Here is a 72,089-nt window from a genome sequence, read left to right on the forward strand (position 1 = left end):
TCTGGATAGAGTCGAGTTGTGTGAACCGATCACCATCTAACTGCACACGTGTGGTCAGCCAATGAAAAGAGAGCGTGAGAAGATGACGGGAAGTAGCAGGAATATCAAAACAATGATCCACTCCTCCACTACTTGATCCAAACTTTTTTTCTACCTGATGTTTTCTTCTTCTGCCAGTTAGCAAACACATTACCGCCACCAGCTGGTGTGTTTGTAAACTGTCGGCAGTTCTTGAATCTGTGACCCCTCATCATAAAAATAATCTGCTGATGCCAGTCCGTTAAGTGTCCCTAGTCTTTTCAAAACCTGTTACGACTGGGAAAGTCGTGTAATGCATCCCTATGCTGCCAGCTCCACTTTGAAAAGCCACCAACACGCAAACACTGTGCACAATTAAACAGCTTGAAATGAGACGTATGCACCAACAGAGCAGCCGGCTCCTGTGAGGGGAGCAGTTTTAACCCCGTAAATATTAAATAAATAAGGTTTTATCCATCTTAAATTCTCAAAATGGAAAAAACTTTACTCCTTCACTAGTGGATCAGAGTTTCAGTGCTGTGGCTTAAATCCTAACATCTTTAATTACCAGACAATACATTTATAGGCAAACACTAGAATATAGGATTAATAATTGGGCCCTGTGGGCTTCATGAACCTGTGCAGCTTCACCCTGTTTAATGCATGTTAAACTTGCCAAATTATATTAAAGCACAGCATTATATCACGGTATAAAAGCCAGGAACAGGCCAGCATCCATGGCATGTGGTCAAAATTAGCCTAACAAGCTAACACACCTGACAACAATTAAGCAGCGCCGATTAGCATTAGCGGCTAACGTAGCTAACAATTCAAGGCATCAACTGAGGTATCCGTCAGGTTCAGCTCCTCTGGAATATTAAGTGAACATGAACCGAATGTGGACCAGGATAACACACCTCCTGCAGTATATAAAAGGTATAAACATCAGGAACAGGCCGAGGTTCATGGGCCGCGGTTAAAATTAGCCTAACAAGCTAACACTCCTGACTACAATTAGGCCGCGCTGAGCGGCTAACGTAGCTCGCAGTGACGCCACTAACCTTTAAGTGAGTTCCTGCTTCCAGAGTTTTTCGACCGAGTCATTAATGCCAAGTGTCCAAACGGGTCTAATGCTCCGACCTGTGGTAGAGTAAACCCCGCAGAGATTGTGTGAAGCTCCAGAAAAACCAAACGTCTTCGTCCCGGTTAAAATGTCAAACGTCAGATAGACTCACCGTGAACGTCATGAGACGCTGCCAGCTCCATTTTGAAAAGCCGCGAACGAACAGCTTTAGCAGCTACTGCTAATTACTTATTAGCATCCCATTGACACTAACGTAACCAACGGGATGACGTCACCTACGTTTTTTTTTTTTTAGCGCCGTTTTATACTCAACGCAAGCGCACGCAGACGCGACGCATTGCGACGCACTCGTCTCCGGCCTTGACCTATCAGCCAATCAGAAAATAGAATTCCTGATGAATCTTTTTTAAAATAAAAAATTTAAATTTAAATGAACACATCATCTTCATGTACAGCTTGGATGATGGCTTTGTGGATGATAGATGGATTTAAATGGTTATTAAAGGAGTATTCTGCATTTTATTTACTGATGGGGATGCATGTGGTCATGTGGTGCGAGACTTAAACAGCATCATGTGAGGAAACACTGTAGAGACTGTTTTTATTTGTTTATTAAAAACACTTGCTGCGTTTCCTTCTAGCACAAGAGCTGAGCTGAGCTGAGCTGTGCTGCCATCTGGTGGAGAGAAGCACACCAAATAAAACCCCACTCTTGATAGATTTTTTTTTTTATTATTTTTACAAATAACTTATCTGTTACAAAGACAGTTTTCCCAGCTAAAAATCAAAAAAACTTTAGATATCCAAATTGTTGTTTTTTTTTCCCCATTTAATATCATCATGAATAAACTGCCTCTTCACACCAAGGTGCAGATAAAGCTGAAAACTGGTTTTCTTTGGGATGGAAAAGGAAAGTTTAAGTGCTTAAGAGACAATGATTCATCTTCTACTTTTGTTTTTTCTTTGTTTTCCTTTGGCACTTGGATGTGTGACAGAATACAAATTCAAAAAGGCACTAATGCAAGGCACGTTTTTTTTTTTTTTTTTTTTTACAAATGTGGAAAAACAAAACAAAAAGTAACTACTCCACAGTAAAGGTAACTTAATAAGTAAACTTTAGGAGCACCCTCATTGTTAGAAGCTTAGGAGGATGAACTGAGCCGAATACAAACATGAGTATACACAGTGGACAGTCAGCTTGTGCTTAAGGTTTTCTCTATTTTTTTTGCCTTGTTTGCACACTTTGATCGTCGGTACCTCACAGAAACCCGATTCAGGCGCAACAACAGCAACGTGGAAACGTGTGTAACCCAATCAGCTGTTTCCAGGAGCACTGACATCACGTCCTGATTGTAACTGGAAAAATGAGTGTCTCTTTGCACTGAGGTGTCGTCCCCCCCCCAAAAAAACAAAAAAAAAAACAAACATCAAACCTACATTCCAGTTGTCAGATAAGATGGCAGTTTGTGATTATGTTTTTTTTTTATTTCCTTTAGATCCCTCCCCTCAACAGTCCTCGAACATATATTTGGTGTCCTGGAAAACAAAACAAAACAAAACAACAAAAAAACTAAGAGAAGAGGCTCCTCCATCGCCGTCCACTTCGTACACAGGAAACTCAGCGACTACACAAAGCGATGAACGAGGACCGGGCAGACATAGCTTCATGATGACTGCAAGGATTTCTTTTAAACTTGCGCTCCGCTCCTCTCCTTCTGCAAGGCTTCAACTCTCACAGAAATCAAGTAAAAAGCTTACAAAGGGCAGCACGGTGCTTATTCGTTTGAAAAAAACAAAACAAAAAGACAAAAAAAAAAGTTAATAAAGTCTATAAAGCTATACTTACAGGAAATACAAGTGATTCATAGTGTGAGGAAGAAGGCACATTCTAAAAATATGTACAGTAAAAAGCTAACGGGGAGTTTCTGCCTCCGTGAACTGTACACAAAGCATGCAACGTAGTTTCATTAACTCATGACTGAAGAGAGAAAGGAGCTGCTGAGGAGAGAGGCGCGTTCGGCCCTTTGGCGTCCTCCAGAGGCAGCAAACGAGTCCACGAGTAGTCCGTTAGTTTTCCCTTCAGATGGAGAGCAGTGGCTGAACACAGTTCTCAAACATCACGCCGCCACCACAGAAGAAGAAGAAGAAGGAAATATTAAATCAGCAAAAGGCACTTTCCTTTGGCACCTGTGTTGTGTGTGTGTGTGTGTGTAGGTGTGTGTGTGTGTGTCTGTGTGTGCCGTCACACTGCGGGGCCACGCTTTGTAATACTGTAAATGGGAGCAGCGAGGTATCCCTGGGGGGTTAAAAAAAAAAAAAAATGTCACCCGTCGAGCAGGAGAGAGAGAAGGGGGGGAGGAAGGGGGGCGAGCCCACGAGTCTCTAAGGTGAGGTATCATCTGACACGAGCACAAGCTGTAAACACCGTCCAGTCGAGCCTTCAGCGGACAGCGTTCCACAAACCTTAGAAGCAACCGACGAGCAGGCCGCTCCAAGCCCCGTCCGAGTTTTCATACATTTAAGGGACCAAAAAAAAAACTAAACTAAATCAGAACAGAACAGAGAGCCCAACGTCCGTTAGTGTGGCAGGAGACGGGCGGGCAGGAGAAACAGGGGAGGAGGGCGTCGTTGGCTCAGAAGTGCCGCGGGAACTCGCACTGTTCACAGCGGTTGAGGGCCGGGTGGTTGAGGAAGGTGCAGGCGGTGCAGCTCCACTGCCTCCCCTCGTCCTCCTCCTGGTCTGCGATGGGCTTCACGAGCTTACTGCCCGCGTCTGAGGTGGAGGTGGAGAACAGCAAGAGAGCAGCAGAGGTCAGGTGGGTCACAGCTATCAGAGGTACAGACCGTACAACACAGCTCCTCTGATTCCTCCAATCTGAGAATCCCCTTTTTAATTTAATACTAGACATCGCTAAAGGTAAACAACATTCACAAATATCAGCTAGAGAGAGCTGCTGAGGGGAACTGGAGGAGGATTAAGAGTTCTTTAAACAGAGAACATGGTAAAAAAAAAGTCAAAGACTTAAGAGATCTATAGTATAAACACTGAATCAATCAACTTTTAATAGCTTTTCATGCAGACTAATGTGGCTCCAAGTGCTTCACAGATGATTTAAGGTAAAAATAAAAATGATTTAAAATAAATAATGTAAAGCAGAAAACATAATAAATAAGTAAAATCAATAAAATCACAATAATAATAAATAAATCTTTAAACAATAAAAACTAGTTAAATACATTTAAAGGAGGAAAATGACCTGCAGCCTTTTCTAAACTTACCAATAGAAAAAGTACCTTTGGGTTTGGGTGGGACCGGGCCGAGGAATCCAATATTGTCATAAAAGTTATGGATTACGCTGGGATTGAAGTGTGGTCCTGTGCACAGAGGGAGACACTGATTAGAGGACATAAACATGAGAAATCTTCTGTTCAGTCTGTGACTTCAGTGACTTCAGCCGGCTCGGCCTCCGTCAGCGGTGGAGCGCTGCCAGGGGGCCAATAAATCCCTGGTTACCAACCAGTAACAGGATGCAATTCAGGAAGAAGTGGTAGTTAACATCACAATGGCAGCACCTTTCGCCGCGTGTGCAGAGAGGATGTGAGGCGGCCTGACGGCGTGTGCTGCAGCTGCCAACCTGACCTCCATCATTTAACAGCTCCAAAAATACAGGGTCACCCAGTCTGAGTGTGCTCCACCTCCTCTCAGGGCTCCTGCACATTTTCCATTCTAAAGATTCATATATAACATTTCAGTTAAAGGTAAATAACAACAAAGGAGACCGACACGTTTTTCCTTTTCAGTGTTGCTCTACCCCTAACCCACTGCATCCTGCCTAGGTCCCGGTGGCTTGTGTCGCATTTTGGCTGCGTCACACCCGGCGCACGCTATTGATCGCTGCCACATTACTCAGGGGCGTGCGGTCGCACCAGACCTGCCGTCCCTCCGCCCTGCTATGTAAAAGCTTCCCACTATATCTACTATGGCCAAACTGTGCCAAGCAGCACCGACCAGATCGAGAAGACAGGATGTCAGGAGCAAGAATCCGGTCAATTTTCAAAATAAAACACCACCCTGGTTAATAAAAAAATACTTTTAAAGCCAACATGTTATTAACTTGTTGTCAGAAGAATTGGGGATTTGGCTGCATTATTATACAGCACATGTGTGCATGGAGAGTGGAAGGAAAGGAACAGATGCTTAGTGGTGACAGAGCTCCTCTTCCTCCCTCACTGCCTGCAGGTTCTTCAAAGTAAATTTCAAACTTATCTGGTGGCTGGATTCCAGTGCATACACTGAACGTAAATGTAAATCATCCAATGTTACTATATCAACCGTTGATTGCCGATATTCGTACATACAAGCCGCGGATAGTTCACACGGATCAGATGAAGAACAACGGCGTGCAACATCCCTGTTTTAGTGCAGTTATTTATGTTGATTTATGACTAAACAACCCTTTTCACGACTGATCAATCAGCCGGCGATCACTAAAAATGGGTGACTTGTCATTAATTACCTGCAGTGGGACTTGAAAGAAATTACTATACAAATAATGTGCAAGATAAGGCCTCCAAACACCAGTTTAATGTGCTTTACATGTCGATTTTTGTTAGTTGAATGTGTACCGTAAAACGTCAAATAATAGCTGAACTGACGCCCGTGATCCCGTTTACAGGCCCGGTCCGGTTATGGATTTGGACATATAAAGGCCGGCCTCAGTTATAAGCCGGGGCTGATTTATGCCAATGTGTGACGTTGTAATGGAGACACATAAACAAGGCTTAAAAAAAAAGTATGATGACATTAATGATGGAAGGGATGTGGAGAACTTTTCAGCCAGAATAATTAAAGGCCTGTCCAAAAATATAAGCTGGGACAATTGTGCGATTTAGGCAAATAAAGGCCCCGGGCTGTTATTTGAAGTTTTTACGGTAAAAAGTAAACATTGTACAAAGCCCCATTTTTGTATCTGTTGGGCCTTATTTGAATGTCAGAGAGTCACAGAGCCGTACCTCTTGTTTGAAGGAGATCGATTTCTTTGCTGAGGCAGTCAATGTCAATCTGCAGTGACCTGTTTTTGCATCGCAACTGCTTCATTTCCTCGAGCTGAAAGAGAACAACAAAGAGGAGGTTTGAGCTCTGAGGTGGTGGTGGGTGGGTGGGTGGTGGGGGGAGCCTGCTTCTACGTCAGCGCAGCAGATCTGTGACCGTGTCAGCAGGAGAGTAAACAACACTGAAGCTAACAGAGCTCAGCACCAGCAGCCAATTAGCCTTCCACAGCCACTTCCACCCCCTCAAACTGTAAGAGCTGACTCAACGAAAACACGAGAGCGGCCCTTCATCGGAGCTTTCAACAGTTGCAGCTGTAAGTGTAACAGCAGCAGGAATCATATGAAAGAGGTCTGTGTGCTTTTTGAACTTTCCTCTAAAAAAGTAGCTCCAAAATAAACTGCGAAGTCAAAAGTGTGTCAGTCTGAAAATATGGACCCATATCAGCCAAATCATAAACAGACCCTGTAATCAGCATAGTTCCAGAGTGTGGGAGCGCCAACGTGCTGTGAGCAGCTCATCTACTTCTGTCTGCGAATACAATCATACAAAACACAGCTTTTAAACTGACGGAAGTCCCATTTTTCCCGAGGCTGGGCAGTCATTATATGCTCTAACGCTGCAGCCATCAACTAATGAATGTGAGTTTGGAACTGCTTTGAACATTTTGCCTGTAAAATGTCAACATATATTGATCGATTAATCATGTCCATTTACTTGTGGTCACATGTGCAGACACAACTCATCACAGCCAAAGAAGTGGTGACAGCGAATTGAACTGTGGTGCTGCTGGTGCTACGATCAATGAGCCAAGTAAAGCGGTCATTCTCATCCACACTTTTCTTGTTTTCTTGCTTTAAAAAAAAAAACTGAATGAATCTTACAGAAGGAATTTGGGAGGCTGAGTTGGATCTCTCCAGTCGTCTCCTGGTCAGGTCGTTTTCCATCTCGTTGACCTCCTCTTTTAGCTTCTCCAGCTTCTTCTTCTTCATCTCCAACTCGTGCCACAGCCTCTCCATTCGAGCCTTCTGATGCACCAACAATGCTGAAAGAAGAGAGGCACACAGTGTGGTCAGAAACACTCCCATCTGCTCCATTCGTACTGAGATACATCAGCTGATATGTAATCGAAGGAATTGTGAAGCTATTGTGATATTTAGAAACTCCCTGTAACTGAAAACAAACAAGCGATTCACTGCTGTGGATAAGCACTACTGACACATTCAAATCCACAACTGTCAAACCAGTTTTCAGTCCTAAAAAGTGTGTGTGTGAGTGTGTGTGTGAGATTAGAGCTGGAAGAAGCACATCAGACTGCTGCTGCTTATCAGGCTCCATTTCATCACCTACTGTGGTAACATGAGCCCAGTGAGCCGACTGCTGCAGGCAAATTGTTTGATACAGAAAACCCAAACTCAGCACACACACACACACACACACACAGACAGAGACATAGAATCTACTCAAGTCTGTACAACACATTTCCCATAATTCACTGTGGTATCTGTTGACAGGCTGCAACGCCTCCGATGCAGGCGTTCAGAGATAAACAAGCACGTCTTTGCCTTCTGTTGTACACGAACACACGCCACTCCACATCACCTGTCGAGCCTTCGAGCTATAAAGCTACCTGCGTTACTGCTGAGTTACAGCCATGTACTGTAAAAATGAGGATGGATGGTACTTTAGTGACAGTTCTGACATCCACAGACTGTGGGGTAGAGCTGACCTGATGTGAGAGTTCACATTATAAATTATAGGAATTTGAAGTCTTATTATGATTCATATAGGTGACTTGTTAAAAATTGAAAATAAAGCCTACTCAGACAAAGGTCTCTCAATGAGATGGGTCTAGAATCCCTCCCTTTCACAGCCACTTCCTCTCAGTTCATGTGGCTGTAGAACACTTTGTATTGGCGACGCCTTATTTTAATTGTTGTTTTGGAGATTCAGGAATTTAGTGTGGCACTACACATCAGTATCCAAACATTCTTTATGCATCTTATTACTAATAAAGAATGTGTGTTGGGTGATATTTGATTCAGCCAAACCTAAGACCTAACTGACTTAAGGGTGTGCATTTAAAACAGGTCCTCACACGCCAATAAACAATATTATCCTGCTGCTAAACACATTAAAGTTTCATTAACTTGTTGTGTGGTTACAGGTGTGTCTGCAGCTTTGAATGTGACTCAGTCAAGCACTACAGTGGAAGTCAAAGAGGACAAAGAGTGTTGGGGGGGTTGGTGGGTCAGCACGCCTTGTGTGAAGCCCCCTCTCTACAGTAGTCACCACAGTACAGAAGCCACAGCCAGTGACTCACGTATAATACAGTCAAAAGCCCAAAAAAGGAAACAGTGCTGCGCTCTGACATGTTTGAGTCACACGACAGAATGTGCCGGTGTCAGAAGCTGACGGGGCAAATGTTACATTTACTGTGGAGGACTCACTCTGCAGTCACACAGCGAGTCACCATTGTTTTTATCTAATTTATGGAACATGCAGAGTGTAACTCAAAAATGACTGTTAATACGACTTTTATTTAGTAAATGATTTATCTAAATACACTTAAAGGTAGGGTAGGAGATTTTGAAAACTCAGTGAGAGTCAGCCAGATTTAGAAAGTAAACACACGCCCCTTTCTCTCGGAGCTCACCCCGAAGCCACGCCTCCCAATCACATGGACGCGCATCACCTGAAGACGAGCTGCGGTCTGTGACTTCGGCCATCATGCACGTACCTCTCTGGTGCACAGAACAGGAAGAGAGTGACAACCAGCCAATACTCCGCGCAGGGTCCACCCGGAGGATTGGCTGATGTTTTTAGTGTTTTATAGCTTCCACAGATGATTCATATTCTTCGTTTTAATGAGAAACTGCCGAACTAATCGGTTGCTATCGGATTGTAAAGAGAAGTTACACTAATTTAACAAAAAGTGCATCAGAGTGAAATCTCCTACCCGACCTTTAATAAATGGACACCACATGCAGCTTCGTCTGGTCTGTTTTCAGTCATAAAGGTTTAGATGTTAATGCTGCAGCTGATGATTGTATGGATTATTGATTGGTTGTCCATGATCCATCACTGCATTCTGACATTTTACTGACAATCAAGTGGAAAATGCTCTGAACACGTTCCTGGTTCCAGTCTTACAGTTCCAAACTTCTGTTGATTGCAGCTTTAGTTAGGATATAATGAGTGTTTAGATGTTAACTCTGTGTGTTTTTCAACACAACAAAAGCTCAAAGACATGATCCTTTCAGTTTGTTGTGGAAGAACCTGCCTGTCTTGAACTCATCACACTGAAGGGCTGAACAGGGAACCAGAAAAATGGAGGCCATATACTGCCTGGGTGTCCACGTAGTGTATGAATTTAACATTTTAGAAATCACTTTAAGAGCAGAACTAATTCACATTCTACTGCACATGTCATTAATTAAGCAAGTCTTGTGTGAAACTGTGGCAAACTGAGCATGCTGCAGTGATTGTGATTTGTTTTGGTTGTGCTTTATTACACAAACAAGCTCAATCATTACCCCTGCAGTGTACTTTGTGAGCCACAAATAACCAAATTATCCTGGTGTGGATGTAAAAAAAACTGAAAATAAACTCTCTCTACGGCAGCTGAAGAAACTGACATTGATTAGTTATTATTGAAAAACCTTGTCATTCTTACACCGCAGGAATGAAACATAAATATATCCAGATTTCTGCAGTAAAGGCTAAATTACCATCATGTGATGCTCACCTTGTGTGTACGCTGCATCGTCCGAGCCCATGCTGAGTCTGCGAGGCTCGCTCGGCCTCTCCCGGTGAGGTGACAGAGGATCCGAGAGATGCAGGGGGTCTGGCTCCACAAAGTGGTGGTCTGAGGGTAGGCTGAGGAGGTTGTTGGGCTCAAACGTTGGGGACACGACACCGGGGGACACAGCCGGGGGTTTATTTGGAGACACTGTGATTTTAAAAGTGTATTTGGTGTTAGGCTGAGTCACCACCACGCGAGGGGAAGACGCCGTGCCTCCCGCGCACACAGAGGTACGGGACTTAGGTGGGTGGTGGTGGATGTAGGCGGGGCCCCCAATGTTCCTGGCCCCTGAGGACCCTGGAGGGTTTGCTGAGATGAAGACAGTGGGATTCCTACCCCCGCCGTCATCACTGGAGGCATTAGCAGAAATGTAAAACTTGGGCTGGGAGCGGGAGCCGGCTGAGGCCACCATGGCCTCGTCAGAGGGAGTATTAGCAGCAGTAGGCGGGCTGGCAGAGATAAAGACAGTGGGTTGGCTACGACTCAGACCCGGACCTCCGATGGACAGAGGGGTGGTGGGGACAGTAGCTACCCCAGTTGAAGAAGAGGAAGAGGAAGGGCATGAGGAGGAGGTGGAGGATGAACGGGGCCCGCTGCTGGTCCGCAGCACGGCTGTCGTGGAGTTACTCCGTTGAGGAGATTCAAGTTTGATCTCAATCTGATTCTTGCGTGGGCCAGTGGAGATGTTCTGGATGTTGTACTGGCTGATGGTCGACAGAGAACCAGGTATGACAGAGGAGGAGGAAGAGGAAGAGGAGCACGAGGAGACGCCGGAGGAAGAGGCCTGGCTTCCAGTAGGAAGGGAGGAGGGTGCTTGGGGATTTGTGGGGGAACTGATCGGCATGTAGACGTGCGAGGTCTGGTGGCCCTGGGTCTGGTGCTGTGAGGTATGTGAGGAGGAGGGGTGCTGAGAGCCTGACCAGGAGCCGGACAGGGAGGAGGGGTGTGTGATCTGGTAGATCTGCTGCAGAGGCTGGGAGGTGGGGCTGTACTGCGCCCTGCCTCCCGGCTGCTGGTTCTGCCGGGTTGTACTGGACTGGCTAGTATAGGGCCGGATGTAGATAGAGTTACCCTGTGGACTGCTTAGACCCGACTGCGGCCCGCCATGTATGTGCAAAGAGGTGGGGGTGTTGCGGCCCGTTTGGATATTGGGGGCTAGCGTCACGGTAATGGGGTTGAATCGTGCCGTCTGAGCACCTATAGTTGTCCCTTTGACCCCCAGAGGGTAAAGTCCAAGGTGCTGCGGAGGCTGCGGTTTACGCGTGGGCTCCATCACACCAAAAACACTGAGAGTGGTGGGCACCTGCACTGGGGCTGACTGAGGCTCCTGCTGAAAGAAGTCACTGTTGGGGGCCTGGCCTGTCTGGAGGGGCCCTTCGCTCAGGCTGTGGGCCAGAGTCCGGCTGCCGTTCATTCTCAGGCCGTCCCGAACCGGGGCCACATGCACATTCTGAGACTGCAGGTCCAGGTTCAGCTGGGTCATGTGATTACGGAGCCTGGTGAAGCTCGGGTCGTCAGTAAAGCTGAGGTTCCCTTCCTCACTGTACAGGTAGCCCGGACTAACCTGGGACAAATATTCACAGCAGGCGTCTAAATTGTTGTTGTTCTGCAGGAAACACAGAAGAGAGAGAGAGACGCTAATAATAAACAACATTTTGATTTTAAGTCTGATTCCTGGAGATGATATCTTGTGTAGTTTTATTTTTAAAATGGTCTTTTTTTTTTTCAACCCACCAGCAGGTCTTGTGCTTAAGATTAGTTTTATTAAGGTTTTAAGGCCCTTACCTGCAGAACACACTGGGATACAACACCCTCTGGGACTTCAGGGAACTTTTGGCGCAGGTCATGCAAAACCTGAATGTCAATCTGGTGGCTTCCCTGGGCCATTCGTATGTTGCCAGGTCAGGAGTGCTTGTTCTGTTCAGCGCACTGGGGCGTCAGTCGTGGCAGCAAAGCGCCTTCATTTTGAACATCTGGAAAGAAAAGAAAGAAAACATTGATGTGATAAGGAAGGGTAAGAATCCTGCCTATTGTTCTGAAAAAGTCTGTGTTTTGTTGACGCTGAATGGAAAAGAATGTAAGAAGCCAGCGTGGTCTGTTGCAGCTCTGCTCTACAAGACATCCGTCAGACATTTGAGGTCGTCCGTTTCATTATGCCTCAGCTTTCAAAACAAAAACTGAGAGATGCTCAATGAGAACAGACAGCCTTCATTTTTAGAGGTCCTCCTTCCCACAAAGCCCTTTAAATAAAAGAGCAGCAGAGGAAGGAAACCACCTCTAACTGACTCCAACTGATCTCAACATCAACATTCACTTATTAAGGAAAGAATGGGGTCAAACAGTAGTCCAGCCTGAACACAAATGTCTCCACAGGAAGCTTCAATGTAAAGCAGCCCTGCGTTAACAGCTGATATCTGAGAATTAGAGCTGCTGAACTAACCACTAAAAGAGCTTTTTTAAATCGGGAAAAGATAAACAAGAGGTAGATGTGTATCTGCAAAGTTCACTAAAGCCACGGAGGAGGGGAAAAGTGTTTTAATTTTGCTTCTATGAGGAAAGAAAATGGAATAACACATGAAAACTGGGACATATCGTCCTTAAAGAAACACGTGGGAAAGAATGAGTTGGCTGGTGGTGCGTTCACTGACACAGAGCTTGGCTTGTTTCCTCTTCTCATTCTTTGCATAAGCTATACTCACACCTGGGAGCCAGCCAAGGTGACCACACTGTTTTACTACTACTAGCCACTGTGCAACTTCAGCAGAGCAACAACAGGCGCACTGCAGTCATGTCCCATTCACTGCTCCACTTCATCATCGCAGCCTTTTCACAGACAGACCAGGGAATTGATCTGGCCACCAGGTATAAGTTCACATCTCAGACGCACAACAAAACAAAGTCATGAGAACTTGAAAGAGTATGAGTGCATGACATGCCAATGTTTGTGTTATTCCACACTTTTCTTCTGACCGCACTCTTTCGAAACATCTTCCTGTGGGAGGTTCAGACATGCCAATCAAAACACAGCGACACATGAAGCACACCCCGTTCCGCTCTGTGCTGATGTGAGGCAGAGGCAGCAGCTTTTTTATGCTTACAGAGAGGGTCAGAAGCTCATCATTTACACACATTTACAGCGTTTCATAGTGCAAATCACACCGGCCTCCAGGAATATCTCTCTGAGCAGCTGCGTCTGTCTTATCTAAGCTATGAGGAAGTATAGTGTCATAACTGAAACGTCGTAAATCGACTCTGCAAAACATCCGTCTATGGCTGATAACAGGAGGAGGAGGAGCTCTTTGGCTACTGTCAATAGTCAGGCGCCAAAGAGCTGAGAAGGAGGAGGAGGAACTCAGGGGAGAGCTCCTTTGTAGACAATTAGTAGGAAAGCAAAAAGCCATGATTTTCTATCAATGTAGACTTTTTCAACTATTTAGTTTGATTGCCGGTGCTAGGCTTCTTCTTTTTTATTCTTCCGTACATTTTTTTCAGTATACATTGACCAATTTCAGCCCTTCAACTATCAAAATGTTCATCTCACAGAGGACATTCCGGGTCAACTTCAAAAAGTTGTAGTTTTTCAAATATTAGGCAATTTCGGTGTCATTTTTAACATGGGAGTCTATGAGAGAGCCCTTCAACGAGGGTCATCTGCCAAATCCATCTCCTCCTACAAATTTTCAAGCTACAGACTCCATTTTAGTCTTGAAACGCTCATTAGATGCTGCTCTATCAAACTTGTATTCAGAATTTTCTAATTCCGAATCGTTTCCGCACGCCAGGCTCTCAAAGTTGGAGTGGTTTTTGAGGTCTCCTCTGCTGTTACCATGGTGACAGGCTGACACACAGAGGCATACAAAGCTCTGAATTGCTCTGATTCTCCAGCAATTCAGAGCAATCCTTCACATCAGCGTTCAAAGCAATGCTTCAGCTGCAGCAATCAAACTTGCATTTTCTTCAGGAAATGCCCTTTTCTAGTTGAAATGATTTCCTTCTCAAGCTCTGTGTGGAGAGTGCAGCAAGTTACACAATTTTATTTAATAGAAATAAGTATGCAAAGGAACCAAATGATGCTTTTTTTGCAATCAGGTGGGAAAAATATGTTAATATCAGCAAAAAAAAAGTTGGAAAATATCTGCATTTATGCAAAAATTCAATATCCTGCAACTCTAAACTATCCCCCAAAAAAACCCATTGACTTTGTGATGAGGGAGCCAAAAGTGCTACCACACATTTCCACTTATCCTTGCAGTGGGACTCCATGGCTAACTATCATTCAGTGCTTTCCTTTGTTTTTTTGAAAATTGGACAGTTTGCAATTATGTGACCAGACTGTGTGATTCCTTTTGAGTGTGTCAAAAAGTAGCACAACTTGAAGAACCTCTAAATGCAAACCAGAGGAAAAACAACACACCACATCTCAGATTACATGTTTAGAGCAAAACCCGACAGCCTCCAGGAAAGCACGGCTCCTCCTCCTGCAGAGATTAAGCTAATAACGCCCACACACACAAAAAGAAGACTTTAAAGTATCCTACTTCCCACACACACACACACACCACTTATGCAGGCTAATACTATATCAGTTTACATCTACCTGTTTGATTTACAGGCCACGAGGAACTGCAGGACAACAGTCCACCATTCAGGAGACCGCGCAGCTCAACCGCTGTGGGAAAGGAAATTCACTACTTGGCAGCTGACCCAGTTGCAGGTCAACAGTGTGGTTAGATTGTTTCCCAGCTTCAAAAACAAAAAGGTCCACACCTCTTTACTGTAGGTAATTATAGGTCTGCAGCTGGCCCATGTGTGGTGGGGGTGGCGGCTCTGAAGGGGGCAGATTAGTCCTCGCTGTCGCTGAAGGCTGTGGTGGTGGTGGTGGTGGTGCAGGGCCTTACGCAGAGATAGAGACAAAGCTTCCATTGCTGAGGCTGTTATTCGCCGTGCCAAAGCATTGACCCACAGCCCCACACTCATTTTCTGGAGGTAGCAGGCCTGCCATGCTCCCATCAATGGCCTCATTCACGCTACCCAGGCGAATGCACCTAAAAACGTCCAAATCAATTAGAGCCTGAATGAAATGTGAAGAAACAATCAACAGCAGCCTCTAGCAGAAATATTCGCCCAGCACCTGACGCTATACCTGTTGTAACACCACACACAAAACGAGCTGATGCAAACAAAGAGGCTACACATAACAAGGGAAACAAAACACAACAGAACTAAATGTCATGCCATTCTATCCTCAGTGTGCAAAGGGTGGAATGTCTGATGGTGATTGTTTGGGACAGTGCTGATGTCATCAAACCAAATCGCCATTTGATGTTCTGTGGAAACGGTAGTTTGAAATATGAAAAACATTAAATACAGTGGAAACAGCAGGGGATCCAATCTGAACTTCAATCAGAAACATCCTCCGCAGCTTTAAAGAATAACCAGGCCAGCTTTACATGGAATGTCTAACTGCTGTCCTGGTCCAGCAGGATTTAAACAAATAAAGAGACTAATTGGCAGTGGACGCTGCTGAGGGCTGCTGGCAGCCACCCCGGGCTTCCAGAGAATCAACGGACATGTGTGTGTGTGGTGGACACACTGACCCAGGAGGAGCACATTCACATTCAGAAGAATGCTGTACGGCTGCTGTTGAAAGGACCTATATGCAGTCACATGAGTCAGGCGTATGACAAACTATTTTTACAGTAAAAAATAAAGCTACTCACCAACTGTTGTTACACCTAAGTGACACATCGTTGCTTCCAAAGGATCAATTACAGCCAAGAATGCACACTTTGAAAGAAAACATGCAGCTGTGCCGAGTGGCCTTTAGATCATTTCAGGGTTCACACCAAACTGAAGAGATCATTTCTTTGTGCAATCTCATAATCACATAGAGTTATCATCGTGGTTCAGTTTCAAACTGTGAGTCTGGAAACAGGTTATTTTCCTCTGGTTTGCCCATAAAAATGTCAGAATCAAGCACCAGCCTTTGATGCATGAAGCCCATGCAGAGGTGTTAAAAACTGCAGTTCACCTTGCAGCCTCCAGGGGCTGGCTCCAAAATGAGTCTCTCCTCATAAGACTCCAATGTTTCATGGGCAATCACTCAATAATGCAAACAATCATCTGCTGCAGATTTAGTACACTGAAGCATCAAAGGTTTCCACCTTAAAGGTAGGGTAGGAGATTTTGAAAACTCAGTGAGAGTCAGCCAGATTTGGAAAGTAAAGACACGCCCCTTTCTCTCAGAGCTCACCCCGAAGCCACGCCTCCCAATCACATGGACGCGCATTACCTGAAGACGTGCTGCGGTCTGTGACTTCGGCCATCATGCACGTACCTCTCTGGTGCGCGCAGAGCAGGAAGAGAGTGACAACCAGCCAATACTCCGCGCAGGGTCCACCCGGAGGATTGGCTGATGTTTTTAGTGTTTTATAGCTTCCACAGATGATTCATATTCTTCGTTTTAATGCGAAACTGCCGAACTAATCAGTTGCTATCGGATTGTAAAGAGAAGTTACACTAATTTAACAAAAAGTGCATCAGAATGAAATCTCCTACCCGGCCTTTAACAAGTAAAAACAGACGAGTGGCGGGTTAATCTTGCACATGGTGTCCGTTTACTTTTGGTCATACAGGGTAGCTGCTGCACAAAGGACCAACATCCAATCATGTTACGTCATTTTTTTTTTTACAGACAGTGACGTAGCACCTGAGTGAGTTGAAGCTGCTCATACATTCATAGATGAAATGAGTCCAGGACCACTTCATGTTGTGAGATGAATGATTTTGCTGAGACGCAGACCGTTTTAACACGCAGCATGGTTTACCTCACCGTGACAGAAACAAGCCAACAGCAGTCCCACTCTCTCATGCCATCCTTCTTCATTTCTCCGGGGATTACTCACGTACACATACACACATACGCTGGTTGCTCTTTAAGAATGCAGCCTGATTCATTTGCTAAAGTTTTGTGCATTTCATTCTGATTCAGTGACTCTGAGGAACCACAGGTCTTACCTTGCCTCCCACGGAGCGCAGGAATGTGCGGAAATTTTACAGGAGACTAGTCTTAAAAGAACTTTTCGAGTCATCACAAAAGCTGTTATCCGCCGAAACAAAGCGATTTCCCACCATATTAATGTCACAAGAGAGACAGAAGTAAACATTAAGATGAACTGCCATTGTAAGAGTCGGGCAGCTTCAACAAAATAGTCCTAAAACATCATCAGACTGTAAATCCTGCATCGTATTACCAGTTTAAGACACTAATAAGTTCAACACAATAACATTTCCCCTTCATCAATTTAATTTCATCAACACATCTACTGCAAGTATGTTTGGCTTGCACATTAGGTCCATACAGTGTGAGGCAGTCCTTTTGTTCCAGAACAGAAACAAACCACACATTATTTGCAGAACCCAAACTGCATTCAGCGGTGCCATGCAGCCTGGGCCTCACAGCGCACACACAGAGCCCGGATCAGCTCTGTCAGACAGCCTGCTCGACTTTTAGTTGCCCACTTTTGGGGAAAAAAGTGGGGGGGGAGAGTATGAAAGTGTTTGTGTGGAAGTGTGGGGGGAAGAGTGTGTGTGTGGGGAAGAGTGTGTGTGGGGGGAAGAGTGTGTGTGGGGGGAAGAGTGTGTGTGGGGGGAAGAGTGTGTGTGTGCAGGAAATCAAAAATTCTTCAGCACCGCAGCCTGCAGATGGTGGTTGATTGGAAGCAGGCAATGGCACCAGCTCCCCAGGTTGACCAACCCCTCTCAAGGCACTGTGGGAAACTGGGAGGTCTAAAAAAAAAAAAAAAAAAACTCCAAGAAGTACCTCTCCCCTGGCCTCTATGTGCAATCAATGGGCTGGCTTTTTTTCTGTAAAATAGCTGCGCCTCTATTTTTGTCTACTTTGACCCAAAAAGAACGTCAGACCGTATCCGACTTCGAGCTACCTCTGCACCTCTAAATTTCTGTAGGCAACGAAATGCTGATGTTATTAAGCAGCTTCCATCTCTCAAACTGCAAACCATCCATAGTTCACAAGGTTTTAACAACCAGGTTAAAAGCTACGCTTTAATACACCTGGGTGATGGATTGCTGAATCTTAATGTGGTGGCTATTATCACACACAGCTGGTAATTACTAACATAGCTCATGTTGTCGCTTCATCTGCAATATTTGTAGCCCTGACGTGACGATGAAAGCAAAATATGAAATGTTCAATGGGAGAGGTGAGAAAGACAATGTTCGAGCATCCATGTGCAAAAGGCATATGCATTTCTTAAGTGTTTTTCAAAGTCTGTAACTAGAAACACAAAGATCTAGTGGCCAAGAGGATGTGAATATTATAAAAGGAGTAAAATGTGGTTGAAAATGAGAGATCTCTCACATACAGTATGAACTGTCGTCTTACCAGGTGGGTGGATTGTCTCCTAGAACTAGAGTTTGACAAATTTGTTAGAAAAATCTTGATTAGATGTTTTCTTCAAACTGTTCAGTCCCACGTTCTCCGAGGTAACCAAGTATATTGTACAGGATTTGTTACTTTGGTAACCTTAAAAATGTAGATAAAAAATGAGCAGGTGTGGTACAATCTGCCAGGTCTGCTTCACCTGGCAAAAACCTTTAATCACTTTTCTGGGAATACATTAAGGTGCAACACTTTGTTGCTCCTGCTCTTTGGTCATCGATATGGAGTATTCTGTGTTGTCGGCTCATCCTTTCAACTCTGTGTTATTACCTCTGCCTCTGCTGCCAATATATAAACGCACAACCGAAATGCTCTGCGGTTCTGCCTGTTATACCGAGCAGTCCTGCAGCAAACAGGCCGGAAAGGTGGACATACAAACGTGCCAACGGAAAAGCCCATTGGTGGGAGTTCATTTGGTAATAAATTTTATTTATAAGCTATCAGATTATCAAATCTCTTTCTCTCACACTCACGGCAGGGCAGTGAATGTCACACTCTGATGAGGGAATAATACTTCAGTGATGAGGAGGACAGAACTGGCCTTCCATATGTAAAAGGTCACCGAACAAAACATTCCCAAAGCACCTTAATGCATAAAAGCCAGCAACCTGTATCCTACTGTGATTGTTTATGACACTGTTAGGTCATCTCTTAGTGGTAGTTTGTCCTCCACCAGTAGTCCCAGTGTCATATCAACATCACCAGGATTGTGCCAATGCATCGAGATGTACAAACTTGGACAAAGATGCAACTGTTTTATGAGGACCCTCCTTGCTGTTTTCTTCCCTTGTAACAGGACTACAGCCTGAGCTTAAATTAGAAACCTCCGCAAACGTCAAAAACCATGTCCAGCAACCACTAATCTGTCTATTTGAACATTTGAAAGGTTGTGAACAACAAAGCAAAGCAAAGCAAATACAAGTGTGCAGCATTGAGGGTCTCAGCAGAGCGCGGTGCAGTGTTTTCCTTACATTGTGGAAACATTAATTGCTGGCTGACAAGCCCCAACACAGACTCTCATTGAGCAGGTACGGTGTAATCTATAAGCTAAACTTTCCAAACCTTGTCTTTGGAAGCATAGGTTATATGATAGAGGTTAACTTTCCAGCCATAAAGCATTCAGCAAACAGCAGCGTCCAGACCACGTGACCGTGTACATTTACCTTATTGGGATAGTGTGCTTGGAAGGAGGCAAACGCTTTATAAACTGTTGGCACTCATTATAAGTAGTGCCGTTTTCATCCAAATACTGCCACAGGCCAAGAGGAGGGTGGAGATTATAAACCAACCAATCCGAGCTGAGACAAAAAAAAAATCTCCACTGCAAGTCTTTAAAATGGGTATATAAAGCAGCATGCAGGATAAACACTGATTTCAAACATTAAAACATGAAGTTTAGAGCCAATGGAAAAGAATAAAAATTATTTTAGCATCATTGTAGGGGTGGCATAGGGGTGCAATTCATGCATCTTCTAAATCTTTCTATAACATGCCACATTTTTCAGACAACAAGGATGTATTGCATCAAACACACATTCCTTTTAGACATGGGTCTCAGACTTGTGGCACATTTTTCTCATACACACTTATTTGCTGAGGCTTGCCCTGGGTTTTATATGGTTTTATCACTTATGGGCTACCATTGCTCAGGCATGTGATAGCTTCTGGTGGTGTGTGTTGACACCAACTTGGTCACATGGTTGGAATGTGATTAACTGAGGTTCTATGTTCTGAAGAACTGTTCATGTTCTGATCTGTTATTAATAAAGATTGAGCAGATTGGACCAGTTGTACCTTTTTTTGGAATATTTGATGCGGCTCCCAGCCTCACCCAGACTCTACCAGGCCCCCCCAGATAAGTTGAGTTTGAGACCCCTGCTTTCAGGGTATATACTGCAGTTTATTTTGCAGCATCCGACTGGCACAAAATCAAAGTGCATCCCTAGTCTTGACCGAAAATTGATGGAAAGTTGACAAACAATGTCACCCTCATGTAGCAAGGTGGTTTGCTAGCTCTGGTTTGCCAACAAAATAAAAATAGTAAATGGCAAATATGTTAATATCAAGAGTTTTGTCCAATCAAGTATCAGCTGGGCTCTGGATTCTGGCCAGTAATACGGTGCACATGTAAATGAATATCATCTCAGATGCTACAGCCTTCGAAGGCAGGACTTTTCTCTGAGAACCTTTGTGTATACTGACATGTACTGCTCCCAGCGATTGCACAGTGGAGTTCTGTTTTCACTGATCTCTGCAGCTCTGAACTCTTCACAACAGCGAGTCACACAGTGACTCATGGACATGTGGCAGAGTGAACCTGCTGGCTGCTACTAAAAACAACTAAATGAGTGGAAGAGAGTATTGTAGGAGCAGCCTGTGAGCTACATTTACCAGGTACGAAACAGCCAAAGCCTCTTAAACTCGACTGAACTCGGGAGAGTCTGGCCAGTGTTCCACACTCAGAACAACACAACTGCTCGTTTTTGTCACATCGCACACGCAGACAGCAACAAACCAAAATCCAAGTTATGTGAAAACTGATCTGATACCAGCGAGGGCTGGGACTACACGGACTGCAGCGAGGGGGTGGGCTAAAAAAAGGTTTCAGAAACAGTTGGTTCTGATAGATTTTCCGCCAGGAGTTTCAAAGACTGCTCGATTTTACTGGCCAGCTGCGTGGCAGCAGATTCCACCACAACATGGTTCACAGTGACAGATTATTTGTTAGGATAAAAGCCACAGTAACAACTTCTCACACCATTTCTGCTGCTGGCGACACTCAAGACATTCATGTTGGCGTTTACCTCGGCATCGACACATTTGAGAGAATTTATCAGCTGCAACTTGTGGGAAATATCAAAATATAGATGTCAACAACAACAACAAAAACAACAACAACGATCTCCTGATTTCTTGTGAATGGATGTCCAGTCAGACCTATGGGAAAATGTGCAGCACTACAAAAGTTCCATCTTTATAACAGTCTGGAGTCTGACTAATATCTGGTTTTGCAGTCTGGTACCTCAACTATGCTGCTGTCCTTGAGATAACAAAGCTGCAAACAAAAAGCCATAAATACCAGACATAACTTCCATGTCAATCCCATTCCACAGCCCCACCTTCAAGAGGAAGTCCCTCAAACACACACACACACACACACACCTTTTTCTCAGTGGTGCTACAATGCTGATATGAACACAGAGCATGCCATCTCTCGCTAAGTTCACACCCAATACTTCCTGGAAAACTAAACAGGTCTGTAGATGCTTTAACTGCCAGAGATGTACATGGATTCACCCCATGTTCAAATCTGATGAAAACGAATGTGAACACTTAATCTAACAACACTCAGCGACAGGGTTTTTACTGGTTTCTCTTTGTTTGCTTTGTGTGCTTCACAGACCTGGCAGCTGAAACTGAGCAGATAATGTTGGAGCTGATAAAAGTCAGACAACAACTACCGACTTTACTGCAGCTTAGAGGGGCAGATGTGACTGATTTTACACTGAAAGACACAGATACGAATCTTTCCAAGAGGTTGGCAGGTGAATTTAATAATTTGCTGTCTTTTATTAGCCTCAAATACGATGTGACCAACCTGTAAAGAAGAATATTCACGCTACCAAGCAGACCTACACAGTCAGCGAGTGGACAAAATCCAGTTATTTTTTGACCCGTATTTGCATCAACACAGCTCATCAACTTCTAAGCATCCGCTGCATCGCAGTGAGGAAGGCTGAAGCTTTTCTCCTCCGCTTCCTCCCAGGCTTTTAGAAAACGGTTGACCTTCCAGCCCACCGCAGTTAGAGCTTGGGTGGCAGGCAGCGGTGTCTCTCAACACTCGCTGCGAGGCAACTGAACACAATGAGACTGCTTGCACTCAGGCGCTTAGCGATGACATGCCAAGTATGCACCGTCCAAATCTTCACCCTTTATTACCTTACAAAATGCACTTACAGTATGTCATCAGGCTCTTTGAAGCACACAGACAGCAGGACATTAAGAGCACTTCTGTCTTTGGTCAGCTCATTCCACCGCTGGTGGTGGAGTTATTAAGTCCTTACAAACAGAAAAAAAGGGCCTCCATGATGCAGATGCAGATATCGAGTCTGCCAATGCATACTTCAATCTGATAAAACAGAAAATGCACGATATAAAAACAGACAACGGTGGAGATACTTTATTGGATGATTTGAGATTTCCTCTAGGGGAAATTTAACTAAGCCCTTAGTGTGATCTCACTTTATGCATAGAGAATTATGTCGTAAAGCAGAAGCAGTCGTGGATGCATCCCTGTAGGAGCGCAGCGCCGGACCTCTGTCTGCTCGGCTGAGGAGTAAACCCTCCACCGGAAATGCTTCCCGCAGCTGTTAGGAGTATCATTCCCCACCTTGAGGCCAACCAAAAGACAAATAGCAGCCAAGTCACGTGACTCCTCTGCTGCAGAGATGCCATTCGGTCTTATTCCAGCCTTCTCAAAACATTCAAGTCATACTTGCCTCCCTCTGTGAGCAGACACTTTTCACCTACATCACAGTAACTGGGCTGGTAATATTTCAATGTCAAAATAATCATTACAAGTTTATCAAAAATGATTTCTCACTGCATCCACTGTGTAAATCATGCTGTAGAACAAATAGCAAAGTCTACAAGGAGTACACATACACCTCATATCCAACACAGAATTCGCTACCGGTTTCCTCTCTAGGGCCCATTAGCATAACAAAAATGGAAAGAACCAGCATCAAAGCCAAAGAGAACATCCAAAGCCCTCTTGTTTACGTGCTGCATCTTGTTTAGCATGTAGAAATGACACATGCCATTTGTTTCTAAGACACTGATGGGAGGATGCACTGCTGCCCTCAAGTCATGTTAATAAAAACAAACCATCGCCACACAGGTGACTCTTGGATGCACCAGTGACAGCTCGCTAGCTAACAAGATAAGACACGCCGCAGTGTTTTGGAAAAAAATCTATGAACACTTAAAAATATGTTCCAAAAAGACTCATGAACAAGTCCAGAGCTTTTCAAGGAGATTCAGGTTTTTGGCTAGCTACCTTAAAGGTAGTTGGGATGGTGCTAATCAAGAGTCATATAAATTCTTCTTTCATTGCACAAGCTGTATTTTAAAAGACATAAAACGTTTAATACTTGTATAGGTTGAATATGTGCATGGCTCTCTTTTGCCCATATACCCTGGACAGGATGAGAGGGATGACACCATGCAGGTTCTTCATGGACTGGCACCGACAGGTGTGCCCGAGGAGGGTGCCAGTGCCTGCCTGGTCTGAAACCCACCACAGCACATTCCTTTGAGGAATACCACAGCAGAGCAGCTCTGTTATGACATTTCTCACCAGGAGCAGAGGCGGGCCCGAAAGGGCAGCATGGAGGAGAGGGAGGAAAAAGGTATCGGGTGGGATCTCTCAGCGAGTGCTAACTCAGGGATATCCCTGTAGCGGGCTATACTCTGCAGAGGAAAACAAAGATGATCGGAGGATGTGCAAATGTCCTCACTTGTAAAACCGAAAGCTGCGTTTCTCTGGATTATTGCTTAGCTACATTAAAAGTATTTTTGGGGCGGTGCAATCACCAGTAAAGTGTCTCTTCTACTAACAAGCTCAGGTGTCAATATCTGATGTGCAAGAGCATGCAAAACAACTGTATGGTCTGACTTAATAGACCTCTACTAGTTAAAGAGTTTCATAGGAGACCCACACAGGCAGTTGCCCTTGGCAAAGCTACAGCAAACCACAACAAACAAAGGCTTTTCTACTGGGTGGACTCAGTTGTCCACCACACCCTGACAATATGTTTTCAGAGTGAGACAGCAAGGGAGTATAAGAGCCTGAGGCCCACACTATTGCCGATAGGACTCTAGATCAAAGCCCTTTCCCATAGTTAGTGAGTACAAAAAACCTGAGGGAGATGAAAGGCCGTCAGCCGACTGTGGGAGAAATGATGAAGGACAGAGCAGTCCCTGAATGGCATTCGCAAACAGCAACAGAATGAGACGAGCTCTCTGTGCAAGTAAAAGTTGGAGGGAGTCAGCGAGGACGTGGGGAAGGAACCTGCCCACAGAATAAGCAGGGGAGTGATAAGAAGAGGGGCCTGCAATATCCATCCACCAGACAACAAGCAGCAGCACTCTGAGTGACAGGCTGATCTGCTTACTCTCAATACATCAATATTTGAGCTGCAAAGCTATGTTTATGTCCTCACTCTCCCCTCCTCCTCCTCCTCTCCTCACTGGACTATGACACATATATTGGTGTATGTTTGTCATTTTACACACAGAAACAGTGTTTGACTGCAGCCACGTGTTCGTAATAAAATGTTAATCAGCCTCAGTTTAGGATGGGGTTAGCTAGCAGCTAGCAGCTAACTAGTTCACTCATTCCTGTGATGCTAACACTGTACCGGCATCATGATTGAGGAGCATTATAAGCACACAACGCAACACCTTCACTCTTCATCCTCAGACTCTGATCTTCCATCAGTCCGGCTGCACTCTCCTCTCTGTCGCCCACAACATGCAGCTTTCTGTCCAGTTTGCCGACATGGCCCAAAAACTTTAGCTTCGATCAAAGATTTTATATTGACGGTAAGAGCTCTCACTCCAATGACTATTCACCGCCAGATACAGATGTACATAACCATCAGGACAAAGTCAGACATCCACTGATTTCAACAAAGTAACTGTAATTACCATCTCTTTAACTGTAACTGTAACAGAATACAGTTACTCATATTTTGTATTCTTATGACGTAACGCTTACAACACTTTTATTTTATCACTACATCCAGTGGCAGAACACACGTGAACACCCTTATATAATGGGTAAAGTGCCTTGCCCAAGGACACACAACAATGACTAGGGAGGAGTTGGGATCGAGCTCTACCACTGAGCCACTGCTGCCCTAGATGGCGCTATACATGTTAGGAAATTAGGTTATTAAATTTAACTTGTCAGTATTTTTTAGAAAGGTAATCCATCTTTTAAATCAAGCTAACTACAGTCGGTGTATCACATCCTCTTTAAGATGCTTGTAGTAGTTTGTGATACACACCCACAAACTTTCACTTTTCAGTATAAGTACTAAAATCCAGTTCCTGTCTATGTTCCCACAGTCTGATACACAGTGCCATCATTAATTCATGATTATTACATCTTAACAGATCAAGGTGATTGATTATTACCAATTATTATTTTTAGAGATAAGTAACCATCTCATAGTATGCAGGAGGCATAAAAAGGTTAAGAAGAATTTATTCCTGCAGCAGGAAATGCATCTGCAGAGCTCAGACCTGCTTCAGATCGTTTCCCTCACTTACTGCTAAAAGGGAAAAACCTGTGGAGAGACCCCTTCAGGTCAACACATCTGCCACTTTAAGAAGCTTTAATTTTAGCAGGCTGGAGTGTGTTCCAGAGACGAGCTGCACAGACTCCAGGACACTAGTCTCATCCACACAGGCTCTACAGTAATAGGTACGGCCTGGTAGTTACATTACTTTGATTGTCATCGGACCATTTAAACATTTTGTTGCAACACTATAGACTCATATGACATTCAGAGGAAATTGCTCGTGTTTGCTTTTGGCATGTGATGATGAGCATTGTGATGCGGAGTTGGGTTCATTTGCTTCCTTGTGCACTTGCTTACTTTTCTACCGGTCAAGCCAAAAAAACAAATGTGAAAATGCAAACTGAGGCATTTCTCAAGGTACACAGAGAGGAAGTGTTTGTGTCACACACACACATACACACATCCTGCTGCAGAGACTTCTGTCTGCAAGGAGAACAGAGGCCAAAGATAACCACTGAACCATCTTCCTGTGTGTTGACACACATAAGAACAAGCAGACACATAAAGCTTGATTTGTGGATGAAGGAGAACACAGACAAGCGATTATAGATGCTGTTTGTAATAAATATTTACTAGTGTGTAAAGTCAGAATTGCAATTTTGCAAAAACAGCCAAAAAAAAAGTGTGTGGTTTAATCCACAGTATGAAAGAACGATCACTCGAGCTACAATGACTGACTCACTAAGGTAAAGTAGCTGAATTATACAAAAGGATAACACAAAACGTTATGTCCGCTTCTTAAGACAGCATTTTCTAAATGCCTCCAACTAATCCTGGGACCTGTCTCTTCATGCACCTGGTTTTATTTGGAAGTAAATAAGACCAAAAGACAAAACTCTGACAACAGGAAGTAAACAAGTTCTCTCTGTGCATGTCTGATTGCGGGCTAATACGACTCTGTTGCAACAGCGTGTTTTCTTGTCGAACAATAAAAAGCACTGGTCTGCTGGCTGATAAATCATAAAATAAACGTCGGGTAGGAATGAGCACAACACTGATCCCACTAACGATGCCAAAGTGTCTCCAATGCTCCACTGCTGTCTTTCCAAACATGCCTGTTTTACACACCAGCGGCTCTGGTTCCAATTAGTTTAAATGCTACATCCAAAGGGAGCCGGCAGAGGAGCTCCACAAGATCCCCTTTAATTGATGGTTGTGCTACTATCCTGTTTCAGAGCAGAGGGAGTTTGTGCAAAGGAAACTTGAAAAACACTTCATTAGCATGAAAAGCTCCTCTAATTATTCCACCGCGTTCCGAGTCTGATTTACTTAGTGCAAGTACACGGGATGTCTATCTTTAATTAATTTATGTAGCCGTCTTCTGTAAAAGCTGATCAATAAAAGTAGTTTATCTACAGATAAGAATGTAATTATTGTCAAGCGTTATCTACGTTATCTGGCTGTAACACAGTTAGAATGATAACACTTGATATTGTGCAGGATCTAAAAGGCTGTGTTTAGTTATTCTAGTCAAACCTCCAGCATGCAAGCTAAGCACGCATCTAACACCTCCCTGGTGCACCACAGAATAACTCCAATACGGTTTGGCCTGTATGCAGTGTCTGAGGATGGGCTTTACTGCACGCCGTCATCTACACCCTGACTGACATGCAGACAGAGTGTGTCAGTAAAACAACAGCCAAACAGAGGCAGGAAGTGGGCAGAGATGTCTACCTGCAGAACGGTGGAGGAGTTCTAGAGAAGAGCAGGTTGTGTGCTCTGTCCAGATTCTGTGTGTTACGCACCATGCTGCCAAAAATAGATCCTGCTAAAGCAACGTTCCTTAATTTAATTGAAATAAAATAAATGACTAAAGGGCTCTCGTCCCTAAATCTAACAGAACTTTAAAAAATTCAATGAAACATCTGTTCAGCAGCAGTTTCAGCAAAACACAGATGCATCTATATAATTCCCCCACCCCCCAAAAAAGTGTAACCCTGCATAACACATACACATAGTGTAGTGTTGACAGTATCTGTTTGACAGACAGGTTTGAGGAATTGGACTACGCCAGGCAGTCCACGGTCTGGACAGCTTGTGACAGAGGATGTGTGGGTTTCAGGAAGCTGCGGCAGTGTTTGTAGAGGAATAGAAAGGCATCGGAGATGAAACCCAGAGCCCGGGTCAAGGGCACCAGGATGTGTGTGTGTGTGTGTGTGTGTGGGGGGGTCTTTGAATTCTCAAACACGACCAACCAAACACAATGAAACTGAACCTTCCACCACAGAGCACGGCAAAAACCCCACCGACGATGGAAAGGCTGAAATGATTTTTCTGTTGCAAGTGCAGACTGCAGGCAACAGCAGCAAGTACGCACACAAATAACACAAAACTGTATGTCCGCTACTAATAATTTCATCTAGCATGTGATCATCTATCAATATTGGCCTATAACGGATCAGCTCAAACAGTCATTTAAAGACGTACACACAGTGAAGTGATATAAATGACGACAAATAAAGGTGCTAATAGCTCATGAGAAACAATCCGATGTAATGCTCCACATTTCTTATCAGACATTACCTAACGTCATGTATCTTCATTTCCTTATCTGCACTTGTGCTGCAACACCTATGTGGTTAGTCAGTTTGACATGTAGAACTTGGCTTATCGTCTCATCCACTAAACAAACGTCTGACTTATAGATGAGTTTACATCCAACAGCTTTGAGTGAAAACCCAGCTGTACTGAACTTCATAGCTGTGAATTGTGATTGCATCCAGTTTTTTGGGGTCATTCAGTCGGTGCCACGTTTATATTTCAGTCAACCTGCACCAGAAAAGATTGGAAGCAGGCCGAGATCCACCTTTTCAAGTGCTCAGTTAACGCGGCTGCAACTGAAGACACCAACGCTGCTCTCTGAAGATCAGAACAAGATATTTTTTTGTCTCATTTGGATGAAAAAGAAATAGATGAATGCAAGTTTAATCTAACAAAACAAGGCCTAAACATGTGCAGCTATAAACTGCAACACTTGATATTGTGTCATCCAGAGGAATGTCATAGTAAATCATTTGTAGAGCTGCTGCAAAAAATCCACAATGCAACAGGAACAACCGGCAACAGTCAAGACAGCAATACAGCGGACTGTGCAGCGTCAACCTTGGTGCATGCAACTTAACCCCTTGAACTGGAGAAGACCAAGACGAGTATGGAGTGTAAAAGTCAGGAGAAACTCCACCGACTTTGGGGGGAGGGGGCTTCAATAAGAGCCTCTCTTCCTGACAGCCACACACTGGAGAACAGGGGGGGGAAGGGTTAAAAAACACCAAGCCCTCTTCCTGAGTCTGCAGCAATGGGCATAATGTGATGGATCCTTCCCTTGACTACCATTTGGCATTACACTGAGACACACACACTGTGTTATGACCTACACTGAGCTGAGAGCTGGATCAGGTTGTAGACTCTGCAGCCTCCTAAAGAAAATCTCTTCTGACACTCTGAAAATGAGAAAGGTAAGCCAGCACGCTGCCTTCCTGGGTTAAACTGATCCAAACAACAAGCATTTGTGCTCCATCCAGACACACTCACATGCAGTAATTATCCTCCTGTGAAGGGGGGACTACACACACACACACACACTCCCGGCTCTGTGGTGGTAACTTGTTGTGCCAACTGCAAAATGATAAATCAGGAAACAGGTTTTTCAGGATAGAAAACTGAAGTGTTGGCACAGACCTTGCGACGACATGCTACAAACGTGTTGTCAGCGTTCTGATGAAAGTGTGTGTGTTATGCTGAAGCAAACACAACAACAACAAGTCTAATTTGTCTAACAGGCAACTGGACGAGGAAGTTTACATCCCCGAGGCTTCATTTAGCCCGTTAGCACGTACCTAATGACACCCTAATAAAGCAGTCAGCAGCTCTCTGCACGTCCACGCATCTGCAGCAAAGTCCTGATGTAGCACTTATCGTGCTCGGGCTCTGAGCGTTTGCTGCAGTCTCTCCTTAAAAAAAAAGAAAAAAGAAAGAGTGGCAAATCAGCAAAGTCTCCTAGCAACATATTTGCCCAGCTACAGGCACACATGGTTTCAGTTAGGGGTCTGCACCTATAAACAGTTGGCCATGGCAGCTTATTGGTCAGGAAGTGCAATGTTGACTGCAAGTCAAGACAGGCACAAGCTGCTAATGAGTGATATACACTCGTACAGTCGAGCTATGACAACACAGTTTAGACAGACAGGTATTTAGAGAGCTGTTTAGGAGTCAATACTTTCAGAGCAGAGCAGAGTAAAATAAGTGTCAGGTAGCTTTGGACTTTCACAAAGGGGCAAATCCATGTCTTAGCTGCCACTTTTAAAATGACTAAAATGACTTAAAATGACTAAATTGGACACAGATTGATTACCTTCCAAAACCGGCTGGGAGAGCCGGCAGACTTTTTTCCAGCCACAAGCAACATTTTGCATCACTTGACTGGTGGCTCATGTTATAATATGAAGACCAGCTTAAGTAAGACAACATGGAGAGTCTGTCTGAACACACCCAAGAGGGGGTTTAACAGTGCCAAGCAGACCACCAAAACAAAAAAAAAACCATGTCCCACTGCTACTAAAGGAGGCTCTATAACCACACACGCTAAAATCACCTGTTAAATTTGGACACAACCACCTCACAACACAAGCAGAGATTTGCTGACTTTCATAACAAGTCAAATGTGCGACCACAAGAATATATACTGTACCCTGACAGGATAAACATGTAATTATAACAACAACAGGGCTCTCAACAGAGGCTTGAACACACACACACACTGCCCGGTTATCAGTTTGTTGTTATTTAAGCACACAGTCTTGAATAGTGTCTCGTTTTTTTGTCGGAGCAGCACAAAACCACAGCCAATGAAAGGCTGACAGATATATATATCGGCCTGTTGATATTATTGGCCGATATCAATGTATCATAATTCAGAATAAGATGCAATCCGTCATCAGTACATAGAGTATGTTATGGGACAATATGCTATGATAACTCCCTATGAATTAACCCATATAGTTGTTAAGTACACACTACAGGTCAGAGCATGTACACCTGGGCCGATACTTGACATATTAATGCCGATATTTCACAGTCACGTTGAATGTTTTAGTTGTGATGGGTCAGTCGTTATATTCTGCCGTCTGCGATTTCTCAAAAGCACATTATAATTCATAACCATTCTGGTTGCAAAAAAGGGGGACACGTTGTGGCATAACACATCATCCAACACTATTATTGATAGGGATGTCCCGATCCGATCACGTGATCGGAAATCGGGCCCGATTACGTGATTTCAGACTCGATCGGAATCGGATGTTGCCTCCCGATCAGGACTCGGATATATATTTATTAGGCCTGTCAAAGTTAATGCCTTCTGTGCAGGGTGGTTGGTTCTGTGTCCTGTAGTGTATGGGGTATGACAGCTGCTTTTGGCGAGACAGGTCCTGGGTTCGAGACCTCGGTATCGGCGGACACTCAAAATCAAATGACTCAGACTCGGACTCGAGGGCAAAAAAACCTGATCGGGACATCCCTAATTATTGATTTCTTTACTAACGCAGCAGGGTAGTAACACATGGGATAAAGTGACAACAAGAACAGCACCCAGCAGCAGGGTGTTCCTAATAAATAACAGACCGATTAACCAATCAGACAAATATCGACATATATCAGCATATTTTTTTTAATGAAATATCAGTCCCTGATCTCATATTTCTCTTTATTATCAATGTTAACTTTGAAAAAGTGTCATGATTTACCTGTGCAGAGCTGTATATGTGTGTATATATATATAAGCTAATTAACAGTAAAGTCTTTTCTGAAGCATCTACCGTGCTGCAGCGGACATTAAGCACAGAGTGCCTGGGTTTTGTGGCTGTGAGTGTCTCCGGGTAGGAGGTTAAGCTGAAGCCTCGTTTTTTTTTTTTTTTTTTAAATGATTTAACGTTTCCATCCACGACTGATCCTGCGACGTTTCAGCGCTGGGCTGAATGGAAAAAGTAGCATGGGCTAACATGGGGGGGCTACAAAACATGTAGCGCCCAGCAGCGGTATGCTAACATTAAAAAACACTCACGATAACCGCGTTAGAGTCATTAATAATAAACTCAAATTAAAGGAGGAGAAGTCAGTTTAAAACGTCTGGATGTTGATTTGCTTCTCGGGTAAAAAAAAAACAAACAAAAAAAACATGGAAAGAAAGAGTCCAAACTCTTCCGAAGTTAGCTAAGTAAGCTAGCTGCTAACTGTGGACAAAAACTTTTTCCACATCTGAAAACTTTTTCTTTCAAACAGAATAAGAACACCGTGGAAGGCGTTTTTTCCACGGCAGATGTTAAAAATGTTTTTGTTCATTTCACGGTAACACTTCCGGCAGTTTCTGACTCACAAAAGTAGTGAAGTAACTTTACCTTCCAAGGCTCCGCCGCCGCCGCCGCTGCTGCCGCCGCCGCCGCCGCCGCCGCTCCCCGGGCCGCCTTCAACACCCGACACCGCCGCCGGACCTCCGGAGGGCCGCGGGAGCTGGAAGAGTTGAAGCCGAGAGAGATCCAGCTACTACCAGGGAGACGAAGAGCCAACTTCACCGAGGCCCGGGGGCCTGCTCTGTCCTCGAAATGAGCGTTTTAGGAGGAGGGGGATAAGCGAGCCTCGGGTCCGCGTCGTGTGACGGAGACTCGGGGAAAACCTTTTTGACAGCTCCTCTTCTTCTGCCCCCCCTCCCCTCGACGGCCCGTCACTTTTCTCTTTTTCCTCACTTCTAGCAGATACGAATCAAAATACTGTCACAGAATATGGCGGCTGCTGCAGCGAGCTGCTATCGCGAGAAGAAGACTTGTTTTTCTTTTTTCTCCCTCACACAGTTTCCTAAAGTTGAGCAGATGGAGGAGGAGGAGGAGGAGGAGGAGGAAGGTGAGGCCTGAGCTTCCTGCGGAGGATGCAAAGAGGAAGATAATCAATTCAACTGAAACTATGACAGGATCAATCATGATTAGTCTGAGAAGAACAAATATTTAAATTATTGAATTGTTGTTTTTTTTTACTCTGTACTCTGCAAAGAATCGAATATTGATGCTAATCTCCATAAGATGTTTAAAAACTAGTCATCAATATCAAATATCAGTCATGCTCAGTTGACTGTGATCAGAACAACACAAAGACCCTGTTCACACTGGGGAAAAAAATGTGGCTTAAGCAGGATTCGGCCGCATCCAGATCAATCCAGATGTGTTTTTTTCCGAGTGTGAACACCTCCAATCCGGCTGAATCCAGTTTGATTTCAAGCCAAGATTGGCTCAAATGTGGCTCAGGTGTGAACACAAATGTGGCTAGCGAATCCGGCTAGCCACATTATTAGCCATATTACGAGGCGCCACCTAGTGGTTTGGAGAACAGCAAACACGCTGGATGAAGCCGGATTGAGTGCGGACACAAGTGTGTGCTAGCCAGATTTGAAAATAGGTGTGAACGCATCCAGTTTAAAGGCTGTCTGGGCTCAATCCTACTCTAGCTGGAATGACTTTCTCCAGGCCCCGTTCACACTGGAGAAAATCTGGCTAGCACACACTCCTGTCCGCACTCAATCCGGCTTCATCCAGCATGTTTGCTGTCCTCCAAACCACTAGGTGGCGCCTCGTAATATACAGAGTCCGTTCACGCCACACGTAGGACTGCGTGTGCGTCATGTGGTTTTTTGTCCCGTGTCGCGCCCCGTGAACCGGAAGTAACACATCGCTAACCGGATTCGCTCGCCACATTTGCGTTCACACCAGAGCCACATTTGAGCCAAGCCGGCTAGATCCACCTCTCGAGGGTGGATCTAGCCGGCTTGAAATCAAACTGGATTCAGCTGGATTGGAGGTGTTCACACTCAGAAAAAAACACATCTGGATTGATCTGGATGCGGCCGAATCCTGCTTAAGCCACATTTTTTTCCCCAGTGTGAACGGGGCCTATCAAATATCAGTCATGCTCAGTTGACTGTGATCAGAACAACACTAAGGCCCCGTTCACACCCCCCGAGTGTGAACACCTCGAATCCGGCTGTATCCAGTTTGAAAGTGTTGTGTGATGCTTTCTTTCACAGCAGCCTTGTCTCCACACCATCCCAACCCACAGAGCGCCGGGTTGGCTGGGCGGAGAGCAGCTTCCTCTGATCGACACGTTATCGATCAATAGATCAGCCGAGCGAACGCTCAGGGGAAACAACACGTTTCACACACACATGTGAGAGAAGCTGCCTCTTCAGGGTCATGTGGGGGGGGGCCTGGAGCTTGTGATCTGCCTGTGTTATAGTGAGGTAGCCATCTTTGTTTGGATGGTATCAGCATGAAACACATGGTAGTCCACCATGTATGCAATAAAGAATTCACTAGTTAGCACAAGAATCAATGTTTAAAGAGTGTTTATTGACTCACCTGTGCAGTGTGAGTGTGACGCAGACTTTTGTTTGGTGTCACATGACTCTTTGTTTTGTTTTTTTTAAAGGACTGTCCCTCAGCAGAGTCCTCCAGTGCCCTCGGCCATTATGTCTCCCACATTCAGCAGAATGTTTTCTAAATGAGACACTCTGTATTCAGTCTGTGTGGACACACCATAAACAGGTGTCCCACTTATTCTGTCTTTTACAACATAATTGATGTGGACCACGTCTCCCCCGCCCCCCCGCTGCCTCACCCACACACGGGGTGAGTGAGAAAACAGACGCTTCTCGTGAAAAGGGACGGCGCATTTGTTCTTCAGTCAACTGGGTGGAAACATATGGCGTCTCGTGTGTCGGCGTGATGCGGTGACTCTCACACACACACACACACTCTCACACACACACTTACACTCACACACACACACTTACACACACACACTCACACACTGTGGCCCCAGCTATCTCACACAGACTTTGACCCCTTGACTCCAGCGCTGAGCTGAAATCCCCTTCAGTGCCAGCAGCAGTGACAGCACAGAGCCGCCTCTTGTCCCCTCAGATCTTCTCTTGTCTCCTCAGTTCTTGTCCCCTCAGTTCTTCTCTTGTCCACTCAGTTCTTCTCTTGTCTCCTCAGTTCTTGTCCCCTCAGTCCTTATTTTGTCCACTCAGTCGATCCCTTGTCCCCTCAGTCCTTCTCTTGTCCACTGAGTCCTTCTCTTGTCCCCTCAGTCCTTCTCTTGTCGCCTCAGTTCCTCTCTTGTCCCCTCAGTCCGTCTCTTGTCCCCTCAGTCCTTCTCTTGTCGCCTCAGTTCCTCTCTTGTCCCCTCAGTCCGTCTCTTGTCCCCTCAGTCCTTTTCTTGTCCCCTCAGTCCTTCTCTCTCTCTCTCTCTCAGTCCCTCGCTCGGTGTGGGCCTCTTTGTGTCCGGCCACTGAATCAGCAAAGAACATAAAAGCAGCAGAGTCCAGATTCTGGAGACTTTCCAGAGACTTCCTTCTGTGAATGGCTGCTTGCGGTGGAAGTGGACCTACAGCTGCACACTGTGGCTGGACTCAGGCACAGATTACAAGTCTGCCAGAAAAAGCTGAGAGACCTCTGCTGCTCAGCTCCTCAGATAGGCTTTTTTGGTGCGAGGCGGCCGACCACCCACATTCTTGGCATGGAGAGAGGCCCGTTTCTCACGGTCTGAGGACGGCTGGTCACGGGTCACTGCTTAGATTCAGCTCCGCAGTGGGTCCACTCATTATTCCCCTCTTAAGCAAAACGTCTGTGCTCGTCCAGCGGCCGTTCAGAGAAGGTCATGAAGGTGCTAACAGGTTTGACTCTGTGTTATTAGGGACACGAGGAACGGAGGCAGCAGGAAGCCACAAAAATGATGTATGACAGTGCAGGTCTGACCGCTTCAAGGCTCCGTCAAGCCGACCCCCTGCCTCACACTTTGTCCCCGCGCTCCACCTTGATGCCTGTGTTTGGATAAAAGAAGACGGTGCCACAGCCTCACACAATCAAGATAATAAAAAGCAGTTTAGAAGCAGCAGGAGTGGCCTGATGTTCGGACATGAACCTCTACTGAACATCAGGCCTTATAAGACTGCGCAGGAGGTACCAGATAAGCACACACTGACTCAGCCCGGGGCCTGTTCTTCAGCAGAGTGCACAGTTTATTACTGAGAGGCGATTGAAATGTCAGGGTCTGAGGCCGGTCGGAGGCTGCACTGAGAGCAGGCTGGGAGTGAGTGGAGTGATGGCGGCGCTCCAGACACCGATCTCCTACCCTTAAGGTCAAACTGACACTCTGTGGACGGGCCCGGCGCTTTCCAGGCAGAGCGGCGGGTGGAGAGAAAGGACACGCAGCTCCTGCTGTTATTACAGCAGAGCTTCAAAATGGCCGCCCCGGCTGACGGCATCAGAAACACTTGGTCTGCTGCTGTGAGTCCACTCACCTGGTGAATTTCTCAACGAGTATTTAAGTTAAACTTGAATCTGTAGTTCCCCACCTAGCACCTGTGTCTGAGGAGGAGGAGGAGGAGGAGGAGGAAGAGGAAGAGGAGGAGGAAAAGGAGGATGAGGATGAGGAGGAGGAGGAGGAAGAGGAGGAGGAGGAGGAGGAGGAAGAGGAAGAGGAGGAGGAAAAGGAGGATGAGGATGAGGATGAGGAGGAGGATGAGGAGGAGGAAGAGGAGGAGGAGGATGAGGATGAGGAGGAAGAAGAGGAGGAGGAGGAGGAGGAGGAAAAGGAGGATGAGGATGAGGATGAGGAGGAAGAGGAGGAGGAGGAAGAGGAGGAGGATGAGGAAGAGGAGGAGGAGGAGGAGGAGGAAGAGGATGAGGAAGAGGAGGAGGATGAGGAAGAGGATGAGGAAGAGGAGGAGAAGGAGGAAGAGGAGGAGGCGGAAGAGGAGGATGAGGAGGAGAAGGAGGAGGAGGCGGAGGAAGAGGAGGAGGCGGAAGAGGAGGAGGAGGAGGAAGAGGAAGAGGAGGAGGAGGATGAGGAGGAAGAGGAGGAGGATGAGGAAGAGGAGGAGGAGGAGGAAGAGGATGAGGAAGAGGAGGAGGATGAGGATGAGGAAGAGGAGGAGGAAGAGGAGGAGGATGAGGAGGAAGAGGAGGAGGATGAGGAAGAGGAGGAGGAGGAGGAAGAGGATGAGGAAGAGGAGGAGGATGAGGATGAGGATGAGGAGGAGGCGGAAGAGGAGGAGGAAGAAGAAGAGGAGGAGGAGGAGTACACCAAGCTGTCATCCCAGATCAGGCAACAAGCTGGTCAACATCAGGTCAGGGCTGCACTGAATGTTTCTATACAGACCACGGTCTGCATGTTTGCATGTTTTATTCCTAAATTTAAATTATATTCCCAAACATTTAATCCCGACTTTAAACCAAGCATTAAAAAGCAGCAGCACATCCACTATCATGGTGCAGATGTTTCATGGTGGAGTGGTAAAAGAAGTCGATAAATGGTTCAGCCCAACCACACTGACATCACGCCTCTGTCATGTGATGTGTGTCATGCTTTACCTGCATGTGTGTATTGGTGGTAATACGCAGAGTTTTAGACCAAGCTGCTCCTCCAGTCACTGCAGCAGCACCTGAAGGAAACGGGATCACAGGCGTGAACACATTCTGCTGCGTTGCCTCCAAGTTGCTCATAAATTTCTCCGGAGCGGCGGCAGTAATCCTGCAGGCTGATCTGTCCATGCAGCGCTTCTGCCAGGACTCGTGAGGCCGACGCCAAGTCTCAGCTTGCCTGCGCCGGTTTAACTCGTCACATCAGCAGCTCCTGAGCAGAGCTGAACGCTGAGGCGCTTCCATGATGCATGTTGAGGAATGTTTTGGTGCTTTAATCTGAAGTGTTCAGATTATCCAACAACATTCTCTGCTGTGTAATAAATCTGTGTGTGTGTAAACATGCAGGTTCAGTTGAACAGACAAGACCATTCACACACCGACTTTATATTGATCGATTGATCAGGACGGTGCTTGTGTAAAACGAGTTGTTCGGATTTGTGCTTTGACTTAAATTCCTCAAAAACAATTTAATGTTTGGTAATTTTGAGCAGGGCTGAAGTCTGAATAAAGCCTCTTGGAGGTGGATCTAGCCGGATTGGCTCAAAAGTGGCTCAGGTCTGAACACAAATGCAGCTAGTGAATCACGCTAGCGTCGTGATACTTGGGGACAGTGTCCGGGTCGTGTACAAAAGCCGTATGTAAACAACCGTCGAACTACAACAGCTTTGCCCCGAGTTTATTTTCCACAGGGCTACAAAGGAATAAACTGCTTCTACTGGAAAAAAAAACAAAAAACAAAAGAACGAGCGGCATGGGACAAAAAAATATAGGCGCCGCCTAGTGGTTTGGAGGACAACAAACAAGCCGGATTAAGCCGGATTGAGCGTGGACATGTGTGTGTGATAGCCAGATTTGAAAACAGGTCTGAACGTATCCAGCTTAAAGGCGATCTGGATTCAATCCTACTCTAGCTGGACTGACTTTCTCCAGTGTGAACGGGGCCTTAATGAGATAAGCAGCAAACTAAAAGTCTCACACAGACTTTGACCCCTTGACTCCAGCGCTGAGCTGAAATCCCCTTCAGTGCCAGCAGCAGTGACAGCACAGAGCCGCCTCTTGTCCCCTCAGTTCTTCTCTTGTCTCCTCAGTTCTTGTCCCCTCAGTCCTTCTCTTGTCTCCTCAGTCCTTCAGTTCCTCACTTGTCCCCTCAGTTCTTCTCTTGTCTCCTCAGTTCTTGTCCCCTCAGTCCTTATTTTGTCCACCAAGTTCTTCTCTTGTCCCCTCAGTTCTTCTCTTGTCCCCTCAGTCCTTCAGTTCCTCTCTTGTCCCCTCAGTCCTTCAGTTCTTCTCTTGTCCACTCAGTTCTTCTCTTGTCTCCTCAGTTCTTGTCCCCTCAGTCCTTCCCTTGTCCCCTCAGTTCCTCTCTTGTCCCCTCAGTCCTTCCCTTGTCCCCTCAGTTCCTCTCTTGTCCCCTCAGTCCTTCTCTTGTCCCCTCAGTCCTTCAGTTCCTCTCTTGTCCCCTCAGTCCTTCAGTTCTTCTCTTGTCCACTCAGTTCTTCTCTTGTCTCCTCAGTTCTTGTCCCCTCAGTCCTTCCCTTGTCCCCTCAGTTCCTCTCTTGTCCCCTCAGTCCTTCTCTTGTCCCCTCAGTCCTTCAGTTCTTCTCTTGTCCACTCAGTTCTTCTCTTGTCTCCTCAGTTCTTGTCCCCTCAGTCCTTCTCTTGTCCCCTCAGTCCTTCCCTTCTCCCCTCAGTTCCTCTCTTGTCCCCTCAGTCAGCAAACTAAAAGGTGTCAGGCATCTCCTACATTGTTTAATGATGTTAGTGTGACGACTGATACAGGGTTCGAAGCTAAAATAAGGCCTAAAAAAAACAAAGCTAATGCTAACACGCTGCACTGCTAAGTAACCAGAAGTTATACTTTGGTTGCTTGCAGTGCTAGTGTGAGTAGCAGCTATAGCTAATGTTCCCACAGCAGCTTGGAAAGCTAAGTGAAGCAGCCATGTTGGAGGAGGGGTTGTGATGAAGCATCGGGCCTCATGGACTGTTCAGGTCAGACTGAGAAGTCCTGAAGTGGTTCGGCAGCTGAGAAGCACTGCAGCGCCTGTGGCGCCATCAAGTGGCCAACACTGACAATAACATGTAAAAAAAAAAACCTCAAAAGCACACAGCAGTTCAGACAAACTCCCGTCCAAATCAGTCCGATTGAGACAAAAGAGGTTTGTTTTTATTATAATAGAGGATATAAAATAAATATACATGGATTTTTCTCATTAACAGTCATCTGTACAGTGAAAGTTGTGTTTTGCTAAAAGCAGCTAAATAAATGTTGATTTTTTTTTCTCATTTTCCTGCGCTGAGCTATTGCTGCCTTATCTATAAACGCTATTAAAAGACAATACATTTAGGCCGTATGTATATTTCAAACTCATGTGCACGCATGCGCACACGCACAGTAAAAGATAGAAGAGTGGACACACGCCCCAAACTGCAAAGTCTTCTCACTGAGAGCTCAAAAACATTTAAAAAAAAAAAACAATTAAAAAACGCTGCAATTTAAAATGGCACGACGGGCCCTGAAGGCATCACAGAAGCTGGGCTTTGCAGGTGGAGCGTGTGTCCGTCCGTCTGTACAAAATGTTGACACACCAAGTGTCTTATGTTCTCCACTGGAAAGAAGACAGGCACATGCAAATACTATAAAAAAGGAAGGAGGGAGGGAAGGAGGGAAGGTAGGGAGGAAGGAAGGGAGGAGGTGTGAGAGGAGAGAGCGGCCCTAGGTGTGTACTGACCACGTGTGTCTGTCTGTATCTACACACAGGAGCGTCTGCAGGAGCTTTAGTGTCTAAAGCGAGACATTAAAAAAACATTAAATACTTCTTGTTTTATTTACCACTAAATATCTGAGCAACAACAGTGCATTAAAAGACAGTTATTGTATCAATACCTCGATGAGAAATTCTTAAAATGTGTGTTTTTTTTTTTTATGTACAGCATTTCAAACATCAGTCATGTGATATCAGGAAGCAGGAGCCGTCTGTGGAGCTGAACTCAGACGTGTCTGACCTCCCACGCTGTGTGATGCTACATAATAATGAGGCAAAGAAGAAGAAAGAAAGAAAGAAACGAATCCCGTGATGTCAAAACTAAACTTAAAAAAAAGGCACCGGCCACACAGACGATGGATCCTGTAACACTGTGGAGTATCTGCGTGACGAGCAGCCGCGGCGTCGCCTTCACTGTACTGTACATCCAGGCGGAAATACCAACATTCATGGAGCAGGCGTCAAGAGAGAGCAGGTAGCTGAACTCTGACCGAGGTCCCTTTCTACAGCTGCTGTAGTTAAGGCAGAGGAGAGCTCGAAGGATGTATGGGTTCTTATTGATGGAGACAATAAATATGATTGTATACTATATATATATATATATATATATATATATATATGCTTTTCTGTACAATAGTTCATTTAGAGTACATTTAAAATGCTGTGGGAGAGAGAGAGAGAGAGAGCGCCATCTACTGTCTTCAATATTACACGTCAGCCATCAAAGCATCATAATAACCTTCCACTGCACGGCCTGAGCACGGGTCAGAGCTCTGGTCTGGGGGTCTTTGCATAGGAGAATCTGACAGTCTGTGACCGGAGCCTCTGTGTCTACACTGACAGGAGGAGCAAACCTGTGAATAGCTGCTGGTTTGGATCGCCCCTGTTATGTATGACTGAACCCCCCACCCACCCACCCACCCACACACACACACACCTCCCAACAACAACAACATCAACAACAACATGAACCGCTTTACGCCTCCATCACTGCATCAATGTCTTTCTATGGACGGGACATGATGATGATGATGATGATGATGAGTCCAGATGTTCATGTGAGGCCAGGACAGCTGTGTGTCTGAAAGCACCTCCTTCTGCACCTACACCTGCAGCACACACTGAGGACCTTTGGCGGTGCGCTGACTTCACACCGACAGGAACGACTGACCACGGTCACAGCGGCCATGGAAGGTACAACACGTTTCTTACTTAGCACCACGATCCTTGTTGTCAGATCTGTATGTTCATCAGCACTCTGGTGATTTGGCACTGCAGTATGCAGCAGCTAGCGTCAGCTAGCTCGGTGGATCAGCCGGTCGAATGTTGCTGTCAGGTACCAACAGTGGACTACAAGTCAGCGTAGGCAGCAGAAGAGGGTGAATCGAGACGCAGCAGTGGATGCTAAAGTAATGCTAACTGTGTGTGAATATGTTGAAAACATCCAATCTGTCAAGCCAAAGATGTCTGCTTTCAACATGCTTTTCTTTGTTAAATAATTTTAAAAAAAAAGTTTTTTTTGGTTAAAAAAAACCCTAAAAAAACATGAATCCTTCCAATTGCATGTTTGGAATTGATTTTTTTGCAGAACTACTACAGTTTGAACTGAAGTGACCTCAAATCGCCGGTTACAGACCCTCAAAGTCTGGTTACAGGACCTCAAAACCCAAAACACTGACTCTAGGTAACCAACCTGGCTGCTGCTGCTGCTGCTGCCGGGATCGAACCTCATCGTACTCTCAGCATCCAGAAAAATAATATTCTAGTATCTATATGGTCATTTTTTTATACTCATGTCTTGCATGTTGTGGTAAAATAATGTTTGTAACACTTCCAACAACATTTGTATAATAATAATAATAATAATAATGACGTCATCACTAATGACAGAGGTCCAGTTATCGCTTCCAGCCACAAGGTGTCAGTGTTTCCTAATCACACTGTAGCTCATTCATCAATACAAACACAGGTCAGGCTCAGACACAGTCAGATCTACAGTCACGCCACCAGGTGTGTTCTTTAACGTGTGGTCATGTGACCAAGCTGTGATGCTGTCAGGAAGTGGAAAGTGGATTTGCTTGTTGTTTATATTACATCATGTGGTGTAAAAAATTGTTTTGAGATCATTTGCTGGAAATTGTAAAATCATACTAGCTTAGCTTAGCACAAATACTGGAAACAATAGCAAAAGGCGTGTCGTAGCTTCTTAGCTTATAGCTAAGTGTAAATTTGCCATAGATTTACAAGCTTCAGGTGCGCTAATAGTTTCTGATGCAGGCTAGATATTTCTGTACTCAGGCTAAGATAAGCTGACAGTCTTTAGCCAAGCTAAGCTAACTAGCTACAGGTGATAGCTTCACACTACAAATACAGGGTTGAACCAGTCTTCTCATTTAAAACCAAATGATAAAATGGAAAATAATGTTTCTGATTCTTACTGTTTACAGTATTTAGCAAAGCTAAGCTACCTAGCAACAGGTGGTAGCTTTATACTACAGACTGGCATCAATCTTCTCATCCCCTTTCTTATCTAACGCCTTACACACCGAGGCTAAGCTAAGCTAATCGTTTTTTACTACATATACAGAGTGATATCAAACTTAAACTATACAAAAAGTGGATAATCATATTTTTGATTTCTACTATTTTTGGTATTAAGCTAAGCTAACTATGTAGCGTTATGGATACAGACGTGAGTGATATCAATCTTCTCGTTTAGCTTAGGGAATAACAACATGTCTGTTCCACTGTTTCCAGTCATCAGGCTAAGCTAAGAGCTAACAAGCTTGAAATGATAGCTTCACACGAGTAATATCAATGTTATCTGAACAATAATGTGAATAACAGCATTCTGTGTTCCCCTGTTTACAGTCTTTAGCTAAGCTAAGCTAAGCTAAATTAAGCTAAGCTAATGGCTAAAGGTGGATACACGGATGAGTGTGATGTAAATGTTGTTTTTTGAACTCAACAAGAAATAAAGGGAGGTTGATATAGTGTATAGAAAGTATTAAAGAACACACCCGCTGCCTTTGAATGTGTCCCTGTCTCTGCCTCACACCTGCTCTGTGATTGGCTGGAGAGGGGTGGACATGTTGAGCATCTCGGAGACCCCGCCCCCATTTTTGTTCCAGCTCTTTGCATCTTCGGTTCAGCGCTCAGTGCAGTTCTAGTAAAAGGACAAACAACATGCATAAAAAACATACTGTATACACACACACACACACACACACACACACACGGGGCAACAAAAATAAAAATTAACCCTTAAAAAAACCCAAAACAATCTGACATCAGGCAGTAACAGTCTGGAGGATCATCATGTCGGGGTGTGAGGGGGTCGTACTGTTAGCTGCCCTTGTACGTTTATGCGCACGTTGAAGGTTTGGAGGGTCCACGATACGATGGGTGTCAGAGCAGAGCGCTCACCCACAAACAAGAGAGGCATCCGACCTCCTGCCGTCGTCAGGGGGAACGAAGCTCGTCTGTCAGAAGTTTTTTCTAAAAGTGGAGGAGTGATCAGAAGCTTTAAAATCCCAATCTTCATGTAGAAATCGTATCATAACAAGATTAAACTGCGCCTGTAATATTTCCCTGCGATCGCATCAGCCGAGCAGCTGATGAGTGTTCTGTGTAGAAACGGTTAAAAGGACGGGTTAGCTCCGACTTTTCCGTTTGTTCTGATTATCCAGAGACAGTAAAGGGCTCTTCCTCCTGTGTTTCCATCCAGTCCTGTAACAATATTTATATTGACATCAACTATCCAGGTAACCTTGAAAAGTCTAGCAAACAAGCAAGAGAAAAAACTCAAATAGAAAAAGGTGCTATATATAATATACATATGAACAGAGCTGCGATTCTTCCTCGAGAGGAACGTTGTGTCTGTAAGTGCCGTGGTTCTGAGTCTGTGTGACGCCTTTCACGTCTATCTTACATCTTCAACCAGCCCGGCCAGGCCGGACTTGTTTTCATATTTTTTTTTTTTTGGTTCCTATGGTTGTTTGCCTTCATGTTGCAGTGCCGTCAAAGGTCAAAGGTCAAAGGGTGAGGGCAGGTAGGAATGATGTAAATGGATGGGTGGGGAGGATGGGGGACAGGGGGGAGGTCTGACCAGGGATGAGATGAGAAGGGGGAGGAGGAGGAGGAGGACTCCTCTTGCTGGCTCAGGAGGGAAGGACGGCCTCAGTAACGGTGGGTTTGGTGGGAGTACTGGGAGCTCTGCTGTGATGATGACGTGTATCCCATGGTGCTCTGGGGCTGAGTGGAACCTTGTACGTTGCTTTGGTAACCAAGGCGGGAGCCGGAGTGCTAATGGAAAAAGAGAGAGAGAGAGAGAGAGAGAGAGAGAGAGAGGGAAGGGTTAATAACAGGCTGTGTGTAGAGGAGCAGCAGAAACACTGTAAAGAAGTGACTGAGGCGCCCCCTGCTGACCAGGAGTGTAACCGCAATGAAAAAATAAATATAAATATAAGTGTTCTTATATATATATATATATATATAAGAATATATATATATTCTCCAAGGCAGATGATGTGATGTAGCCGTGACCACCATAACCATAATCACATCCACAGTCAACAAGTTTTTAAAAATGGCGGCACAGGAGCAGAAATGAAGGAGTACGCTGGCACCGAGCCAACCAATCACAGCCCTGTGGTCTGTGTCGTCCTATCAACATGGCCCCTCATTAAAAAGATGCTGCTCCCACAGTTATTGATTAGGTATCAGTTCATAGATTTGTTTAATCACCTGGGAGAAACTCACATTTATACAAACTCGTGCCGAGAAGCTAATCCTGCTGATCCGGCTGAGTGTGTCTACACCGCAGGGTCCGGGTCACATGCGCGACCCTGCTGCTGTTTAGGCAAATGATCGAAGAGTGGTGCATGGTGGGATATATAGAGATCTGGATCAATGAGGGGAAAAGTAGGACGCTGACAGGCCGTTAGCCACGGTCCTGCTCTGTCAGTCCACTCCACTGGTTTATTTATACATCTGCTGAGGCCGGGCAGCCACCAGCTGTCTCACACACACACAGCTTTAGCGCTATAAATATCCATAGGTGATATATACGCACGCCTGATAGTGTCGCCTACATGTGGCCTTGCAGCAGATTAGGGGGGGGGGGGCAGCAGGAGAGGTCAAGGCAGTCACCTCTGCCTCACTTGGGATGGCTCTGCACTCACATGCTGAGGTCTGCAGAGGTTAGCGCATGATGACTGCTGGCAGATTCTTAGCTTTCTTCCTCACACTCTCTTCACCCCTCAGAAATCCCTCCTCTGTGATTAGAGCCGAGCCGGCGACGCGACGGACGCCTGAGCAGAAAACAACAGCTCACAGGCACCTCGGCCTATCAGCTGTGTCAGCAGGGCCGTGAGGAATGTGCCGCTCTTATCAGCTAACCAACAGGCTGGTGTTGCCTGGTGTGTAAGTGTGTGTGTGTGTGTTTAAAGGGTCTTTCAAGGTGCCATGATAATATCACCAGGTCAGGATGCAGGCTTCTACTCTCACAGTATCAGGATTAAGGAGGCCGAAGGCTACAGAAAATAACAAACGCTGAAAATGAAGCCATTAAGTCATAAATCTACTGACCTGGTACTCTGACTGCAGCACCCCCGTGCCAGAGGAGGCCCCAGAGGGCCCAATCCGAGGTTTCTTGTTAGGGGGCCCCTGGTCCTGTCCGTGCTGCAAACCCCCGCCGCCGCCGGCCCCTGTGGCTCCTGTGGTGCCGTTCGTTTGAGCTGAGCTCTGCTGGGACGGGGCCTGCTGGGCCGTCGTCTGCTGCTGGTTCTGGGCCTGAGTCTGGCCTGCGGTCTGCTGGTGCTGCTGAGTCTGGTTCTGCAGAAAAGGACGCAAGGGCTTAACAAAGGAAAAGGGCTGGCTGAGGGGAGGGTTACCGTGGCTGAAACGTGTGTGTGTGTGTGTGTGAGGAGCTGACACTTTGTGTTCTGTGCTCGTCGGCTCTGTTTGGAGCTGCAGGCCTTTTTCTCCTCTCTGTGACCCACTTTCATTCAAATTCAGCCAAACACGAGCTCTGAATTCTGAGGACCTGAACCTGTGAAATGCAGTCTGTGCTACATGAACGGTTTAGAGTGTTCAGCTGCAGAATCTGTGTCCCCCTACAGCCATGTGACGAGGGCGTTTATCATTCTTCTGCTCCGCCCTCTGTCAGATCACTCCGCTGCTCTCTAGGCAGCAGCAGCAGCTGCTGATGTTCACCAGGAGCCTGTGCTGCTCAGCAGTGCTGTGTTTTATTTTACCACCACACAGGGGCTCCCTGCTTTTACAGCTGCGTGTAAAGCAGTGGGTGGTGGGTGGGGTGGGGTGTAGGGACCACCGGTGGACGTATAGAGGTCACCCTCCATGCTGCACTTGCACTGTGGGGATGTGGACAGTGTGTCCCTGCCTCTGGCAAAGTCACACAGCTGAATCCCTGTGGTGATTCATTACACTGTAAAAATAACTTTAATGAGAGGGGGGGGTGTGTGTGTGTTTTCTAACGGGCTGCAGATTTCTAAGAACTCGTAACAATATATCAGTATGAAAACGAAAGAGAAAGATGTCCACAGCCACATGGCTGTTGGTCAGAAATAGTTCTTCATATGTCCGATATGTCAAAACAAAACAACAAATCCAAGCTAAATTTCAGTTTTTTTATAAGAATGAACTGTAAAAAAAATAAAGATGAGCTCTGAAAGACAGCTCAGGTGATATAAAACGTCTTTTCCACAGCATCCATGGACTCTGTGATGGTTAGATGCAGTCACACCCGCTCCGCCCCGCCCTCTGGTTTCATTACCTTGTCTGCCTTCTCCTCCGGCTCATCCTCATTGAGAAACTCTCGCTTCGGGTAGGGGATCTGACACCCAGCGAACACGCTGAAAGACAAGCCGATAAGATCACGCTGCAGCACAGGATCTCACAGCATCAAAAACAGGAAGGTGTGATGAAAAGCCCCTCGTACTCAGAGACAGATAAATCACTGCTGCCTTGTGTTTTTCTGGCTGAATCAAGACAAAGGAAAGATTCGTGTGTAAAAAGTTTGCTCACTCTGTGGTTGGGAGCGGGTCCTCCAGGAAGTATGGATCCTGCAGCGACTGCTCTGATGTGATTCTTTTGGTGGGGTCCATGGTGAGGAGCTTCTGGAGCTGAATGAAATGATGGGAAAGAAAGTCACTAAAACTCCTACATGCTGCACAGCGTGCAGGAACAGCGGTGAGCACTCACCAACAGGAAGACCTTGCTGTCTGGTTTGACTTTATGCTTCTCCATGTATTTGATTAAGCTGCTGTTTGCATACCTGTTGAGTGAGAAAACACAATGATAACTGAGCTCCTGATCACAGCCACATCCTCCCAGCGTCCACTCACGTCGTCCTCCTGAAGTCCTTCTGCAGGGTGGGGTACTCCGGCATCTTCCTGATGTCTTCCCAGTCTTTATCTGTGGAGACGCACATCCAAGGGTTAAATTATATTCCAGAAAACAGTCAGTAAACACAGCAGCTGTGTGTGTGTGTGTGTGTGTATGGACCTGCGGGGAAACCCATGACGCTGAATATCCTGTCCAGCTGGTCGTGGTGGAAGGGGTTACTGGTCTTGATGTCTTCCTGGCGACAGTGGAAGATGGGCTCCGATGTTAGCAGCTCCGCAAAGATGCAGCCAATGGCCCAAATGTCTGAGAAATGTACACACACACATGTGTGTGTATGAGTCTTCGTGGACCACAGTCTGATGAAAAGACGAATCTTAAGCCGTGAGTTTAATGTTTCCGGGTCGTGCGTGCGACTCACCGATAGCTTTGGTGTAATGCCGGGCTCCCAGCAGCAGCTCAGGGGCCCTGTACCAGAAGGTCACGACCACGGGGTCAAGATCTGCCAAGGGCTTGAGGGGAGAGTTGAAGAGTCTGGCGAAACCCATGTCAGCTACAGAAAGGCGTGTGAGAAAGAGATAGCAAACAAAAGGCGTTTATCAGAGAGCGATAGGGATGGAATCATCAAGGCTGCTGTCAGAGCCACGGGCCGCCTCACATGTTACGATGTCCCTGCTCAGGGGTAAAACTCAGATATTATCCTGAGTGTCTCGCACAAGACGATCTGTAAGAGCAGATTAAAGAGGAAAAGTGATGATAATAAAGTAAGTTTCTCTTATCTTGCAACTTTTGGAGGACAAGTGTCTCCATACTTGCACATTTTTTTTGTTTCTTTTTGTAATATGTCTTCATTTATTTCCACATATTGTGTCTGGATTTATGTGTTGTGTATGTTAATCAGTGAGGCTACAGCTGGAGGAACCTGAAAGAAGCAAACAAACCGAATCTCTGGATTCAAGCTAGCTACGCTAACTTCTGTCTTTCAGTCGGTGAATACATGTTTTTGTGTGACGTATGGAATAATACCACACTCAGATATATATAGGAACTAGAAAAGGGCATTTCCTGAAGAAAATGCAAGTTTGATTGCTGCAGCTGAAGCGTTGCTTTGAACGCTGATGTGAAGGATTGCTCTGAATTGCTGGAGAATCAGAGCAATTCAGAGCTTTGTATGCCTCTGTGTGTCAGCCTGTCACCATGGTAACAGCAGAGGAGACCTCAAAAACCACTCCAACTTTGAGAGCCTGGCGTGCGGAAACGATTCAAAATTAGAAAATTCTGAATACAAGTTTGATAGAGCAGGATCTAATGAGCGTTTTAAGACTAAACTGGAGTCTGTAGCTTGAAATTTGTAGGAGGAGATACATTTTATTTTATTTATTTATTTATTTTTTTTAGATACTGTATACATCTGGCAGATGACCCTCGTTGAAGGGCTCTCTCATAGACTCCCATGTTAAAAATGACACCGAAATTGCTTAATATTTGAAAACTATAATTTTTTGAAAAGAAAGAAGTTGAAGTTGACCTGGAATGTCCTCTGTGAGATGAACATTTTGATAGCTGAATGGCTGAAAATGGTCAATGTAAGCTGAAGATACGCTGCGCCAAAAAACGTACGGAAGAAGAAGAAATAAAAAGAAGAACAAGAAGAAGAAGAAGAAGAAGAAGAAGAAAGAGGGTGAAGAACAATAGTTTGATTGCCTAGCAATGGCAATCAAACTGCCGAAAGAACCTTGACAGCTGCGCTGCTTTATGGAGAGCAGGTGAGTAAATAAACTCGGCCCTGCTCAGTCCTGTCCTGGCTGCACTGGAACAATACTGTCGCACTATTACTGGGAGCACACAGTTCAAAAATAGACTCCAGCACTGCAGCGTTACCCTTCAACAGTCCTCTGGCCAGCTGGCTTATGTAACGACGATGGTCTGAGCTCCCCTGCTGATCTCTCAGAGGCTAAACGCTGCAGCTACCGGACGCTCAGACAAGTCAAAAGCCTCATTGATCTGCCGTCACCATGATGATAATAGCATCGACAACATGTATAACTTCTAAATCTGCATCAGGAAGGCAATTAAAAAATAAAAAAAACTACTTACCGATTTTAACCCTTCCTCGTTCAGGACCTTCACCCATCACCAGGATGTTAGCTGGTTTCTGTAGGACACAGAAGCACACACATATTAACATGTAACACAAACCATATAGAGCTGAACAGGTGTATGAACAGCAGCAGCATGAGGAGAAAAACCTAAGATAAATTGAAATATAGAATAAATATCTAAATACCTAGATAGTATTTAAATCCCTGAGTTGTATCTAAAGAACATATTTACTACTGTATAAAAACCTTTACACAGTAGAGTTCAGAGTTCAGTAGTTTGATTGAGACAGGCAGGAATGACTTGGAATGACCTGTGTCTCTCAGTGGTGCATCATGGGAGTCGGAGTCTGTTGCTGAACGAGCTCCTGTAGCTGGTCAGCACAGTGTGGAGCGGGTGAGAGGGACAGTCCAGTACTGTCTTTATTTTGGACCACGTCCTCCTCTCACACACCTCTGTCAGAGAGTCCAGGTCCTCTCACACAACATGGCCGCCCTTCCTGATGGTTCTGTTGAGTCTGTTTATGTCCCTCACCCTCAGGCTGCTGCCCCAGCAGACACCAGCATACGTGATGGCTCCACAGACTCAGAGGACATCCTCAGCATCGTCCTGCAGATGTTGAAGGACCTCAGCTGCCTCAGAAAGTAGAGGCGACTCTGGCCCTTCCTGTAAACAGTGTCCATGTTTTTCCACCTCCAGTCCAGTTTGTGGTCCAAGTACATTCCCAGGTATTTGTACTCCTCCACCACCTCCACACTGACCCCTTTGATGCTGGTAGGGGTCACTGGGGCCGTTGTCCTCCTCAGATCCACCACTAGTTTTAGCTTTGTCTTTGTCACATTGAGCAGTAGGTGGTTGCTCTCACTCCAGGTGTCAAAGTTATCAACCTTCATCATGTGTTTTTAAACCACAAATTCCTCATTAAAGCCACAACAAGAAGAGCAAGGAATCAGACAAACACGCAGTAGATGCTAACAGCAGTCACACATCTTCAAAGCTGGGTACAACAATTCACACGAGCAAACCAAGAAAAAAGTATGTTAGAGTTTAGACGTTACACAGAGGTCACAGGGAGGGCAACAAGGACACAAATGACACTTCTGTGACCACAAACAGTGTGTTTGTGTTCATTTAATCACTCTGGGATATTAAAAAAAAAGGTGTATAAAAAAAATAATAAGAATCTCTGCCCATGTTTTTACAGTTTCCTTCTCATACAGCAGGATACAATGTCTGCTTGTTGTCAAACAGTCTGCCCTCTGGCTCCACGTCTTGTTGCTATAGAAACAGCACTAATAATGAGGTCTATTATTCACGCCCACAACACGACACGCTGTGATCGGCAAACACAAAGACAAAGACAGGCGTCTCTCTTAAAAAAGGCCTGAGTGGTCCAGGCTCAGCAGCTCCGCTTTCAAATTCTAAAAAAAGGCCTAACTGAATTAAAATGATCACATTCATCCATCCATTCATTCATTCTGCCGTGTTTGAAAAACAGTCATTACGCCTTAAAGGACCCGAGTGAGTGTCAGTGTCATACAGAAGAATAAGAACGAGGAAAACTGTTCCTGATCTAAACACCCCCCCCCCATCAACAGCTTGTTCTTCATGCCCTAAAATCCAGACTTCCTCTTGAACTCATCGTCTGACTCTAATCAGTTACAGTTGGTTAGTCTCATATCAGCAGCTGAGGGAAAACAAACACTCTCTCCATCCCACTGAGGGCCGCTGAATCCTCAGGGACACGGCCTTCTTTATAAAAACCATCTACATCCTTCTCTCAGGAAGTAGGCCATGTTCAGGAGCCTGTGGCACACTTACACAACAGCTGGGTAAAAAAAAAAGAAAAAAGCAAAAGGTCATCGCCATCAACAACCGAGTGTTCAAGGTAAAGAAGCGCTGCCTATATGGTCTGGCACGGCCTTGTTTCGTCTACAGATGCGACCCAGAAACCTGAAGACAAAGAGCAGAACACTTAGGCCCCGTTCACACTGGAGAAAGTCATTCCAGCTAGAGTAGGATTGTATCTGGATAGTCTTTAAGCTGGATTCAGACCTATTTTCAAATCTGACTATCACACAAGCATGTCCGCACTCAATCTGACTTAATCCGGCTTGTTTGCGGTCCTCCAAACCACTAGGTGGCGCCTCGTAATATACAGAGACCGTTCAGGACTGCGTGTGCGCATGCGTCGTGCGTTTTTTTGTCCCGTGTCGCGCCCTGTGAACCGCAAGTAGCACATCGCTAACCGGAAGTAGCATGTCGCTAACCGGAAGTATCGCGTCACTAGCCGGATTCGCTCGTCACATTTGCGTTAACACCTGAGCCACATTTGAGCCAATCGGCTAGATCTACCTCTCGTAGGTGGATCTAGCCGGATTGAAATCAAACTGGATACTGCCGGATTCGAGGTGTTCACAAAAAACATCTGGATACATCTGGATGCGACCCTAATCCCGCTTTAGCCAGATTTATTTCCCCAGTGTGAACGGGGTATTAGTGTCAGCTCAATGTTTCTGTGGTCACAAAACTATCCACATGTGTGTGTGAGTGGTCAGGTCAATGATTCAGGCAGCAGAACGGCACTCCTAATGCATTAATGAAGAAATACTGTGTGATACATGTTGAAACTAACTCTGGTTTTATATCTCTTTTGCATAAATCATCAACATAAAGCTGCCAAACAGGGTTTGGAAAGAGGAAGTAAAGCAGTTCTTTTCCATTCTGATCTGTGTTCCCTCACTGAAATAAACATTATTCAGGATGTACAAATTGAATGTGAAAGTTCAGCCAGAATGCTGAGATGCAGATGTGAAGCTCTGCAGACTGGAGGAGGTCACCTCTCCTCTCCATCCACTGAGCCTAAAGGTTCACGCTGACCTGTGGCTTTGTGCCGTATCTTGGACAGCAGCTGCACGCTGTCACTCTGAACTGTCAACACAAACAACAGGTTTTCGGTTGAGAAGCTCCTGAGCTTCCCTTCGAGTTTATATTCGTGCAGTATGACTAGTATGCAGCGTGTGTTGGTGTGAGTCACACCAGCTCTGTTTCTGGGTTTATGAACTGGACCTAAACAGATCATAACAAACTTAAAAAAGTCTGGTTTTGGTCTGGGTTTTGTGTGGCGTGGAAGCAAATCAGTACCATCACAGGAATGTGAGGCGTTCTTAACATGAACACAGAGGCTGGGCTCTTATGAAGGCACACAAGTGCAAGCTTGCACACATCAAACTAAAGGTCTGCAGCTGATTGTGGACCTGTTTCTTTAAATACAAATCTGAATCCTCGTACTGATATTGGTGTTTGACATGAGGCAAGGCAAGTTCCTCCTCCCATAAAACCTTCAACAGCAGAGGACAAGGGGAGTGTTGCAGGACAACTGTCCTGTTAGTGCAGCAGCTCATACATGGAAAACCCATTCAGCCAAATCCTCATCACATGTAAAGCACACACTGGTCACTGCTCTGAGGTGGCTGCAGAGCTGCAGAGTCAGCATCTTGACTCAGTGTGGGGCAGCAGGGGGGGGGGCTCGACGTTAGCTGGAAGCTCTTACATAACTGGAGGGGGAGGTGGTGATGGATGGAGAGAGGCAGGCTGTGGTGGGTGCAACAGAGGAAAAGAAAAATGAGCAGAGGAGTGGCAGGGCGAGTGAATGTGGGGGGTGGGACACTGCTGCAGTGGTGCAATGCAAAGCACATGCCTGATTCCTGGCACACACAGCATGCTACACACAGTTACGTAAGAGCAGAAGAAGAGGTGCTGCAGGCATGAAGGATGTTGTTAACGCACGTTAGCAAATCAACCATCCTCCAACCTTCATCAACAGCATTAATCGGGAGTTTCATTAGAACTTTTAACGCAGTTCAAAGGCCTTGGGACCTCTGCGTCCATGTGTTTTTACACACGCACAAAAGATGATAAATCCGACTGACAACAAGGGCCAAAAAGAACCCATTACACAAGTGAGAGTTTGGACGGACCTGTGAGCCACAATGGCAGGAAGCCCTGGCGAACAGGCGGACTGTAATACATCAGTGCAGACAGTCCGACGAGGGTTTCGTCTGGCTGCAGTGAAAATAGCTGTGCAGGGTCGGAAGTGTTGGTGCAAAGATAAGAGCGGCGCGACCTTCAGGGGAGAAAAACACTCACACAGCCACTGTGGGAGAATGTACACACCCCCCACCCACCCACCCACCTCCACCCTTATTACCGGACTCATTTTAATCTACATGAAGAATTCATCATGTTAACGCTGACATCTCCGCCCTCTGTGGAGGTTTTTCTGTCAGCTGCCGTGGAGAGAAACAGCAGACCGACATGAACTGGCAGCCATGTTTTAAAGAGCGCCGCACCGAGCTGAGCTCTGAGCTTCTAGGACTGTTCAAAGCCACGCTGACAGTGTGTGTCAGTGGATTTTTTCGACAGCAGTGATGGAGGATGGAGGTGTTCACACTGCAGCAGTCTGTCGGTCGCAGCTCTTAGTCATAGCCACTGACGGTTGTTGCACAGAACGGTGTTAATTCAGGTTTGATTCCAAAAACCTGAGCTTACAGGCGAAGCCAGGTTTTATATTTGATGTAGAGCATCACATTATTTTTTACTTTTCATTTGTGGAGGACGTGCTGCCATCTGACAGCTACATAAGGGTGGAGTTCACCATACTTTCACTGTCAGAACATCTCAAATTCGGTGACAAAAAAAGAAAACTAATGAGCAGCGTCAAATGTTCTTGAGAGCGTGTGATATTAAATTGTGCAGTCTAAGCATTTGCTGATGTCACGTTCTGATTTCATTTTCTACGAATGTCTTGTCTGACTCATGATTTGAAGCTGAGAGTCAGCATGTTTTTAATCAATCCGCTGACACTGGCGCTTTTTAACCACTGAACATCCACCCCCCCCATCCACATCCCCATGCTGGGTTGCTCCCAGTCAGACTGATCCCTGATCCATGCAGGTTTACATAATATGATGTCCAGTCATCCAGGGGTTGCATAAGACCCGACTCAAAGAAGACAGACAGACAGACAGACAGGCGGCTGACCTGCGTGACCGTCCTGCCCTCTGACATATGAACTCCTCCACGACCAGCAGCTTAGCTAACTTTCACTCATAATCTCCTCCATTCACTCCCGGCTGAGCAGGATCTGGAAATAGCCTCGGTCCGAGCCGCCTGACGTCAGAGCAGCGATGGCAGTAATCAAATCAAAGATGCTGCTGTATTTTGAACAAATGCTTCTCATGAGGAGTGACAGCAGATGCTGTAGAGGAGGAGAACCACACGGAGAACCACACACACACAGATGGACTCTGGGGGGGTTTACAGTCAGAGATGGAAGGAAATGAGTCCGGATCTGTTTTCCAAGAATCTGCACACATTAATTCAGCACTCCTAATAATGTAACCCCGGGCTGTATGTACACTCAACAAAAATATAAACGCAACACTTTTGTTTTTGCTCCCATGTTTCATGAGATGGACTTGAAGATCTAAACTTCATTCCAGATACACAATATTACCATTCCTCTCAAATATTGTTCACAAATCTGTCTAAATGTGTGATAGTGAGCACTTCTGCTTTGCTGAGATAATCCATCCCACCTCACAGGTGTGCCACATCAAGATGCTGATCTGACATCATGATTAGTGCACAGGTGTACCTCAAACTGCCCACAATAAAAGGCCACCCTGAAATGTGCAGTTTTGTCTCACAGCAAAATGCCACAGATGCCACAAGCATTGAGGGAGCGTGCAATTGGCATGCTGACAGCAGGAATGTCAACCAGATCTGTTGCTCGTGCATTGAATGTTCATTTCTCCACCATAAGCCGTCTCCAAAGGCGTTTCAGAGAATATGGCAGTACATCCAACCGGCCTCACAACCGCAGACCACGAGTAACCACACCAGCCCAGGACCTCCACATCCAGCAGGTTCACCTCCGAGATCGTCTGAGACCAGCCACTCAGACAGCTGCTGAAACAATTGGTTTGCATAACCAAACAATTTCTGCACAAACTGTCAGAAACCGTCTCAGGGAAGCTCAACTGCATGCTCGTCGTCCTCATCGGGGTCTTAACCTGACTCCAGATCGTCGCCGTAACAGACTTGAGTGGGCAAATGCTCACATTCGATGGCGTCTAGCACGTTGGAGAGGTGTTCTCTTCACGGATGAATCTCGGTTTACATTGTTCAGGGCAGATGGCAGACAGCGTGTGTGGCGTCGTGTGGGTGAGCGCTTTGCTGATGTCAATGTTGTGGATCGAGTGGCCCATGGTGGTGGTGGGGTCATGGTATGGGCAGGCATCTGTTATGGACGAAGAACACAGGTGCATTTTATTGATGGCATTTTGAATGCACAGAGATACCGTGATGAGATCCTGAGGCCCATTGTTGTGCCATACATCCATGAACATCACCTCATGTTTCAGCAAGATAATGCACGGCCCCATGTTGCAAGGATCTGTACACAATTCTTGGAAGCTGAAAATGTCCCAGTTCTTGCATGGCCAGCATACTCACCGGACATGTCACCCATTGAACATGTTTGGGATGTGCTTGACCGGCGTATACGACAGCGTGCACCAGTTCCCACTAATATCCAGCAACTTCGCACCGCCATTGAAGAGGAGTGGACCAACATTCCACAGGCCACAATAGACAATCTGATAAACTCTATGCGAAGAAGATGTGTTGCACTGCATGAGGCAAATGGTGGTCACACCAGATACTGACTGGTTCTGAGTCCCCAGACCGCCAATAAAGCAGAAACAAAATGCACATTTCAGGGTGGCCTTTTATTGTGGGCAGTTTGAGGTACACCTGTGCACTAATCATGATGTCAGATCAGCATCTTGATGTGGCACACCTGTGAGGTGGGATGGATTATCTCAGCAAAGCAGAAGTGCTCACTATCACACATTTAGACAGATTTGTGAACAATGTTTGAGAGGAATGGTAATATTGTGTATCTGGAATGAAGTTTAGATCTTCAAGTCCATCTCATGAAACATGGGAGCAAAAACAAAAGTGTTGCGTTTATATTTTTGTTGAGTGTATTTAAGGTGCATGATGGGTATTGTAGTTTAATTGAAAATTAAATGGCTGCTGGTCAGAGGAATCAATGATTTTACACAAAATATTGATCTATTGAGTGCTGTGGCTCAGGTGGTAGGAATCCACTAACTGCAGGGTACATCGGTTCGACTCCACCCTGGCTGCATGCCGAAAAAAATGTACAACTTAAAATCTGTCAGGACTCCAGGTTTGAGCCCGGGCTTTTGTTTTGTAGTTTGTTTGTTTTTTGTTTTTTCCCTCTCCTCCACCTGCTCCTCCCTAATGTGTCTCATTGTCCTCTCTGCTCCCTGTGCATACAGTCTGTGTTGCCCCCTCGGTGTTAGTTCGTCTTTATTTATTTTTATTTTATTTTAGATACTTTAGTAATCCCAGAGGCTGCCAAGCAGTGTCATACAATGACTACCAAGGCACGCCACAGGGTGGTCTAGGGTGAAGTGTCTTGCCCAAGGACACACAACAAGGGAGGAGTTGGGATTGGACAACCCTGCTATACCACTGTGCCACTGCTGCCCCAAAAAACTTTGCTGCTCCAGGTGAGGCTTGAACTCACAACCTCGGCATCACTCTGCAGGTCACTGTCTTATAAGTACCGCGCGCTGACCGATTGCGCCACTGGAGCTCTCTAATGTGATGTTTGTGGGTTTGTCTCTACGTCCTGGCCTCGCCAGCCTTAGTTCGGCTCGTGTTCTCCTGGTACTCATCTATGCTGTGTTAAGATCCTGTTTTGTTTTCGTACCTTGCCCTGCTAAGTTACATTTCTGGGATTCCACGCCCTCCTGGCCCGCTTTGCTTTTAACTGCATCTGTGTTCCTGCATCTGTGTCCTCCTCCTGCACAATCCCTGACACTATCTGCCTGTAGCAAAGTGGAAGTGGTCAATGATCAGAATCCTCAGCATCATCAGCATCTATTAAACATAACAACACTGGTTTTTTTTCTTAGAAATAACAGAGAGTAATAAGCTCTAACCGGCCAATCAGAATCAAGTATTTACTTCAGCTGTGTAGTGAAGAAAAAAAAAATGTTCCAAAACCATCAAAACTGGACACCGGAGAGTTTAACACTCGCATAATAAAACAGAATCACTACCAACCGTGCTGTTTGTGTGCTTACAGGCACAACAGAGACTCAAAAATATATCCAAACACTTCTCATTTAAACTCGTCACAGGTCCGATTCGGAGCTACAGCGAATAAAATCACCCTCTGTGGGAAACGCTGGGTGTGGAGAATCTCACAGGAACCACGTGGCGTGTCAGCCAGGCCCGAGAGTGGACAGCATTCAGAGTTCAGGACGTTCTGCTCCTCGGGCTTCACAATAACACTCCTCCAAACAATCAGAATCATAATAATTCACCACACTTTGAGACATAACAACACCTGCGCTCAAATAAACCAGCTCTGGTAGCTGGAACGGTTCTGTGAACGAAGCTTGTGAGACAAGCTCAAAGACAGCTCCCTGCTCTACAACACAGAGCCTATAAAGTCCAGGTCAGTGTTAGCATTAGCTTTAGCAGCACAAATATCTATGGCCTATGGTCCCACTACTGAGCTAACTCATAACAGATTGTCTTTTGTGTCGTCATTACTTCCACTCATCCATTGCTTCAACAAGTGGAATGACAAAGCAGCTACAACAACATTTTGTTTTTTTAATCTCCTCTTCAGTAAAAAGCATCTAACTGCTGTTGCTATTTTGGAAACAAAGTGTGTGCTGGAGCTGGTGTGTGTCTCTGTGAAGGGAAACTAGAGCACTGGAGCTAATAAAGCTGCTCACCAGATCCCTGTGGAGCACCCAGTTGGCATGGAGGTAATGGATCCCATCCAGAATCTGATACAGGAGAGACTTCACCATCCCTCGAGGCAGCTGCATGGGCTTCTTGTTGGCTTTGGAGGCGCGGTGGAACTTGATGATGTGCTGTGAAGCAGAGAAAGGATTGTGACTTAACTGTGACTGACAGCTTGTGATAAAAGATGTTCACAGCAGGTAAACCGTCAATACAAAGCAAATTCAGAGCGTGCTTAATTCAGAGACTCACCCAAAGATCATGTTCGGCATAGTCGAAGAGGAGCCAGACCTTCCTGTCACTGTGGGACAGGAACACCTTCTGGAGGGCGATCACATTTGGATGTTTCAGTTCTCGTAACAGCTGCAAGAGACACAACAGACATGCACGAACAATGAAGTAAACAAATCCTGTAATGACATTTTTTATGTGTAGGCACGGCAGACATCTTCTTGAAATGTGTCCTTATGTAATAAAAACTGCACATTTTTGCACAATTGCATCAGAAGAAAGGGGCAAAGTGCAGATTCCTGAAGTAATAGTGAGCCAAAGTTATAGATTTACAGGATTTGGCAATGACAAAGAATTTGAGAAAAATGACGAGCAAAAGTCAGGTGTGCCTGAGAGACAGTTCTCTAAGACCCTGTTCACACTGGGGAAACCAATCCGGCTAAAACGGGATTCGGGCCGTATCTGGATATATCTGGATAGTTTTTTTCTGAGTCTGAACAACGCATATCCGGATATATCTGGCTAGATCCACCTCTCGGAGGTCTGAACGCAAATGCAGCTAGTGAATCCGGCTAGCATCATGATACGTCCAGGTTCACAGGGATAGTGTCTGGGTCGCGTACAAAAGTCACTACCATGGCCTGAGTTGACTCTGAATTTTTACAAGGCGCCACCTAGTGGATTGGAGAACAACAAACAAGCCGGGTTAAGATGGATTGAGTCTGGACATGCGCGTGTGATAGCTTAGATTTGAAAATAGGTCTGAACGTATCCAGATTAAAGGCTATCTGGATTCAATCCTACTCTAGCTGGACTGACTTTCTCCAGTGTGAACGGGGTCTATGAGGAGGAGTTAATGGAGCTAATTAGCTAAAATGTACACCTGCTTTGTATTTGATTTTTGTCATGATGATAATATGAAGATAAACATTCTCAAATGGAGACACACACATGGGGAGACGTATGACAGCAGCTTGCTTCACTGTATTATTGATTAACTGACCATAACAGCAGCTAAAGGCCTGATGGAAGCTAGCAGCTGCATAATGAATGATTCCCATCCTGGCTAATGCTGCACACTCTGTTCACCTCTTTCTCTGTCTTAGTAATGTGTTCATAGATTTCACCGACTCTCATTTGCCCTTTGCCATTTAGCCCATCACAGACAATCTATAATCAATCACGCCCTTTAGAAAACCCAGTTAGGAGAGGGGGGCAGAACTGAAACAGCCTGCAGTGAATCCCACCTCCAGGATGAATTATTTAGTAGTACACGCTGCAGTGACTCCGACTATCCTTCACCTGTGCTCGTCACATTTTTACATCACTGTGTGCTCAGTCTGACTCTGGATCCTACTTGGAGCAAACAGGAGGAGAACTGCATGCCAGATACAAAATCTGTGAGAACGTGAGCCAAACTCCAACATCGAAGCGGACCTGTGTGCCTCTCGAAGCTTCCTCTGCTCTCCAAGAGTAACTAAAGCTGTGAGAATACCTCACGGCTTTGAAACCAGGTCAGCGACTCACAGGGAGTCTCTCCTTTCAGAGAATCCACTGGCACAAATCCTGAGTTACATGTTAGAGCTGCTTCCCTAACAGGACTACAATGCCCTTACGAACCCAAATCAAAAAGTGTGTGTGAAGTACATATACTTAATACTTTAGACCCGTAGAATAACATATAAAGTGTTGTTCTCCTTGTAGTTTAAGACCACTTACTACAACTTGAAAATAAATCACTGAAATGGAACTAAACAGCCAAGGTGACTGCATCAATAGTCCTTAGCCCCTGGGCAATCAAAGTTACAAATTCACAGTCCTTGACATTAGAGCCTCAACAACATTGGACTGGAAACCTCTATTTTGCAGTCCTGGTATTGGATGAATCTCTTAAGGCGCAGACCTGAGCCCACAGATCATGTTCTCTTTAATCAAAACCCAGATAACCAGAAGCATCAAACATCAATCCACATCAGATCGACTGTGCAGCAGAGACACTTGCCGTACCCAGGAAAGCATGCGAGGACAGCGCACGCATGGAAAATGACAGAGGGGAGACAGCCAGGGGGGCGGAATAATGGTGGAACTGTATGCAGGCTGTTTGATGTGGCCTCTGGATGTGGAAATGAGGTTTGTGTTTAATCACAACCTTAATCCACGGGCTATAATGGGGCATTGTGGTAATGAGCCGTTGGCTTAGGGCCTGTGAGTCCCCGGGCCGGTGGCACCACTTCCGACAGGACAACGCAAACCCACTGACACTTCATACGATCACTCACTCAATATGGGTCTAACACCACAAAGCCTGCGTTTGACACGGGATAATGAGCACGTGTTTAATCCATTTACTGCACTAGACTGCTGCTGTGGATTAATTCCTGCTGTTCACACATGACCTCAAAACATGTATAGTTTAAAAATGTGACTAATTATAGCTAGCTAAAAACTTCTAATGGAGGGAAATTAGCATGCAACCAGCATCCATTAGAATTACAATCATGGCCTTAGAGCTGGGTTACATGGAGTTTATGTAGTCTATACAAACGGGGGGCTGAGCAATGAAAGTGCCAAAAACTGCAGTTCATGGAGTGGCCACTTGAGGGTGAGTCGATCCCCATAGATCTCAAGAGGTGACTTTTATCTGCCTCTTTCTTGTAATTAAAATGCATTGTTTTGCATTTATTCATGCAAATATGACTGACATGCTAACTGCTATTTGCTACCTTAAAAAAAAAAAATCCAACCACAAACTTTTTTCGCTTCTGTGAATTGTAACCTTCAAATTTAAATCCAAACTCAACCTCAAAGTAAAATAAAATAGCACCCTAAAGTAGTAAAACTGTAGGGAAAGGTCACATGTTACCCAGTGTAACTTGTTTACCTAATTGGTTGTGCCTCTGATATCTGACTTTGGACAGACCACCATGGCCGTCGCCAGAGTGGGAAGAAGAAGACACTGTAAAAGTGATATTTTATAGAGATATTTTTTATGTTTATGCAAGAATCAAGTGACACTGCACAAACAGACATTTATACATTTACTGTGTTTACATACAAAATCTAATGATCCAAGTGAGAAAGGGTCAAATGAAGCTCATGGTGGCGTGGTGACAAAATAAACCTACAAATATTTAGTTCGACCGCTGTGGGTCAGTAGAAGAGCAAAAAAGTGGCTGAGAGTCCATGACATAGTTAACGCTGCCATGAGATAGTTAACAAAGATCGCTAACGATGGATGGCTGAGGCGTCAGGGTCCAGAGCTGCTAGAATCAAACGAACATCTTCCTTTAAGCACCTGTCGTAGAGCCACACTCAGCCATGGAGCTTCCCAGATCCGTCCAGCTGGTGAATAATAAACTCTATTACTTCCCCGGCATCATCATAGTCCTTGCGTCCCATGTATTTTGTGTGATGTAACTGAGTTTCGTTCGAAAAGAACAACCAAGTCGCGGGGTGATGACATCAGAGGGAAGCTAACACGACATTATGAGCAGCCAAATTTAGCGTCTCTTGTTAAAAAGTCGCCGGCCTAAAGATAAACCGAGTAATCGAGTGTGATTACTCGACTAAACACAAAGAACCGAAGGATCGGGGAGACCAGAGGCACACAGCTACAGAGGACGCTAACATCGCAGCAAAATATATTTCCATAGTCAGCTTGGTGGTGGGCAACAATAATAGAGAGCGATAACTGCAACTTCAAACCCAGTACATCGGGTTTAAGGCGAGAGAGAGAGAGAGACAGAGACAGAGAGTCAAAACAGCACAGAGACGTTGATTACTGCAACACACATTTATCGCAGCCTGTAAATAAACACGTTAGCAGCAATAAAAACATAGTCCTGGGAAAAGACTCTTGCAGTCCATAATCACATGACTGTAATCCGGCCCTGAGAACCTGGGAGTCCTGTGAGAGACACATTTCTCTTGAGCAGAAAATCTTGTGACTGGCTTTTTAGGCAAAGGTCTCTCAGGCCATTCTGCAGCAAAACGATTACAGAACACTGCATTTAAATCAACATATAAGTTTTAAACTGATGAAGGATGTTTTCAGTTTCCTAGCTAGCCTGATAAAAATGATTAACATGAGTAAAGTGAATGAGGCAGGAGCTAACGGCCTGGCTGATGGTCCACAGAAATAGGTCATGTTTTTGTAAAGGCTTTGCAGAGAAAACACTCGCTGGACCTGCTCCAAATATTTGCAGCTCTGCCAGATTCTGGCCCGAGCCGCCAAGTCCACCTTTTAGGAGGAGACTCGAGACCTGAATGTGCTTTTCAGGTCATTGCTTCACATTCACGTGTAGCTTTCATCTGGAATGGGTCTCTCTTTCCTTTGGGTTGAAGCTTGGTGTGACTGAGCCAACAATCCAGTCCTTTTCTTTTTGTTTTGTACATTATCCAACTTGTCACCAAATCACAAGGTGCTTTCAAGCGTGCCTCAATGTTGTGTTGTCTTATTTATTTTCCCACAGATTCACCCCTTTCACTGAATGTACAGTCATGTAAGCAGTGTTACTTATTGCTGGCAGTCCTGGTAGTAAGTGAGAAGTATTTAACAAACCCTCTGAACCCAGAGGAAGTTCTGACTGTGTGTCACAGTTTTAGTCACAGCGGGCTCGTTTTTCTCTGCAACATAAAGTCATGCACCTCTATGGAAACAGCACAAACATGGTGAGAAAAAAAGCATGGGCCCTCCAGATATTAGATTTTAAAAGATGGTTGTTACTTAATTTTTGAGGTTTTGTTGTCGATCAGGAGTCAGACCCCTCAGACCCTGGTGTTAAACAGTCCAACCTCACAGCAGTTTTCACTGCAGAACTGGACCCAAACTGAACATTTCATATCAGTTGGTACAGGGTGAATATCTTCTGTTACAGCATTAATGAAAGCTGAATAATTGTTGTTAGTTGAGTTGTTGTCTAAAATTAGACTGGTCCCCTGGGATGTGACGTGATTAGCGATGATTCATGCTCCCATCCAGCTGGGATTTCTCCTGGTTTTTGTTTATTTTTTCCTTACCAAAGCCAAAATCTAGATCAAAATTCAAATCCACAAGAAAATCTGGGATTTCAGTGACCAAAGTCCCGTCTTAGGTCTTAGGTTTCAGAACACAATGGATCACACTGGCAGAGCAAGAAAAAAAAAACCACTGCTGCCTTGGATCATTCTGCTCCTGCGGACTGATTAATGACTCTTCTTATGTGGCGGGTCGATAAATCTGCTGCAGGCTGCTCTGTGCCTGCCGCTGGTTATAGAGACAAACACTGCAGCTCTGTCTGCAGGGGGGGAGCATGCCAAAGCTCTCTGCCTCCATGATGAACCGAGCTGCATTCTGTGTTATTCTGCTGTGAATATTGCTGAGAGGACTGCAGGCTGCATCCCACACACACACACATTTCACTGCAACATAATGCAGCTCTACGCTTTAACACATTGAGTTACATGAGTCTCAGTCATGGCTGAAAGCTCGTCTCTTCTTAACTGGCAACAAGACACCAATGGTTATTCTACCCCTAGCAACCATGTGCTGCCTCCCTCTACAAATACAACTAAAATATGTTCCTGTTTGCACAGTGATCAGCCAGAAAACACACAGCGCACCTCAGACACAGAAGATAAAGCCTCAATATCGCCGCTGACCATTCAGCCCATGTGTTACTGTGTCATTACTCTTCACAGGGAAGAAGGCGAACAACAACAAACTAACATCCTTTAGGTTGTGTGAGTCAGCAGCTTCCCACGTGTGCTGCTATGGCAGAATGGGAAAATAAGGAATATTTATAGGGGGCAGGACATTAAGCTAAACAAAAGCTATTGTGAGCCAATGAGGGAAAACAAAGATTTGCTTTGTGGGAATAATAAAACTCACGAACAATGTTTCAACTCACGAAGGTCAAGCTTAATAGAGGGAGCAGATGTGAAACAGGAGCAGGTGGGTTAAGGAGCTTCAACTATAATAATAATAATAATAATCACACCACTGCAAGATGTTTGGATTAATGCAGACTTACTGGAACGATGGTGCCTTTATGTTCAAGAATGTTAGTTAGTCCGTCTTAATGGATTCTCAGAACGTTTATCTAAAAAGATGTGAACGCGGTCCGACGGGTTTTTACACAGACACAGCAACATACCAGGTGTACGTAAACAAAAGGAGAGAACACAAGACTTTGATGGTATCTAAAAAGGTGTGCATGCAGTCTGACGGGTTTTACATAACCACCACGACATACCAGGAGTAAGCAAGTAAACAAAGGAGAGAACCCCCCCCCCCTCTCCCCGGTGTTAAAAATCTTCTGATGTGTCTGCTAGTTTTCATCATATACAGCATGAGAAACATGAGGATTAAAGTTATATTTACACTGAAGAGGGAAAGTGTCATTGTCATCTGCTGCCGCCACATGCAGCGATGCTGAAAGTTTTGTAAACAGACTGGAGTTAAAACACTTTGAACTGTTTCATGACACTTTATTTTTTATATGTTCTCAACATATACGTCAATATATATGTGCCAGTGTCATTAACACAATGTGGAAATGCTTTTGCATTTCTTTGTTTAGCAATGTTAGCATCACAGCTGAGCAGATGTACTGATTGTACTGAAGTAGGGAGGCATGTAGCTAGCTAATGTAGGTTGATATGTGTGTGTGTATATATATATGTATACATATATACATATATATATATACATACATACATATATATATATATATACATACATATATATATATATATACATACATACATATATATATATATACATATATATATATATATATATATACATATATATATATATATATATATATATATATATATATACATACATATATATATATATATATATATATATATTAACCGTTCGGTACATGTGTTTCGGTTCGGGGCGCGTGTTTTGTTCGGTTCTGTCTGTGGTGAATTGTAAACGCACAACCATGCAGAGACAGAAATGACATGCTGCCGTGCAAATAAGATAAATAACATGAGCTGTTTAGTTTGTTTAATAAAGAACAAGGTGTAGACCTGTTCTATAGGAAAGGTTTTCTTAAATGGCTTCTGTTATGATCTGGCGCTATATAGAAATGAAAAAGAAATGAAATTGACTTGACCTGATATAATGATGGGGAAACACTGAACTGATTCTTAAATATGTTGAATGTTGGATAAATAATGTGTTTTATGCTCATCTATGGTATTTCCAGAGTGTTAAAAGTAAAAAAAAAAAAAACCTCAACAATGTAAAACGAAGCGAAAACCGTGACCTCAGAACCGTTCCACCCCTAATATACATATATATCTATATGAAAATGTCAGTCAATATACTGAAGTCAGGATAACAATCTAAAACAGCCCTGAGCTCACCATCCGATGCAAAACATACTACTTCCTGTTTTGCACCCAACCAGGACTCTGTCCATGTGTAAGCCCCGCCCTAATGACCTCCGCCTCCGACACAGGAGAGATCACCTCCAACAGCCGCTCGGCCAAGGATTTACCCAGGTCGCTCAAGTATTATCTAAACACAGACCGTGTCTGTCACAGAGGGGTTTAGAGGCAGGGAAACCTCAGTGGGCGTTACGCAACCTGCTGCCCACGCCGAGCGCACTGAGGAGGATCAAGGAAAGAAGCAGTGGAGCATATTAAAGAGGAAACAATCATCGCTCAAAGCCCTGAAAGTATGCTGGCGTTTTGTTTTCTTGGTGTAAAACTTGACCAATATTTTAAATTTTCCTACCCGACTGAGATCTAAGCTTTTTTTATTCATCAATAGATATTTTGTGCAGTTTTGAAATAAACGTTGCTTTAAAACTTTAAATATAAAGAGGGGGAGTTATGGTCACATGTAAAGTGTCCCACAGGATTTTTTTCATACAACTAGAACATAACTCCTGACATCATGTGACCCTGCAGTAAACATCAATAACTGCATATTTACTCAATCTGAACAACAGAACCCACAGTGGTGGAGTGCATTTATGTGCTTTATGGAAAATAGAAAATAGCCATGAAAGACTAAACTGAGAACTAAGAACACATTGCAGCCAAACCACCCTCTCTCTCTCTCTCTCTCTCTCTCTCTCTCCACCCTTCCCTCGCCTCGGCTCCGCTGCATGTGGCATGCCAGTTGCTGAACTGCACAGTTTGCTAAGCGAAGCGAGGTGGTGGCTGTTGGGAAGCACAAAGACGTCTTTGTTCTGCCGGGAAAGCCTCAAAGTCTTTTTTTTTTCTTCTGGTGGTTGTAACAGACAGGACACAAAATGAAAGTTTCTTTACAGAGAAATAATTCTAGGAGGGACTCGGTTCTACCTGCATCCATTACCTTAGGTCCATATACAGACAGAGCTGTATATCCTCCTGTATAGGTTTTAATAAAGCAAGCACACATTGCTGCTGCACATAAACGTGTCATAAATATTTGCATCGCAGAATAGCGTGAACACCTAACATCCGAAAACGTCATGTGGTAGTAACTGGTTAAACTTACTTAACACCAGTGTTTCCAAGTTGTGTCCAAGGTGGTGGTCAGGGTCTGAACTTGTTTATAAGTTAGCTCACAATCAGACCTTAAATCTACCACAAGTGTGGATCTGAAGCTTCTGTCAGTCAGGCAGAGGAGCAAGAGTCTTTAATCTGACCTTTAACCCCCTTTCTGCAGGTTGGTTATAATGTCAATGGTTCAGGAATAAACAAACTAGCTTAAAAAACAGTTTAGGAAACCTCCACTGTAAGTATATCAGGATGGATCGGATGCAGTTAACTGCTGAGAGAAAGAGGAATCATGAACATGCAGCATGTTGTTGAGTGAGTTTAAATGTTGTCGTGCAAAGAAATGTTCCTGAAGGTGTACAAGGGTCACTAATGACTGCTCTGGGGGTGTTTGTACAGAGCCGCGGGGACATTGTTTCCGAGAAGAAAATGGCAAAAATGTCTTCTCGGAACTGGGAGGTTTTGCGGCTTCTACATTCTTTCAGAATTTTCCTGTCATTTCATGTCAGTAAGATTGTGTCAGCCATACGCCCAGAGGTGATGACCTGATCAATCAGCGACAAACATGACCCTCTGTGGTTTCTGGTCTGGGATTATCGGCCGTTTATCTACGATGATGTGGCTCGGCGGAGGGAAAGCTACGGCTCTGATGTGATTGTTCTGGAAAAGAACGCAATGACAGTCTTATTTTTAGTTTCCCCGCAGAGAAAATATCAAGACCAGACCTACTTATCCACCATCTGAGCATTTATAGAAGAGATGATTGTTCTTTCTAAGACAAAGCAAATCAACCGTCTTGCTTCAAAAGCTAACAGTTGCTGAACTGCACAGTTTGCTAAGCGAAGCGAGGTGGTGGCTGTTGGGAAGCACAAAGACGTCTTTGTTCTGCGGGGAAAGCCTCAAAGTTTTTTCTTCTGGTGGTTGTAACAAACAGGACACAAAATGAAAGTTTCTTTACAGAGAAATAATTCTAGGAGGGACTCGGTTCTACCTGCATCCATTACCGTGCATCCATATAGACAGAGCTGTACATCCTCCTGTATAGGTTTTAATACAAAGCAAGCACACATTGCTGCTGCACATAAACGTGTCATAAATATTTGCATCGCAGAATAGCATGAACACCTAACATCCGAAAACGTCATGTGGTAGTAACTGGTTAAACTTACTTAACACCAGTGTTTCCAAGTTGTGTCCAAGGTGGTGGTCAGGGTCTGAACATGTCACATACATACTTGTTTATAAATTAGCTCACAATCAGACCTTAAATCTACCACAAGTGTGGATCTGAAGCTTCTGTCAGTCAGGCAGAGGAGGAAGGGTGTTTAATCTGACCTTTAACCCCTTTCCTGCTGGTTGGTTATAATGTTAATGGTTCAGGAATAAACAAACTAGCTTAAAAAACAGTTTAAGAAACCTCCACTGTAAGTATATCAGGATGGATCGGATGCAGCTAACTGCTGAGAGAAAGAGGAATCATGAACATGCAGAATGTTGTTGAGTGAGTTTAAATGTTGCCGTGCAAAGAAATGTTCCTGAAGGTTGAAGCGCTCACTAATGATTGCTCTGGGGGTGTTTGCACAGTGTCATGGGGACATTGTTTTCGAGAAGAAAATGGCAAAAATTTCTTCTCGGAACTCTGGTTTGGGAGGTTATGCGGCTTCTAAATTCTTTCAGAATTTTGGAGTGGGCGTAGAAAAAGCTGAAAAATGAAGAACCTTCTCGAGTAGCACTGAAACCACGCAGGTCAAATATACTGCCTGCCTGCCCTGCTGTGCGACGAGCACATACGTGGCCACCTCTCTGAACATTACTGGCTCGTTATCATCCATCCTTCACGCAAACAGATAATTGGGCAAACAAGCAAAACAATGAAATCGTGAATAGTAGCAACTTCTTCCTTCTCCCTCCACATGTTCACCTAAACTGCTTTTTATGCCGTTGTTCAACAGTGAAACGACTTCAAAACCTGCATGTGTGTGTGCAGTGGGAGGGCCGTATGAAAGGTCCGGGCTGGAACGAACTTTACATTTACAGCCAAAGATTTTGGCATCATTTTTATATGAAAGGGTCGTCCCATAAACTTTAATGGAAGCCTTTTAGTGACAGACACAGACACCATGTGGCCCTGGAAGTGGTTCACGCTGCATCATGGTCAGAAGAAACTGACAACTAATCCTGTAATTTAATCCATAAACTCAACCAAACAGAGCCTGGAGGCTGAAGGAGTTTGTCGCAGTGTTTCACCTCCTGCGACAAACTCCTGGTGATTGTGATGCTGACACTGTCCAATGGCAGAGACTGATGTAGAAAGCTTTTCCTGTCATTTCATGTCAGTAAGATTGTGTCAGCCATACGCCCAGAGGTGATGACCTGATCAATCAGCGAGAAACATGACCATCTGTGGTTTCTGGTGTGGGATTATCGGCCGTTTATCTGCGATGATGTGGCTCGGCGGAGGGGAAAGCTACGGCTCTGATGTGATTGTTCTGGAAAAGAACGCAATGACAGTCTTATTTTTAGTTTCCCTGCAGAGCCAATATCAAGACCAGACCTACGTATCCACCATCTGAGCATTTATAAAAGAGATGATTGTTCTTTCTAAGACAAAGCAAATCAACCGCCTTGCTTTAAAAGCTAACATGTAGTAACATGACACCGAGTAGCCCTGCTCTGCAGAACTGGCAGCTTGTTCTCTACACAGAGTAATATCACCGTCAGACTCATGAGAACCTCTACAGTGAGGACATGCTAGGATCTTATAGGAACCATCGGCCAGAGGTGTGACTCATCATCTGTCAAGCCATGAGTAAGCATCCAATATTAAGATGCCACATCAACATCAACAACAACAACAACAACTTGAGACTCCAAGGACATGAGTCACTGCCTCCACCCTGTTTGGCAGAGCGGTTACTATAAGGACCGGGGGAAGAGAGCGGCGAACAGCCGTGCAATCTGACACCTACTGAGAGGCCGATATTGACAGAATGTCAGAGGAGAGAAGAGAAGGACGGGCTTCAAACAAACCGTGTGATAGAAAACAAGAATGTAAAGCAGGAACTAAACAACGTGATGTGTTCTGTTGACACTCTTTTGGCAACGGATGTGAAGGGGTGTGACAAAAAAACAAAATAAAATATTAAAAGCAAGGTCGTCCAGCCATGAAACTGAATCTCACACTGCAACACCACCCAGCAAGTGAATGCATTGTTTGCAGCAACTAAAGGTGGAGTGAATGCTGACAACTTTCCAGAGTTACCACAAATCCCTACAGCGTTTTGGCACCTAAGAAGCCTCCACAGGATCGTACTTCTTTCACTTATCCGTGCTTTAAATTGCAGCCTTTTAAACATACGGTTGGATCTGGGATTTTACATTTTATCCATTTTTGCCAAAAAATTCACACACAGAAAATAGAAACATCAGCAAGATTGGCCTTTAATTAAGAGAAATCAGGTGCTGAGTGTAAGGTGCCATCTTAATAATAATAATAATTTTAAACCTGCAATTCCTCTAATGGCCACTTGAGGGTGACTGAAAAAGTGAGTCAATCCCCTTTGACCTCAAATGCCTAACTTTAAGGCAGAAATAAACATGTTTACAGCCTGGTATTAAATATATAAAGACTTTTACATCATTTCAGGCATGATCATTTTGAGTGACAGGTGGCTGCTGTCTCCGCCCACTTGTGCTCCACTACTTTGTTCATATTTGGATTACATTACAAAGATTTCCTCTTTGTTACACTTGTGTGTCCGGACGTCTTACTGCTGCCGATTGCATCAGCCAACTCGCCTACCGGGCCCTCATCATCCCACCAGTGTGCAGTATTTAAACACACTGTACTTTGTTGCATGTTCATCATCAATCCTTCCTGTGTGGACGCAAACAAAGAGTCACACTATGTCAACATTTGAGCTGACACATTATGTTTGTCAAGCAAATACATTTAGAAAGTTGCAGTTTCTGTGTTCCTGGCCTTAGTTTAAACTGTCTGGTTGTAGCACAGGCTGTAAATTAGCATGGACAAATCTTGACCCTCCCTAAACTCCTGATTCATCCAAATACGGATGTGTGAGTGGAGCTGAGGTGGGCCAGCAGGCGATTTGAGTTAACGTTACACTCCTAACTGTGTGAAATGCTGTAAGTATACTTGTTTATTCCTGTTGTAAAGTTGAACATTTAAACTCGGAGTGACTCAGTTTTTGGAGCCATAGCAGAGGTCCCAGCAGATTTTGACACTGGGCTTCCTCACTGGCTTCATTTCTCAGTGACAGAGCAGTCAAGTATGAGATGTGATTTTTGATTTTTTTTGGTGCAAGAAGAAGTGTGTTACAATGTGATGCTCTCAAATATAAAGACAATAAAAAGTGCACCTCCATTTTTTTCTGCCTGCTAGCAGCACTACAACTTGATACACTACAACTAAGCTGTTGATCGGGCACTTTTTTTTTGTTCAGTACTAAGAAGGTTTGTCCTGTATGTGAACACATATGTGGCGCTTCAAATCTACATATAAAAACTCCTCCCTCTTTACTACTTCCTGTGTTTCTTCCTAACTCTGTTGCAGCCATAACCTGAACATCTAACCACCTAAACCTGTTTTCAGTCCAAAATTAATCTGCTGACAACAAGTGTCAGACTAATAGCAGCTATAGCTTGTTAACACCAAACACACTGCACTTTTTGTTTTTTCAGCTATCCTTTGTTAAGATTATGGTAAATAAACATACCGGTATGTGTTTGCATGATGTCCTCTGCAGTTTAAATAAAAAAGTGTTTATAAGTTAGCTCACAATCAAACTTTAAATTAACAAGTGTTGATCTGAAGCTTCTTTCAGTCGGTGGAGGAGCAAGAGTCTTTAATCTGACCTTTAACCCCTTTTCTGCAGGTTGGTTATAATGTTAATGGTTCAGGAATAAACAAACTAGCTTAAAAAACAGTTTAGGAAACGTCCACTGTAAGTATATCAGGATGGATCGGATGCAGTTAACTGCTGAGAGAAAGAGGAATCATGAACATGCAGCA

General features: G+C 44.9%; 2 protein-coding genes and 1 non-coding gene across 6 annotated transcripts in view; all 3 read right to left on the reverse strand.

Moving 5' to 3' along the window:
* Positions 1-2,897: 2,897 nt before the first annotated feature.
* tab2 (TGF-beta activated kinase 1 (MAP3K7) binding protein 2) lies at positions 2,898-32,616 on the reverse strand. Of its 3 annotated transcripts, none has more exons than XM_028397405.1 (8): positions 32,181-32,616; positions 29,625-29,738; positions 11,743-11,930; positions 9,901-11,563; positions 7,037-7,197; positions 6,116-6,209; positions 4,397-4,477; positions 2,898-3,875 (listed from the first exon to the last, which is right to left on the reverse strand). In XM_028397405.1, exons 3-8 carry the CDS (start codon positions 11,842-11,844, stop codon positions 3,736-3,738), a joined length of 2,241 nt encoding a protein of 746 aa, XP_028253206.1. In that variant the 5' UTR covers positions 11,845-11,930; positions 29,625-29,738; positions 32,181-32,616; the 3' UTR covers positions 2,898-3,735. The 3 variants fall into 3 exon arrangements, with proteins under 3 accessions (XP_028253206.1, XP_028253204.1, XP_028253205.1); XM_028397403.1 differs by having other exon boundaries at positions 4,382-4,477; XM_028397404.1 differs by lacking the exon at positions 29,625-29,738 and having other exon boundaries at positions 4,382-4,477.
* A 7,953-nt stretch (positions 32,617-40,569) lies between these two features.
* Positions 40,570-72,089, reverse strand: part of cdk19 (cyclin dependent kinase 19) — a 38,943-nt gene continuing 7,423 nt past the window's right edge. For both annotated transcript variants that reach the window (XM_028397438.1, XM_028397437.1), the window contains exons 3-13: positions 58,592-58,702; positions 58,330-58,470; positions 49,478-49,535; positions 47,802-47,933; positions 47,543-47,686; positions 47,383-47,452; positions 47,240-47,312; positions 47,063-47,160; positions 46,812-46,890; positions 45,605-45,850; positions 40,570-44,320 (exon numbers count right to left, since the gene is read on the reverse strand). In XM_028397438.1, coding sequence (XP_028253239.1) covers positions 44,195-44,320; positions 45,605-45,850; positions 46,812-46,890; positions 47,063-47,160; positions 47,240-47,312; positions 47,383-47,452; positions 47,543-47,686; positions 47,802-47,933; positions 49,478-49,535; positions 58,330-58,470; positions 58,592-58,702 — 1,278 coding nt within the window. In that variant the 3' untranslated portion in view covers positions 40,570-44,194. The remainder of the gene's footprint in view (positions 44,321-45,604; positions 45,851-46,811; positions 46,891-47,062; positions 47,161-47,239; positions 47,313-47,382; positions 47,453-47,542; positions 47,687-47,801; positions 47,934-49,477; positions 49,536-58,329; positions 58,471-58,591; positions 58,703-72,089) is intronic.
* trnai-uau (transfer RNA isoleucine (anticodon UAU)) lies at positions 57,080-57,173 on the reverse strand. The gene is made up of 2 exons: positions 57,136-57,173; positions 57,080-57,115 (listed from the first exon to the last, which is right to left on the reverse strand). It is a non-coding gene; the product is annotated as a tRNA-Ile (tRNA).

This window comes from Parambassis ranga, chromosome 24 (assembly GCF_900634625.1).
Source record: "Parambassis ranga chromosome 24, fParRan2.1, whole genome shotgun sequence".
Lineage (NCBI taxonomy): Eukaryota > Metazoa > Chordata > Actinopteri > Ambassidae > Parambassis > Parambassis ranga.

Bases quoted from the DNA above. Each gene is read 5' to 3' on its own strand.
- tab2 (XM_028397404.1), bottom strand. From the start codon at position 11,844: ATGGCCCAGGGAAGCCACCAGATTGACATTCAGGTTTTGCATGACCTG. The intron at 11,564-11,742 runs GTAAGGGCCTTA...TGTTTCCTGCAG, and splicing joins TATCCCAGTGTGTTCTGCAG to AACAACAACAATTTAGACGC. The intron at 4,478-6,115 runs GTACGGCTCTGT...CTCTGTGCACAG, and splicing joins CGATCTCCTTCAAACAAGAG to GACCACACTTCAATCCCAGC.